Raw genomic sequence first — 72089 nt, forward strand, 5'->3', positions numbered from 1 at the left:
TATCTGAAGCAAGACATCTTAAAGTTAGAAAAAGTACAGAGAAGGGCAACAAAACTCGTTCTGGCTTTTAAAAAAATGCCATATGAAAAAAGACTACAGTTATTGAAATTAACAACTCTAGAAAAGTGTCGTTTAAGAGGAGATCTTATTTTTCAATATAAAATACAGAACAGTTAGGAGGTAATAAATTGGATAAACGACTCAATATCTAAAGTTCAATTAAAACCTTACAATTTTCGCAGTCATAACCAAAAGTTAACAAAGACATACTGTAAGAGTAATGCTAGATATAATTTCTTTTCGTGTAGAGTCGTAAATGCTTGGAATGGTTTACCACCACATATTGTCAAATCAATAACAACTGACTAATTCAAAAATAAACTTGATAAATCAGATTATTGCAAAAATTATTTAATAAATACTAAATAATATTTATATACATTGAAAAGTAAACAATGCTATTTTTAAAACATTTATAGCTGTTATAGCACAACATCTTCTGTTATTGTGCTACACAATTGATTTCATCAATTGTCACAGTGTACATTCAATTGTCACAGTGTACATTACTATTATTATACTCAATAATTAATAATAAAAAATAATCTCCTCTCCTTTCTAACACCTCTTTAACGAGCTTTTCATATAAAGTTATTTATGTTAACAAAATACTAAAAATATAAATACAAATTCTTAAATTCTATTCACTGTCAGAAAGTGTGTTGTTACGAAACAAGAAAAAGTTACCTAGACATTCAAGTCATGAATGTGACTTGTGCACCATAGTAGATGTGGTAGTAGAGTAGTAATAGAATTCTTGGTTTGAGATTCAAAATATACCAAATCTTTAAAGCCACCCTACGCCTCAGAACACTCAACTTGTTTATCTGCACATAGATTTTGTTAAACAACTTTTATGAGTCAGAATTTAGGGCTGAGATAAAAAAGTTTATAGGTTTTTGTGTGCTGACATACATTGAATACATAAGCTTTAGGTGTTTCCAAGGGTCCACTATTACTAATAGTAGTATTTACTAATTTATATACTACATTTAAACAGCAGTATACACACTTTTTTTTTGAAATTTGTATTAAATGATTTTCTACTAATATATATATATATATATATATATATATATATATATATATATATATATATATATATATATATATATATATATATATATATATACAATATATACATATACACATACAGACTGTATGTGTATATGTATATATTGTATATATATATATATATATATATATATATATATATATATATATATATATATATATATATATATATATATATATATATATATATATAAACTTATTTTGTATATATGTATGTCATACATATATACAAAATAAGTTTCTCCTAAAAAACTGTAAAAATAAATGAGGTCAAATAATAGTTATATTAAATCCCCCTTTTAAAAAATGTTTTTAAGAAAAAAAAGCACAAGTAATCATTTCTAAAGAATTCTTTTTATAATAGCATCAGCAAATTCCACAAATGTGTGAAAATTTACAATAGTTAAGACTAAGGGTCTGCGTCTCGTAAAAAATTTATTTCAATACCAATACCAAGACAATTCCGTTCTAGTTTTTAAATGTTTCAAGACATATCAATACTTTTTCAAAGTGGTCTGGTTACATAAAAATAATTTCAAGAAAATGAAAACTTGACAAGACTTTTCAAGACCAAAAATTAAGTCTTGAAATTGTTTTCTAAATTACAAGACTAATTAATAATAAATAATAAATAAAATAATAATTAATATATAAAATAAAATAATATATTAATAAAATTAATATAATTAATATATAAAATAAATAAATAAAAATAATAGTTAATAAATAATATATTAATAAAATTAATAATAAAATTAGTATATAAAATAAAAAAATTAAAAAAATAATTAATAAATAATTAACTTACATGTTATTATGTTATTTATTATAATTTTTTAAAAATGTTTTATTTACTTATTTAAACCCTGAATTTAAAATTCTAAACTTAATTTTTACGTTCTCAATTTATTGATTTTGCATCGCTGCGCTTTAATGTCTTCAAAAACGTGATGGCAGTTTTTGCGAACTTAAAACTATTTAAAATATGGCAATAGCATAAAAATAAGAAGAGTGAGTAAAAATTTAGACATCTAAATTTTAAATCTGAAACACTCCTTCAATTAAACACGTAGTAATTAAACTGTTATACTAAAATAATTTTTGTGACGTCACATTCGACTAACCCCCTCCCTCTCCTTGTCACAAAATTTTGCTTGTAAACAGTTGGTAAAAATTTTTTAGCATGCGCCAAAAGTAGATTTTTGTTGTTTTTAAATTGTTTTCCGTTTGCGCTTAAGTATAAATGACTTTCCAGGTCCGCAGTTTAAACAATTTTCACAACCTACTTATGGTGCATGATTAAAAAAAACGCTAACCAAAATTTTCAGATGCGCTGCCGACAATATTTCCAGTACCAGATGGTACTGTCAAAGAAATAACTATTGGTTTATTTATTTTTTATCATTTTTTAGAAATTTTTATTCTTTTCAGTCTGTTTTCAATCTCATAGTTTAGCTGAGAAACAGTTACAATTCCATCACAATGTAAATTAATTATTAACAATTTTAGGATCAAAGGAATAATTCCCTCATGTAAATCATGCATTAAATCTGCAGGAAATGATTCAGTTAACTTAAAATATGAGTCATATTTTAAGTTTACTGAAACTCACTTGATATATTATTAATATATCAAATGAGTATAATTAAAACCAAATCGAACTAATGCTTCAACTATTCTTCTTTCTAAAAATAATCTATGCTGATAACGAATACTAAAAAGTTATTCCACAAAGCCTTCCTCAAGCGTGGCACAAAATTTTAGTATAATATACGGTTTCTTAAAACCCGATAGTCACGTACCTAATATGACAGGTCTAACAATGGACATCTCTTGACAACTCCATACACACGTCCACTTATTCCATCATCGATACCTTGCTAATGATATTTGTGGAGAGTTTCAGTTCTTAATGCTAAAAGTTTTAATGAAACAGTTTCTTAATGCTAAAATTGCTTTAAGTACAAGAGTTTTTCTATATCTTCATACCTTAACACACAATAGCGACAAATGTGTCCAGAATTAAAAGCACATCTAAAACCAGCTAGTGTATGAGCTGACAAGTTATCGGCCGATATAGTTGCAAGTGCACCATACAATTGTAAATTTTCACTATCAATTAGTACAATGCCATTTAAACACAATTCATTGAAGTCTGATATTAAAGATTTTAATAATTCTGCATATGTATTTGATTGTTTTATATTTTTTTCTTTTATTAAAAGACACAGGTGTATATAGTTTAGTTGAGAGTGATACTTATATTCGAAATTATCTATGAAAAAATAAAAAGCATAAAACTTATGTGTGGAGCGGTGTGATCCAATCGGATTACAAACCTCAAATTTGTCTATATACACATGAATACGCAATGCATGCTTATTCTTACAAAACACAGCATGTTTGTGAAAAATGTTACCACCTGCGTATGAGCATAGCAAATCACTAGTTTGGTCCTTATTCTGAATAATTCTACAAAATTATGATGAAGATCAAAAATTAAACCAGCTTTACTCAAGTAGTTTTTAAGACAATCCGCATAATTAGAAGAAAAGTAATTAATTAACTTCATTACCAATTTCAAGCTGAACAATTGTTGGAATAGAATGTTTTTGCCCTAAACCAATCACAAACATTATCAATAGACTCAATGTGATGTTCCTATAGCAACATCATATTGAGTCTTTTGATAAAAAAGCTAATAGTAAGTCGGGGTTAATAAAACACGCGTTCAACTATAGAAATATATTTTAAATCATTAAATATAAAATATATTGTAAGTCATTTGAAATATATACACTTAAGTCTCGTTCCAACAATGTCTCTTAATTTTGAATTCCTAATTCTTCAGTATTGCATTTTAGTGTGTATTTATTTTTTGGGTTATGATGATCTCTGTGCATTATCTTGCATTTATCAATATTAAAGCTTTTTAGCCACTTAGTCGACCATTCGAAGAATGGTAATCTAAGTCGTCTTGAAGGGAACTATTATGCGAATAATTAAATAATCTAAGTCGTCTTGAAGGGAACTATTATGCGAATTTTCATCGTTTTTATTTACTTTTGCTATCACTTTTGGGTTTTAATTGTAATACTTTTTGAAATTTCATTTTATATTAGATTAATATGCATTTTCCGACTTATTTGGTCATAGATTAAAACGCCTAAGAATTTAACACAGAATCCGTTGCAACTTGGTTTTATCTATTTAATATCCGGGAGTTTAAGGAATATTAGGTCATTAATGAAAGAGAATACAATTACTTTCCAAAAACAGCAAATACTAAACAATATTGAACTTCTGAAACGAATACTGGCTGTTACAAAAACTGTTGGGAAAACAATCTTTGCCATACAAAGGCCATCCGAATGAATAGTAATAATAATAATTTCGTCGCATACATTATACAAGTTTATCCCTAAGATCTAATAAATATATATAAATACAATCTGACTGGGGAAAGTAGAAGACAAAAAGTCTTATCATCAAGCCCCTTTGTGAAATAGGGAAAAATATTATATAATATTTATACAATAATTATACAAGTTCTAATATTATACAAAAGAGTGAACCTAAAAAGTTTAAAAAGAAATTAAAAAAAATTAAAAACTAAAAAGTTTGAAAAAAAAGTTATAAAGTTTACAAAAAAGAAAAAATCCTTAAGATAAAAATAAAAAAATTTACAAATCGGTATTTATGCGTAGCATAACTTAAATATAAAAATAACGTTTTGTATAACGGAGATATAAAAATTTTCAAGTCGGTATATATATATGTATACATACTCAATACAATACGTAATATATTTTATATATATATTTAAATATTTAAAAGAGATTTAACATTTAAGAAGATTCAAAACATTATCAAGATTTAAATTCATCAATTTATATTTTTATACAAATAAAAAACAGACAGACAAAAACTACAAAAAGATATATCATAAAATAATATTCTCTTTTTTAAAAAAAAAAAAAATGAAAGAGTGTATGTTTTGTTTAAATTTAGTAAGTGGGTTTCTATAGTTCAATTTATCAATATATTTTATTTTTTCCATATTTTCGTCAAGAATAGAGTTCCTCAAGCGTGGTCCCCGACTTGTAATTAAGACGTCAGATTTTTTTTTAGTGATGTTTGTGGAATGTAGTAATTACTTATTGAGTGTCTTGTTTCATATTTATGATTAATTGGAGAAAAATTTTTATAAAAATATTTTGGAAAGTATTAGATTCTCAGGTTTAAACCTAAATTTAGGTTTACATTTAGAAGATAAGGCCCCGGACCATGCAAGCTTCCTTAAAAATATTTTACTAGTGTCTGAGTTTTATGAATTTGTTGCTGTGCATATAGACAACGTTTTTAAGGCGTGTAAAAAACTACACAAAACTTTGAAAATTTAAAGTTTGTGGCAGCTAACAAAAGTGTCTAGCCGATGACTAGATATGAATAACACGTCGGAAAGTTATCGGCTTCTCATTTAAAGAGACTGCCACTAATGGTCCATTAAGTAATCAAAGAGCAAAACTCAACTGGTCTACTGTAAATTGTCTAAAAAACTGTTTGTTGGCTATGTTATCGAAGAGAGTGTAAAAGAGCGTCTTTTTTTTGAGCTGAATTTAGAGTTTTTCAGGATCTCCACTGTACCAACTATCAAAATCTGTTTTTGATAGCAAGGGTTTGAAAATAGAAAATATTGTTGGATAATCCTTTGACGGTACTGCAACATACGTGGTCGATATAATAATATTTGGGTAGAAATCTGCTCTGAACTTATGATAAGACCTGCAAAATATATAAAACCCTTAGCCTAGAACTTACTCATGTCAGTGTTGCACCATATCAATGACTCACCAAACTTTGATTGGTTAAAAAGCAATAAACCCAATCCAGCAAAGTGGTGTTACAATCATTCTTAAAAAATCAAGACCCGATTACAAAAAGTACAATGTAATATAATAAAAAAATAACCCTTGAAATTAAATATCCATTTGAGCCAAGGGTCCACCTAGGAACTGATATAAGCCTAAACATACAAAAGTTTGGAGTTTGCACAATGCCTGTAAGTGTCAAAACTCAAACATCTAAAAATCCAGTGTACACCACTGATATATATATATATATATATATATATATATATATATACACAAATATATATATATATATATACATATATATATATATATATATATATATATATATATATATATATATATATAAATATATATACATATAAATATATATATATATATATACATATATATATATATATATATATATATATATATATATATATATATATATATATATATATATATGTATATATATATATATTTATATATATATATATTTATATATATATATATATATATATATATATATATATATATATATATATATATATATATATATATATATATATATATATATAAATATTAGATATGCATACACAAAAAACAACTACATACTGATCATACCTATTTATATATACGTTTTTCTTAATTTGGAATAAATGAATATACTACTTTATATTTAAGAACTATGTGATTAGTTTACCTTTAACATTTTGTTAACATGGTACCAACAAAACTTTCCCCATGGAATGACATCTTTACATGGTCAGTTTCTTTCATTATTTTCAATTCTGAGATCTATGAATACAAATATGGCGATTGATTATCATATAAATACAAAATACAGATATAAATACAAAATACCAAAACATAAAATATTAGAAATAACATATCAATTAGGATCCGAACAAAATGTATTATTTATGATTTATATTTTTAGTGAACAATAAAATTTAAAATGTTTACCTTTTTTTCTCTCTCTTCAAAGTGAGTTATGCGTGGTTCAAATACTAACTTCATATATTCTTCATTTTCAGAGTTAGATAATATGCGAGTTTCAAGTGCTTCTGTTATGACACGTATTTTATCTTCATGATCCTGAGTACTTATTTGAAGTTGTTTTATTTGACATTGCTTCTCAATATATTTGTTAAATCCTTCACAATCAAATGTTTGGTTGTTTACTACCAAATGTTTGCAACATTTGTTTAATAACATGAAGTACAACAGCATCAATATCTTTTGTGATAACACTTTTCAAATTTATTGCAAATATATCTGAAAGACTTATTTGTGATGATGATGTTGACAAGGTTGAGGAAATTGATATTGGAGTCTGATAAATATTTTGATGATTTAATGCCTTTTGACAGTTGTGACACTTTAAATAATCTACCACCACGTTGCTTTCATTTTTCTTGAATATTATCTATTATTTCAATAACATTGCTAGAGGAAGTTAATCAATCAATTGAAATTGAAAAGGAGTATTTAGGGCATTTTATTTTCGATAATAATTTATTATTGATAAGTGGTAATATACAGAGGCGATTCTACGAATAAAATTAAGGTAGGGGGGGGGGGGGAAGTGAATCCTCAAAAAGTACCCGAATGGCCTCTAAAAAAAAAAGTTCCTCAAAACAAAAATTTAACCGTCTGAATAGTGTCAAGTACAAGGCTAGCCAGTTAAATTCGTAAAAAAACTAACTATTAATTAAAAATTGCTTTCTTTGGGTGAAGGAGAAGGGGGAGGGGGGGGGGAGGTGTAACACCCTGAAGAAATATGGACTCGACAAGCAATAAATAACATACAAGCTAAACTTTCATTTCTACCAACTTTAAATCTAAAACTATAAGACATTAACCAAAACTTTAACACATGTGTACATCTTTGTGCCTGTTATATATAGGGGGAGGGATGAGGGGTTTAATACCCCCTCCCCCCCGATCTCCCTGTAAAATTGCCTTTGGTAATATACATCGTGCACAAAACGAATGCAGACAGTTTCTTAAAATTACTGGCTTATTTATAATACCGTTACAAATATAACAGACACAAAGATGTACATGTGGGTTAAAGTTTTCGTTAATGTCTTGTAGTTTCAGATTTAAAGTTGGTAGAGATAAAAGTTTAGCTTGTATCTTGTTTATTGCTTGTCGAGTCCAAATTTCTTCAATGGCAATACCTAAGGGCCTTTCATTTACATTTTTCTTTGGTTTCCTTCCTTTATTTACTTTGAAGCAAACACATTCACATTTCTTGCAAATGCTAATCCAGGTTCTTAACTTAAGATTAGTATTTGAACCTTTTTCAATGTTTCTCATTATTGAATAGCATCTGTAATAAATCTTCTGTGGGTGCACCTTTGGGTCGTCCTTGCTGATTTGTATAAAAAAATGCAGTTCTATTCTAATTTGTTAAAAGAACGCTACGATTTCCAAGATTTTCTCCACATATTCGACATAATTTTCTTAGTTTTGTTATACGAGACTCAGTCATTTTCATATTTATTTAGAGCCAAATAATTAGGATTTTGATGTACACTGTTTTTAAACATAAAAAAGTAACCCAAGTTTATTTTTTTTTAATATAAAGATAAACTCTTCTAGTTTTAAAATATATTAGGTTATAAAGATTAAAAATATAAATAAACGCTTAATTATCAAGTTTTAGTAGTATACATAGCCATAAAATCAAGTCTGAGTTTCCCGCGTATTTAGAGATACTAAAATTTAAAATTTAAAAATTTAAATGTTGTGAAAAAATACATTTTCCATGGCCATATTTAAATCAATTTAAATAATGGGATATCAATTTTACATCTTTATAGCAAAGCTATAAGCTACTTTTTTACGATATAGTTAAAAAAAAAAAGATTAAATAAAAGCAAAACAACGACATCTTTTTTAAATAAAAGTTTGTTCATGTGCATTATAAAATGCCGCGATTGTTCAATATTAAACCACAGTGACGCAGAAAATAACAGTGACGACAATAATATAGTTTCCGTAATTTTTATATGATAATATATATTTCGTTTTAAATTGGTTGAAGTGAATAAATATTGGTATTTGGTGTAATAATTATATTTGCCTTTAACAAGTAATTCTGCTAACAAACTAATTCTTATATTAAATGTCCTTCTTCTTCCGGTGGCGTTGCTTGGGGGTAAAACGGGTGCAGGCCGCACCGGGTGACACCATCACGACGTGACACATAGGAGTGACACCAAAATGATTAAAATGCAAATATGCAAGAATTTTTTTTTCTAAAAGACTTTATTTTTTTAGAAATTTCTAGATATAGAGGACTTTTTTTAGTTTCACTTTTTACCTGTTACTCTAGAGGGGTGACATCAAAACCTTACCACCCTGGATGACACCAACCTCAGCGAAGCCACTCTCTACTTCTATTTTTAACATTTTAAAAATACTAAAAAACTTAAAAACTAGAAATCTTTGCAGCGTATTCTTTGCGTGTAAAGTTGGGCAACTTTATGTTGAAACTTGTGCAATTTAAATATTGATTGGATAACTTTAAATTAAAATGAAAGTTGTGCTTGAACGCAAATAAGTCTGATCTTGTGTAAAAATTTGCTTTTTATTTACTTTGCAATAAAAATTTGCTATTAATTTTGTAAACTAAATTTAAATTTGTTTTTGAACTCCACGTTGTTTTGAACTCCACGTGTTTGAACTCCAACTAAACAAGGAAGTCGAAAATGGCAAAAAATTTTACGATTGCTCAAAAGAAATTTTAGAACTTCATGTAAAATATCAAAATTTTTAAAGATAAAATTGAAAAGTTGGAGAATAAAGTGAATACTTTAAAAGATGAAAATAAAGTTCTGAAACTGGAAATTAACGATTTAAAAAAACCTGTCGATTTTACAAGTGATAAATATGACAAAGTTTTAGTTGAACTTACCGAAGCAAAGCCTGATCACAGTAAACCAAATATTTTAGAAAATATTGTAACTGAATCCATAAAGGGCACATTGGCAGAGCTAGAAGATCGAAGTAGACAAAACAATTTAAGAATTAATGGAATTGAGGAATCAAAAAACGAAAGTTGGGAAGATTGCGAAAGAAAATTCCAAGATATACTTAAGACCAAACTTAAATTTCAAGGAAACTTTATTATTAAACGAGCACATCGAGAAGGAAAAAAATAAAAAAATAATAATAAAGTCAGAACGGTCGTTGTGAAATTCTTAAATTTTCAAGACAAATCAACTATCCTTGAAAAATACATAAAAATGAAACTTGGGAAACAAAAGCTTTTTATAAACGAAGATTTTTGCGAACGGACGAGCTAGTTACGAAAAAGGTTGTTTACAGTCGCTAAACAACTAAGGCAAAAAGGTAAATATGCTAAAGTTATTTATAACAAACTAATAACGCGCAATTTTTTATAGAATTTTTAATTTATTTATTTACTAAGGTATAATCTAAAAGAAAAAATGGATTCGAATAATTTGAACAATTTTGAATTAAACTCTTTCGATTTCTTTTAAACTGATGACTTTTTACAAAACCATGATTCGGATCTGTATTTAAATTATTTTATCAGAGCCGGTCTTTACTAAGCAACTGCTTTTATTCCAATGAAGTAAAAGAATTTCTTAGTCCCAAAAATTTAAACATTTTGCATATTATTATAAGAAGCATATCAAAAAATTTTAAATTTTTTTGTATAAATATGAAAGAATCTCTTAGTTTTTTTAGCTTAATTTGCATGTCGGAAACTTGGTGTAGCTCTGTTGACGTAATTTCTAACGGAAATAACTGTTTACCAGGTTTTAATAAAATTTCTTTAGAGCGTAAAAATAGAAAGCGAGGCGGTGGTTTAATAATTTATATTAAAGAATGTTTGAGGTATATCATGAGGTCATGTGACATGTGTAATTATGATGACGATAAAGAGGTTTTAACAATTGAAACCACAAAAAACAAAAATTTAATTTCGAGTTGTTGCTATCGCCCACCTTCAAATTGTCAAATTGGAAATTTTAATATATTTATTAATGATATTTAAAAAAAAAAAGTTATACTAATTAATAGGTGATATTTAATATTGTTTTCAATACTACACCAATTGTGGAATTAATAAATTTTATAATGATTTACTTGAAAATGGGGCAATTCCTTTAATTAGCAAGCCAACAATTTTAATTGACAATATCATAACAAATGATATTTTTAATAAATCTCTAAAAAAAGGTTTAATTTTAAGCGACATCTCTGATCACTTCCCCATTTTTATCTCGATTAACGTTGCTGCAGAAAAAATATCCCAACAGAAAACAAGTTTTTCAAAACGCTTTTTTTTTACCGCAGCAAATTTTAAATCTTTTAAAGAGCAGTTATCTCTGCTTCATTGGAATCAAATTAAAGTATCTACAGACACTAATCAAATTAGTGTATATGAAGTATATGACATAAACTTTCCGAAATGTATATTAAATAAAATAACCAAGAACCAAAACAAACGAAAGTAAGATTCTTTATAGAAATTATGCCAAAAAATTTGAAAGACAAAGGAACAATTTAAAAAAATTGTACTACTCAAATATACAGGGTGACCAAAAAGTTCTGGCACTCATTTTTATTAGTTTATTAGATTTAATGTATTATTTGTCAATATTTTTGTTTCCATTTCATTCCTATGTCAATTCTCAATCGTATTCAGGCATTTTTTTAAATTTAAATCTATTTTATTTTTAGTATGAAAGACACAAAAGACCATCGAGTTTCTATAGAGCATTTGTTCTTTAGTGGATGCGCTGGAGCAGAGATAGCAAAAAGACTTAAAATTCCTCGAAGAACTGTCTTTAACAATTTGAAACGTTTAAAGGAGACAGGCAGCACCCAAGACAAGCATAGAAGTGGAAGACCACCAAAATTAAGTAGCAAAATTATTATCAAAAAAGTGCGTGATAGAATTCGTTGAAATCCAAGGAAGTCGATGAGAAAAATGGCAAATGATTTGCAAATAGGTCGTGAATCCCTGAGAAAAATATGCAAGGATAAGCTAACACTTATCCCATACAAGATCCAAAAATCTTCTCTCAGACAATATGAAGAAAGTAAGAATGGAAAGATGCAAGCTTTTGCTCAAACGTTTTTCTTCGGCGCGCCACTCAGGAATTGTTTTCACTGATGAATGTTTATTCAATGTTGAAGCTTTCTTAAACCATCAAAATGATCGGATATTATCCTGAAGTATCAGTGATGCAAACAGGAAGGGTAGAATTACTTCTCTTTCAGGACATCCGCAATCCGTTATGGTTTTTGGAAGGATAACTTCGGATGGTAAAACTCCGTTAGTTTTTGTGGATTCTGGAGTTAAAATTAACAGTCAAAACTATTTAAATGATGTCCTTATAAAAGAAGTACTTCCATGGTCCCAATCACACTCTGGTACAAAGCCCTGGACATTTCAACAGGTTTCAGCTCCTGCCCACAAGGCAAAATTCGTTCAAGGGTGATGCAAAAACAATTTTGCAGATTTTATCAGCGCCTAAGAATGGCCTCCCTACTCGCCAGATCTCAGCCCGTTGGATTATTCCGTGCGGTCAGTTTTGAAGACCAAGGCATGTTCTACCCCTCATAGAAATTTGGACTCTTTGCGCCGAGGACTTCAGAAGGAATGGAATAATCTTTCTCCAGAATACCTGCGCGCCGCAGTCAATGATTTCCCCAAGAGACTTGGGGCCTGTATCAAAGCTAAAGGCGGTTATTTCGAAATTTAATGTTGTAATGTGATTGTTAGTTGTTAGAATAAAGTTTATTTTTAATTTTATTCGCCTTTTTTAAATTTAGTCGTTTTTTATGGCAATTTTACTATGTGTCAGAACTTTCTGGTCACCCTGTACTTGAGATGAACAAGCATAACTGTAAACGCAAGTGGGAAATTCTTAAAGAGCTTACTGGCGTGCAAAAAATAAAACCGTGCTCACTGCCCAAGACTATAAAAATGAATTTTCCTCTGATTCAACAGAAATAAGTAGTGAATTAAATAAATCTTTTGTTTCTGTTGGGCCAATAAAATTCAATAAAATCTGGCTAAATAAAATTCCTCTTGTGACTAATAAAATAGATGAGTATGATTTTTCGATTAACTTGGCCTTAACATCTTTTGAATTATCTTACGAAGATTTTGAGCAACCTTTTAAGATGCTTAAGTGTAATAAATCAGCTGGCCATGATAATATAAATGGTAAAGTTGTTATCGAGTCTTATGAACCCCTAAAAGATGTACTATTTAAAGGTTTACATTGTTCAATAAAACAGGGCGTTTTTTCTGATTTTCTAAAAATAGCTAAAGTGACTCCAATTTCCAAAGCTGGTGATGCAACCAATGTTTCTAATTATCGCCCAATTTCTGTTTTTCTGTTTTTTCTAAAGTTTTAGAGGGAATTTTATATTACGTAATTTATAATCACCTTTCTTCAAATAATATATTATATGTTAATCAATACGGATTCAAAAAAATAACTTAACAGAACATGCAATAATCCAAATTATTCGCAATATTTCTGAATCATTTGAAAATTCTCAACTCACGATGGGAGTTTTCATAGATTTATCAAAAGCTTTTAATACAATTGATCATAAAATTCTCCTAAAAAAACTTGAATATTATGGAAATAAAGGAAATGTTTTACTGCTGCTTAAAAGCTATTTAAGCAACCGTAAACAGTTTATTTATAGTAATTTAACTGACCCATCCAATCTATTAAATATAACCTGTGGTGCTCCCCAGGGTTCTATACTTGGGCCCCTTCTCTTTCTCATTTACATCAATGATTTACATAAAGGTTCGAACTTGATCGCTGTCATGTTCGCAGATGACACTAACCTCTTTTTATCTTACAATATTATTTCAAAAAATGAATATCAAATTAACAAAAATTTCTGAATGGTTTAAAATAAACAAGCTTTAACTTAATGTTGAAAAAACTACTTGGATACTTTTTTATCCAGCTTTTAAAAAAAAACTTCTGCTTTGCGATTTACTTTTTATTGATAAAGTTCTAATAAAAAGAGTAATTAAAACAAACTTTTTGGCTATCTATATTATTGAAAATCTTAATTGAAAATATCACATAGAACTGTTGTGTAATAAAGTTGCTAAAAGCATAGGAGTATTGTTTAAAGCTAGAAGTTCTTTAAATAAATATTATTTAACTCATATATTTAACATCGTAATATTACTCCTTTGTTCATTGTCATTTAAACTATGCAAATATTGCTTGGTGTAGTGCTAATAAATCCAAACTTAGGCCTCTTTATCGTCAACAAAAGCATGTTGCTCGTCTTATTAATTTTAAAGGTATATTTACTCATACCAAGTCTCTTTTATTTGCCTCTCTTATTTGAAACGAAAACTTTTAATATATATAAGCCAAATGTTTTTAGTATTCTTTGTTTTATGTACAAATGCAAAACTAACTCCAACCTAGTTCCTTTCCATAATTTATATACCTTAAAATATAAAAATAAATACAACTTAAGAAATGATAATTTGATTCATCAACCATTTTTTCAAACTAATTTTGGAAAATCAAGCATTTCATTTCGTGGAGCTTCTCTTCTTAAAATAAAATTAAATTTAAAACATTTTGATTTTTCTTTGGAATAGAGTTACCTCTCATTCAAAAAAAAGCTTAAGGAAATCATTTTGTCTATTGATGATATATTTTTGTATTTTTAAACATTGAAAATTTACTTTTTTTATTTTTTATGAAGTGATGTAACTGAATATGTAAACGAATACACTTAAATTTTTTTGTGCTTTATACACTTGCCCATGTATGTATGAATTTGATTTTTATGAGATTTTTAAATTTACGAGTGGTTCTCAATGAAGACTTGATGTACTTGTGCGAGTGTCCACTTTCTTTTTATTTATTAAATTACATGCTTGTATATTTTTAGTTTTTATATTTCTAGTTGTAAAAGTATTTTTTAATCTTAACGATTTCATTTATTTGTAAAAGGATTTTTATACTTTGTAAATTTTAAGTTTCAAGTTCTTCATCAGCGGTTCTCTGCGACAAGACCTAATGGCCTTCTTTGAGTATCCGCGTTCTTTATTTATTTTTTATTTATTTATTTTTACGATATCTTCACTTGTAATTTTTCTCTTGTATATTTGTATATGAATCTTAAACATTGTAATAATGGACATAAAAAATAAAAAAAAATAAAAAAAAATGAGATTCCGATTAAAATGAAAAATATTGCAACAAGATAAATTAGTATTTATTATTTAGATCTACAAATTAGATCATTAGAAGTAACAAATTAGATCATTAGAAGTAACAAATTAGATCATTATTAGTAACAAATTAGTAACTAAATAAACCATAAACTAATAAACAAATGAATCAAAATCAATAAACTTCTTCAGAAATCTCCTTGTAGTTAACGAATTTTATTATACAAAGTTGCCTTTACTCAGGGTTGTTTTTGAACTTGTCTTTAATTAAGTCAACAATAAATTATCTTTTGGAAATTTTTATTAGATAGGATAGATGGCTCAGTTTTTGTAGAAGAAGTTTGTATATATGGATCTAAAAACTTGAATGATCATATCGCTCTTGCAAATATAGTTTTGCAAAGTTTAGCTATATTTCTTCGACAGAAAATAAGAAAGTATTATGGGTTCAGAAAAAGTTGCAACGAGTGATTAAAATGACCTGATTTAGAACATTAAACACCAGTTATATTATTGTGTATATTCTATTATGTAAAAAGATACAATAATAGAATAACTGGTGTATTACGTTTTTAATTAAGTCATTTTAATCACTCATGCAATAGGCTTCAAAAATACCGTCAATTACAAAAGTTCCACGTGGATTATGATTACGTATTTTATTGATAAAATGAAAAAAAAAATTTACTTTGGATACTACTTTGTTAATAATAATGGTTTCATTTAATTTAACAATTGGTTGTTAGATTAAATGAAACCGATGACTTTTTTTTTTGTTGTTAGTTTTTCTTGCAAGAAGAACTAATGATCTTATAAAAAAACACCGTGGAAGATCAATTTAACTAAGAAGTTCACACCTCCTTCCTTACCAATGTGGCCTATCTGGTCATAGTCGGCGTAGAACCTCACACATCTTGATTCTGTGAAAGAACTCCAACCACTGAAACACGCTGCTTTAAGTTATTTCACATTTTTTACAAGTAATTGTCACAAATTGTTCCTTATATGAACTAATTTCATGTATAATGTCTAATTTTTTGGTTGTATTTATAACTACATATAATGATTTCGTAGTTGATTAATAAAATGAAAAGAAAAATATTTACCGTTTAAAAAACTTATTTTATGCTAAAATCCAAAGTAAAAAGTGCCTTCAAAAAGATTGAAATCTATTTTAACTGATTTAATCCGATGACCGACAGATTAAATTAGGACAGATTAAATTTTTGGTTTAAAAAAGTGACATCGGCCGTTTAGCAGACTGTATACAGTCTGCTAAATGGTTTATTTAAAAAACAGAATACTAAAAATGTTAGTTTAAAATGTAGAAATTACTATTTAAAACGCAAAATTCAATCTTTTATAATAAATGTTTATGAAACTTTCTGTAAATACGTAATACAGTAAATACGTTTAGTATTACATACAAAAAATATCAAACTTAAGCGTACGTACGCAAACCAATTGACTAGCAACTGTGTACTTTTACTTTCATTATATGATAATTTTCAGTTAGTTTTAGGTATATTATGCAAATTATGCGTTAATACCTTGGTGTTTCTTATAGATAAAATGAAGTTAAATACATAGAGATAAACTTTATTTGCTAGTTTATTAAACTGGCGCAAGTTGGTAACTGATTGGTTCAGGAGGCAAGTGTCAAAAAAATATTTGTCTAACATTTAAATCAAAAAGATTAAAAGGAAAAAAAATTGAAAGTAAAGCATCAAGTTTTTCTTTCTTCACTTTTTATCATTTTATGATTGCAAGAAATTACTGTGTTGTTATCTAACTATAAAATCATAGTTTTGAGATAAGCATAACTTAAGTTTTCTTTGCATATATATCTCATAGAATGAAAAACACTTTAAATAAGTTTTAACTTATATTAAAGAAACAGATTTTCATTTGAAAATAAACAATACATATCAAAAGTGGTTTTAAGCCAAAGCACACTTCTTTTAGTTAGGTCCCCAATAGATGTATATGTGTATATATATATATACATATATATATACATATATATATATATATATATATATATATATATATATATATATATATATATATATATATATATATATATATATATATATATATATATATATATATATATACATATATATATGTATATATATATATATATATACATATATATATATATATACATATATATATATATATATATATATATATATATATATATATATATATATATATATATATATATATATATATATATATATATATATATATATATATATATATATATATATATATATATATACATTAAAGTAATTTGATATAAAATATAAAATTGGTATAGAAATTTGATCTAATCAGTTGGTAGTGCATTGGAATATAAGTGGCAAGCGTATTGTTAGTAAAGTTACATTAAATATAACCTTGTAGCACTGTTTAGTATACAGATCTGAAAACGTAATAGAGTTTCACTAATTATAAAATTACACTAGTTAATCTTATTCTTTTTAAAATAGATCTTGTTTAATTTCTCCTTTTATATCTTATTTCATCAAAAACAATCTCTTGGTCCGTTGTTGCAAGTTATGACGCGTTAGTGAACCTATTTACTGCGAACTCGATATATGTCAACTAGCAGGAGGAAAATACACTACTATAACAGATGAATAGTAAAGCAAGAGGTTTCGGAAAAAAAAATTATTTGATTGACATTTTATTGATATTTATGACAAGTTTGAGCTTTTTTTATAAAGGTTGACAAACACAAAATTTAAAAAATAAGTAGACCAACAGGGGTCTAATGCGACGCCAATAAGGAAAAATAACACGGCACCTAGTTTATCCCAATGAACAGCAACTAGTGCGCCTTCCGCAACATTACATTGAGTAAACGTAACATCTAAAACCTAATACTAACAACGACTTATTGTATGTATGTATGTATGTATATATGTATGTATGTATGTATGTATGTATGTATGTATGTATGTATGTATGTATGTATGTATGTATGTATGTATGTATGTATGTATGTATGTATGTATGTATGTATGTATGTATGTATGTATGTATGTATGTATGTATGTATGTATGTATGTATGTATGTATGTATGTATGTATGTATGTATGTATGTATGTATGTATGTATGTATGTATGTATGTATGTATGTATGTATGTATGTATGTATGTATGTATGTATGTATGTATGTATGTATGTATGTATGTATGTATGTATGTATGTATGTATGTATGTATGTATGCATATATGTATGTATGTATATAGTTATGTATGTATGTATAATAAAATGAATTTAAAAAACTTTTTTTTACAAGTCTTGAAAACCATTACTTCAGTAAATAGTAATGGCGTCTTTCTAACATGTTTTTTTAGATAAGTCTTTCATACTAAAAAACGTCATTCAATCGAATTTGTTATACATATTTAAAAAGTTAAAAAAACTTATTATTTCCTGCTGCGATAAGTTAAAATTTACACTAGATTTTATTATTAAGAAACCTTTTCTTTGCTATGCTTTTTTACCTATTACTCTGATTTAGAAGTTAAAAACATTTAACTTTGAATTTGTATTTAGTTGTTCTTCACGACAGAAGATTTATTTATGAAATGTAGTAAAGGAACAAAATTTAAAATAATCTTTGTTTAAAGAACATTTCGGTACATTTGTAGTTATTAATGGTAATAAAAACAGAAATAATTATTTACAAAATAAATATTGTTAATCGTTGTCTAAATAACTACACAGTTTGTTTATAATTAAGTAACCTATTGGAGAAACAGCAAGTAATATGGTAGTTTCAGTTGGTTTATAATTAAGTAATCTATTGGAAAAATAGCAAGTAATATGGTACCTTCAGATTTTATAGCTTTTAACTCTGAAAATCCAACAGCGACAGCAGAACAGCGTTTTGTAAGTACCAAAGGAATACTCTCTATTTTTGATACAAATAACGACATTTTTTAAAATTGTGAACAACTACTGTATAGACTTGTTATTGTCTACTGTAATAGTCTTTTAAAAAACAAAAAATCAATTTCGTATCAATTACTTTTTAATTTTCTTTTACAAATAGTACATTATAATCTTGATTTAACAAAGTTAAATTAAAATTAAAAATACTATTAAAACTGTAGGGATAATAAGAAAACTATGAGCGTAAGTCTAAAAAAAAATGTGCGTACGACTTATATACGAAAAATATAGGCGTGGTAAAAGAAAACTATAATGAGAAAAATAAATTTAAAATGTAAAACTGATAATGGTTAAAACTGATAATGGTTTCCAATTTAATACATTTTTGCCATTAAATACTAAAAACTTAATACAATTATATTTCATTTAAATCAACTAAATAGAAATTTAATCATTATCTGAGCGTTTTGTTTAATATAAACACTGGATTTTAAAATATAGATAAGCAAGTGATTAAGGATCAAGCGGTAGTGAATCGATTAAGTAACTCAAGTGATTGTGATCAAGTGAATTGAGTGATTAAGCTTAGTATATTATTTTGATTTTATATGTATATCCAGAGTTTAAAGTTGTAATTTTATCTTTTGAAAATGTAGTATGTTAACTACGAAACATGTCAAGATTAAAAAATATCGTGTTTTTCTTTAAAATATGTTTATATATATATATATATATATATATATATATATATATATATATATATATATATATATATATATAAATATATATATATATATATATATATATATTTTCTTTTTATATATATATATATATATTATAATATTTCTCAAATATTTATTATCTAACGGTTTACAGAAAAGTTTAAAGTGAGTTGTGTTATGTGATTCACTGTGCCCCAGTACTAGGGCACACTGAATCAATGAACATAGCTGTGAATTAATGATAGTGAATAGGGGCATAGCCAAATAAATTTGAGGCTGAGGGAGTAAAGACACTGTACGCTACACTTTTGGCATACTTTTATTAATCAGATTAGTATAAAATCGAAAAAATAGACATTTTGAAAATTGAGAAGTGAAAAAAAGAATTTTATTGATAACAAAATTTATAAAAATATTAAAAATTAAAAACATATTCAAATATTATCATTTATAACTTGAAATTAATAAATTCATGCTTATGTAGGTTGTTTGTTAAAAAAATGCATAAATTTAATTTTAAGATCATTAATGGGCCATAGTGAACCAACTGATTCACTGTACCCCGATTCACTGTGCCCCACCAATTTAAGTTTAAGTCTAATTTCTTAGGACATGAGTGTTGTTAAAGGAAAAATTAATCTACTAAAAGAAGCATAAATATCAATAATCTGAATGAAAAACTTCTACTTTTAAAATTATTTTAACCATAATCTCCATAACAAACATAAGGAAGGTAAGAAAATTTACTTTAGTTAACTAAAAACAAAAATTATCGACCAAAAACTGGTACTCAAATATTATGTGGTAACAACTACAAATAAAGATTGCTAATATATGAGCACGTAAAATTATAACAACATTAAAATTATTAATGTTGTCAAGATAAACAAAATTCTAATCATTAAAAAAATGCCTCTTATTCACTGTGCCCCACGATCCACTGTCCCAACTTTCTATATATATATATATATATATATATATATATATATATATATATATATATATATAAATATATATATATATATATATATATATATATATTTTTTTTTTTTCATAGATATATATATATATTTATATTTTTCCATATATATATATATAATATATATATATATATATATATATATATATATATATATATATATATATATATATATATATATATATATATATATATGAGTAAAAGTTCCAGGTAACAAAGAAAAACTATTCAAACTAAGGTGAGTAAAATGTATTTATTAGTTAAATTTTGACAAATATTTTAAATTTTTCTTTAACACAGTGTATATATATATATATGTATATATATACATATATGTATATATATATATATATGTATATATATACATATATGTATATATATACAAATCTTTACCATAACTATCATTATGATCATATAATTGGAATGATGATCGAGAGACTTAAATGATCATGAAATTACAATAAAGATCATGAAATTGTAATAATGATCAAGATTATCAATCCAATCTCTTGATCAAGTTTACTGTCAAGTTCAATAATGTTAAGTATTCCTTTTTTTTTAAATGTTGTTATTTCTACTTCATCGATTATTATAAATGTTCACCGCAAATTTGTGTTGTGTTACTGAATAGTTTTTTGCATAGTTGTTGTTTTGTGTCAATGTATCTACTTTTACTTGATCTTTTATTTAGTTCTATACTGGATAACAACTGATTTTTTTTGTATTCATTTTTAGACAAGTTATTGTATTTTCTGAAAAAAACCAGCTTTTTCCGTTAAAACATTTTGATTTGTGACGCATGCTCTTTGAAAATAATTGAAGCTTTGCAAGGCTTTTTTACTAAAACATGAATTTTTTAAACTTTTCGAAATTTTTTTTTTTTCATGTAGCAGCCAGATTGGAAAAGCTTTTTTGTTATCGACTCGTATTTTTTTGATGTTTGTTATTTTATTACGAAAATTTGAAAATAATAAAAAAGTAATAAGCCAATTTTTGCGTTGTTTATGTTGGAATTTTTAGTCGCGCTGTTTTTGTTTATATTTTCACTGCTTTCAAATCGCCTTTGGCCAGCGAAAATGCGTTTATTGGTTGTTTAGAGTGATTTTCTTTTTAAATAGTATGACTTTACTTAAATACAGCTATTACTTTTTTCTAAGAAAAAACCAAAAAAGGTTTTCCTTGCATAATAATCCAACATGTTTTTAACATTGTTCAAAGTCCATTTTCTGAAATTAATATAATTCAAGGTTTTGAAATGAGAAAAGTATATGTCGTACCAATAGATTATCTTAAAATCAACTTTAGACAAAAAAACTTTATCTTCAATTGATTTTGTTCAAGCTAACTGAATTTCGCATTCAAAAAGTCAACTTTTTCATAGAATTGTTACGCGTTTGCATTGATTAGTGGAAACAAGAACAATTCAAAAAAGATTAGTAAATATTTTCGATTGCGGATTATCATTATTCATGATATAAATATATATATATATTTATATATATATATATATATATATATATATATATATATATATATATATATATATATACATATATATATATATATATATATATATATATATATATATATATATATATATATATATATATATTATAAGCATTAAAACATCATATACGGTATCATACGATTTATTTCTTTTATTAAGTAACATTTCGGCTCATATAGTGAGAGCCATTATCAAACTAATAAACCCGTTAAAAAATCGCTTAGAAAATTATTGTGAACGTAACCAAATGATGTCATTGCAACGTCAGATAATCAACATTTTTAAATTTACAAAAAATGGTTCCCAATAGTGAGTCATCACCAAATTGCTATTGTCACAATTTAAAACGTTTTCTTTAGATTTTTAACATTGTACAATTTGTTTTTCAATGGCCTCACGAATTTTTCTTGTGTAGTTGTTTGAATTAACAGAAAGCGTTTTAGGGTTCTCCAGTTTATTTTATTATTACAATGTTGTGAATGTTCTACTATTCCAGATGTTTCCCAGTTGGCTTTTATAACATTATTTTCATGTTCTTGAGTTCGTGTGCAAATCTTATTTCTTGTTTCACCAATATAACATGCGCCACATGTGGAATTAAGTTGGTACACTCCTGAATGACTATTTAGAGGCAGTTTGGACTTGTTTCGGCAAAGTATATTGATCAAGAGATTACCAAAATGAAAGACTGTTTTAACACCAACTTTACGAAATTCTCTTCTAAGAACAAGGCTTAATTTTGAGACCAATGGTAAAGTAACACTGCAACAAAGTAACATTGCAACTACTCATTCAGTATGATTTGCATAACTGAAACGTGGTGTTCTGATGAATTATTTCAAACGAACACAAATTTTCAAATTCCAAATTATAAACTATTATCTTTTGAAAGAAAAACAATCAAAAGGGGAGGAGGGATCGCGGAAATCAAAAGGGGAGGAGGGATCGAGGAATGAATATTCCGGTTCCTTTGAGTAACAAGATTTTTGGTATCAATTTTTTGAGAACAAGATAGATTTGTGGAGTATTTATAATTTTTAGCAATATTTGAATACTGTTTATAGGAATGTCCATTTTCAGTAAAAACCCTAATAAGAAAATTCATTACAATTTTTAAAATGGTTTTTTTAACGGTTTTATTAGTTTGATAAAGGCTCTCACTATATGAGCCGAAATACTACTTAAAAAAAGAAATAAATAGTTTGATACCATATATGATGTTTTAATGCTTATAATATTGTGACACATACTATTAAAGATGTCACTTAATATATATATATATATATATATATATATATATATATATATATATATATATATATACATATATATATATATATATATATATATATATATATATATATATATATATATATATATATATATATATATATATGTATTTATATATATATATGTATATATATATATATATATATATATATATATATATATATATATATATATATATATATATATATATATATATATTTATTTATATATATAAAGAGAGAGAGAGAAAGAAAAAAAAAAGGAGTGAGAAAGAAATAGAAAGAGATAGAAAAACATAAACGTAATAAAAATAAATTTAGGCTACATAAAATGAGTATGTTATCTTGCAAAAGTTGGTAATTTCAATTTAGGGATAAACCTAAGTTATTTTATCTGCCCAAGTTTGTTTGAAAACAAGGTTGTTGAATAAAGTTGATAATTCTTAAGTTGTATTTTTTTGTTTTTGTTCTTAATCATAAATAAAGTAAAAAGTTTGAAAAAATTTAAAACAAAAAATATTAAAAACATATAGTTAGTATTATTTAAAAACGTTTATTTCAATCAAGTAAGGATGAACATGAGTATATCTATCTTAAAACTAATGAGGCGTGCAAGTTGCTTTTTTTGCCATAAGAGAGATTTTAAATTACTGTAGCACTACTCTAGAATAATTCTAGCTTAACTTAGCACTATCTAAATAATGTTTGCATAATTAGCAGTATAATATAATAGTATAGCAATAAATATGTAATTATGTTGAAATTGTCCACGTCTTTAACAAAGTTTTGCTACGTTTAAATATTTAAAGTTTTTGAAGTATTTTTGCATAGACTTTTAAAATGTTAATTTTTTTAAAATGATTTTTCCATGTTAAATCAGAATATGTAAAATAAAAATAAGTTTGTTTGCTTTTTTAAATTTATACAATAAAGGTTTATTGATAACGGCAGAGTAATTCCATGTCAAAACAACCAGGCCATGCAACCGTGTGCGGTAAATTTTTTAAGCTTAAAATTTCAAATTAGATCATTGTATGTTTGAAGAGCATTGTGTGAAAAAATCATTTCTGCTAAATACATAAAAATTAAATGAAAAATATTACAAAAAAAGCAAATATAGTATATTTCGCTTATCGTAGTATTCAAAATAAATAAAAATGATGCATACTTGAATTGATATACAATTTTTTATAATATAACCATTAAAAAATTGTTGGTTTACAAATATATACTTATTAAGTTTGTAAAAATCTTTTTTTGAAAGTTCATATTTGTCTGATATTATTGTTGGTGCACTTAATGATGTTATTACATTGGTGATTGGTATCCAACGATAATCATCCCTTTTCGGCCAGAAAAACTGTTCAGATGGACCGTGTGGATGCATAAACTTTATTTTTATATCATTTTATTCTTCATCTTTTTCTTCGACTACTGCAATCCATCAAAACGAGTCATATGTACATGCGTAATATTCGTACTTCTGCATTAGCTCAAAATTTATTAAACTTAAATTTTGGTAACTTGATTTTTTAGTTATATTAATAGATTTTGGATTTATATCGTTACTAGTTTTTTTAAATAACATAGATGTTTTCGAAACTTGTATGCAATTGTGAAATCCTCGAGTTCCTGGTATTTTTTTTCCCTTCTCAAATCGTTTATTTTGCGTAGCTCTAACATTAACCATAGTTTCTTTATCAATTTTAAAGAACTTTATTGTGAGCATTTTTTGAGTGCAAAATTCAAACATTGCATCGATTATTAGTATTTGATTTTTCTTTGGACGTTGCAAACTTTTTCTTGCTATTTTTCGTTTTACTGTACCACCTATTGCATCGCAAGAAGATTTGCCGTGACTGGTTGCAAAAAATAACCATTCAGCTTCCAATAAAAAATCTTCTGAGTGGTGGCATAGATTTAGAAAAATTTTTATTATTTTTATACTGTCCTCAACATCCATCAGAATAGTTATACAATTTGAAAATTAAAGGAAGGGTTGCTTTGATATAATTACATAAAATAGTCTGAATTTGATAGACAAAACAGGTATCGTGTATCGCATCGTCAGACATAAAACAAAGTGATTCGTGTAAAATAATGTCATTTACTTTATAGTATAAAACAACTGGGTGCATCCAGATTTACACCAATGATAACTTTGGATCTCATCTTGCACAATAAATTCATAATTTTCTGAAAAGTCGCAAATCACGATACACTCTTTTTCATTCAATTTGAGTTTTAAATCTTTAAGAAACTTTGTTTGGCATTTAGAAATATACGAGCGAGCTGTTAGTTCACCAATACACTTTACTACTAACTCTATATAAGTTTTAACAGTTTCAGTTTGTGTGACAAGTTGGGTTCTGTCAGTACCTCGCCATTGATTAAAACTTAACTCGTCATCAAAATCAAGTTCTTCAAGCTCTTCAAGAAGAAATAGCTGTAAGACATCTGTTCCTGGGCAACTCAAACATCTATGAACCATACACTCATTTTTTGAAATATCACAAACCACCTAAAAAACAAGTTTATTTATTATAATTTACTATTAAATTTTCTATTATAATCATCAAATAATCATAATAATAACTAAAATCATGATAATAATTAAAAGTAAAAGTAATATTAAATTTAATTTCCGTATAAACTGATATTTTTTTTTAGATTTCCTAACTTATTTCCTAACTGAAAACAAACCTTTTTCATTAAATGTTTATAAGTTATATCCCATTTCATTGCATATAAAAGAAGAACTGAATTTTGATGATAAACATATACACACACTGAGTGAGCACCTGAGGCTCCAACACTTTCAGACCACTTAGGACGCAGAATGCAAACTTTAAAAATTCCAAGATTAATCCCTGGATTTATAACTTTAAATTGGCTGTACAATTCTTTCAGGTTACAAAATAGCAATCGTTTTTGTACTTGTATTCTGTTATTTTTTCCTTTTCCAACACTTACATAATCTTTTTTATCAGACATTGTTTTTGAGTATTCATCATCTTCATAAAAACTTTGAACAATGGAGACAACATTAACACTTTTTCCAATTTTTTCCAATGGGAGTAAAAGTATGCCAATTTCCTTTTTCATACAACGTGCTGTTCAAATAGCATTCACACTAACTTCAAAGTAGTTAAAAGCATAGTATCTAGACCAAGATTCAGGAGTTAAAGTGAGAATTTTTAATTTATTTTTATAGTCAGAAGCATTTATCTTTTCTTTCATCAATAGTGTCGGTTTAGCCAGATCAGATGCTTTATTTTGATCTGTTTTCAAATAAGACGCAGTAGAATTATCTATAAAATGCGAATTACTTATTCTTTAATGGGCTGCTAAATCTTTACTAATCTTTTTTATTAATTTTTTATATTTTTTCGTTGCAGATGCAACACGTTGATGCAAAGCAACAGAATGTAAATTAATAGGAGATTCTCCCAAAACTTTCAAGGATAAAATAATATGAGTAAATGGTTCATCTTCTTCTGACAATATTTAATCTACTTCACTTCTCACTAGGGTGTTCTACTGATAAAACTGCCTTTGACTTACAGCTAGCACATAACTTCCACCCAGGTAAAACTCTTAATCCTAAAGACTCAAAGTGTCTAGCCAACATTAAAGATACTGTAAATTTACCTATAAAAAAAGGATATTTAAGATACGTGTTGTATACTTTTACAGATAGTATTCATATATTTGAAATCAAATTACCTTTGATTTTTTTTATGCACTTTATAAACATCACGACAATTGCCATAGTTCTTTTCAAATCTTTTTTCAAATTAGTGAAAATGGCGATTACAAATGCTGAATAGTTCTTCACAAGCACGCAACTCAGATCTCCATAAAATGTTTTGACGAATATCAGTGTCTAGGTCATGTAGTAAAAAAATCACTTTATTTCTAGAATATGAAGTTTTATGGCATTCTGACTTAAAAACTTTACGAATATCACATGAAATCATTTTGAAATGCACAAGTACTAATTACATTATTTATGTAGGATTAGTTGCAACATTTAAATTAGATGAATAAGTCTAAACTTTGATAAATTGGGAAGGCAAGGAAACAAGAAAACAAAAAGGAAATAAAAAAATACATTAAAAAAACTTTCATAACTTAAGAAACACTTCGATTTAGATAGGAATTATCATTTTTCCTAAATTACCATAGCAATATATATATATTTATAGTACAAAAGTAAAATATTTACAAAACTATGTATTTGGCAGTAATGATTTTTTCTTACAATGCTCTTCAAACATACAATGATCTAATTCGAAATTTTAAGCTTAAAAAATTTACCGCACACCTAAACATTTTACTGGGGCAGGTGTCCAATTATTTTAACATTTATAATTGATATTTAGGTACTTTTTAATTATAAAATGAGTTTTTTTATTTATATATTCAAATTCCTCACCTTGAGATTAACTAAGTCACTTATTTTTAGAATTCACATGTTTAAAGACTTGGTTTTATAAGGAGAACTGTAAATTTAAAAATGGCGGAAAATGACCAAAACAATAATAGTAGCCAAAATTAAAACAACCATTACTCACGAACCGTTGGGAGTTAGACTTTGAAATTTTGGGATTTATCTTATTTTATAATGTACTAACTATGGTACAAGTATTAAGAAAATCCAAGGACATAGGGTTTCATTTAAAAAAAAAATTGGTTGTTTTGACGTGGAATTACTCGGCAGCTGATTGAAAATTAATGCATGAAAGAGATGTAAATTAGAATTTTTTTAAAATTAATTGATTGTTTATTAAATTTGAGCCAGTTCAAGGTTTTTTGAGCCATATTTTGGTTTTTTCAAACCTGACATCGGATTTGGCTGATTAAATTAATTCATTACATAAAAAAGATTTTGTTATCGATCAAAAAAAGGTTTCATCAACATTCATTACCTTCATTATCTCATTACTTCATTGGGGGCTTTGAAAAATATAAAGTAAATGGAAAATGAAAAAAAAGGACTTCTACTTTAGATTCCGGTGAGACTTGTCAAACTACGTCTAATAGACTTACGAGGAAAGATTGATAAGCTGCTTTTAACTGTTAAAATAATTTTATTGTAACGTTGCGAAAGTTACTGTTTCTATTCTATTGTGCTCTAGATTTTGCTAATAAGAGTTTTAAAATAGTATCAAAGACTTTTGATGATCTTTGGATGAATGATTTTTGGATAATTATACAAATTTCAAGAGTAAATTAGAGTTTTTCAAACAAATCCGCAATATTTCTAGTCAGATAAGGCATTAGGTGCTTAGTAGAGTTATTTTTTTAAATTAGTATGGACTGGTTTTAAAGTTTTTAATTACAGAAAGAAATTATATACTATAGTAAAATATTTAATTTCAAAACATTTTCAGAAATAAAAAAAAAAATTAATAACTTGTTTGTTAGAAATTTCTCCTTTTTCAATAATGGATGTAATTCAGCTACAGTAAGTTAGTTGGGCAAAATTTCATTAAACATTTTTACTAGAACTTTAAAAAACCTTAAAAAGCGCTAAATAAGATACAGTTTTTTTGACAAGTTTCAAAAATTTACTTATCTCAATACGTATAATATTTATGTACATATAATTATTAAATATTTATAGGTATATAAATATTTAATACGTATAAATATTTAGTTAACTTATTTACGCTCAAAATATTTTTTTAGTTTTCGAAGTACGTACTTTAGCAGATTACGTACTTCGAAAACTAAATATAAATGCAATTCTATACTATCAAACTATCAAATAAAGATAATCAAATAAAGATAATCAAATAACACGTACAGCTTAAAACTAATCATATGATTATTCTATCGTATATGAAACGTTTTTCACTGTATTTTCTGTTTCGAACGGAAAGGTTTAAGTTAATAATTACTTTTTTTTATGTTTTCTCGTCTATAGTTTTATGGCTACTTGTTTTTCTTATTGTTTTTTATCTATATATTTTGATTTGTTCGTATTTTATTGCTTAAAGTTTGCTTGAGTTATTGCTTGATTAAATCTCATCTTTTTACAATATGAATATTTAGTAACTGTATTAAAAACAATAATAAAAATAAACTTTATAGAAAATAAAAAATACTTTTAACAAATTCTCAAATTTGTCATTAAATAAAAAAAATTTTAATTTAAAAGAAAAAAATTACACTTGTCCTTTAACAATATTCTTCGTAACTTGTTTTTGAAAGTAAAATTAAAAAATAAAGTAAAACTGAAATGATTTTTTTAATTAGTTTTTTAAAGCAATTTATATGTTTACAATATACATTACTGTTTTAAAAAAATTCTAGAAACGAAGATATACACTGTATGTTATATGACGGTATGACGATATGATGTTAAATAAAATTGTAAAGTTAGATTTCGTGAAGCTAGTTTATAAGGTTTAAGTTAGTTTTCATATAAGTTAGTTCTAAAGTCAGTTCAATAGAAATAGTTCGTTATAAAAAAAAAAAAAAAAAAAAAAAAGTTAAATAAAATAGATTATAATAGTTAAATAAAAAGTTAAACAAATAGTTATAATAAGTTCGAAAGATAAAGTTCTAATATAAGTTAGCTCTAAAGTTAGTTCGAAAGATAAAGTTCTAATATAAGTTAGCTCTAAAGTTAGTTCGAAAGATAAAGTTCTAATATAAGTTAGCTCTAAAGTTAGTTCGAAAGATAAAGTTCTAATATAAGTTAGCTCTAAAGTTAGTTCGTAAAGGTCAATTAAAAACATAAGGACATCCTTAAATTTACTTTTGTACACGAGGCATAAAAAGTTATTTACAATGTATAATGAAATATTCATTATTATTAAAAAGTAGTTTTGCTTGTTCTTATTAACTTTTACACTTTATTATTTTTAAAGCATGTTTTTGTCTTTGAGAAAGTGTTTCTAATTTATATTTTCGAAAAAGTGTTTCTAGTTCGTCTTTAGAAATATTGCTCATCTTGAATCATTGATCTCATAGCTAAAACGGGCTAAGAAAATGGCTTCAAAATTTTACTAAGTAATTATTGGAAAATTGCTGTTGGGACAATCCAATTTTTAACCGTATTTTAGTGCGGGTGTTTGCGTTAGCGGTATATTCCAATTTTTTCGGTGCAAAAAAAAATTTTTGGTACTTTTTGAAATTTCATTAAAAAACACATTTGGTATTTCAAGACATCAGATAGTTAAAGAAAAATAACTAATAAACAATTTAGTACTTATAACAAATTTTTTTTATATTTATAAACCACATAATTATTGTACATTCAACACTAATATTCAGTTGCACAGCTTGGGGAGGATTGAGCCATTTCTTCATGGGTGGGAGTGAACTGCGGCTCACTTGTGCTTAGTATAAGTTTTACTTTAAAAAAGTGTTGTCTTGCGTAAAAACATCAAGATTGACTTTAAGTATTTCAAGTGTTACAATGCCTCGAGTGTATAGAAGAACAACTTTAAAAGCAAAAATCTCCAGTAAAGATATGGAAAAAGCATTAATTTATATTCAAAAAGGAAAAAGTATTAGAGATACAGAAAAACTTTCAACATCCCATATGCAACGCTTTGTCGTTAACGGAAAAAAATGCTAGTTGATGAAAATATGAGATTGACTCCTACTGAAAGAATATTCACAGATGAGAAAGAGTTAGAACTGAAGGAATATATTCTGACTTGCTCAAGAATGTTCTGTGGCCTTCCAATGAAAGTATAGCTTTTGAGATGGCAACAATTAATAAAATCAATATTTCACAAAAGGGGTACAAGGACTCAATGACAGGCATCGAATAGATAAACAATTTTAGAAAACAACATCCAGATTTGTCCCTTAGAACACCTGAAGGATGTTCTCTTTCTAGGGCAACATCATTTAATGTCCATAATGAAGCTACTTTTATTGATAAATTAAAAGAAGTTTATGCAAGATCACTAACATTCACAAATGGAACATGGATTTTTAACCTTGATCAAACTGGAACTGTTACTGTGCAGAACCCACAAAAAGTATAGTAATTTTCAATAAATTGTGTATTTTTAATCGTTTGGTTTTTTTTATAAAACTACTTGATTTTAAGATTTTTGCAAAGAAAGGAGTTAAAAGTGTATGCAAAGTTACATGTTCTGAAAGAGGAACCTTGTCAGAACTTGTGTAATAATTAGTGTTTCTGGACAATATCTCCCATCAGTACTTTTTTTTCCACGAGTGCATTTCAAGGAGCATATTTTGTCAGGAGCTCTTTCTGGAACTCTCGGATTCGCAGGTAAAATAAGTTGGATGAATAGTGAAAGTTAAATGAAAGTTAACATTCATAAAGTGAAAGTGTTAAGACATTAGTAAAACAAGACGCTCCCGTTGCCAAGACACATCTTAATAAAGTTAATGTAGTTAAAAAACAAAAGAGTTATATGTCAAGCTTTTCTAAATGCTTATGCGGATCCGCTAATTGAGTCACTTAAACTGAGTTCTAAAATAAAAATAGAAACAACAGTCATATCTTCAAAGGGGTACGGTTTATTCGAAATACAAATGTTACCCAGCATTAAAAGAAACATTAACAGTCACTGAGATAGGATATAGGTATTTACAAAAACGTGTTTTTAAATAACTTTGATAGAAAACAATCTAGTCAATAACCGAGAAATGCTTGTCTTCGAAGTTCGTTTATTTGTATACGCTTTTGAAGTTGAATAAAGCAGTAACAAGCTTTTATTTACCTCATTTCTGTTAATTTCAAATTTTGGCATATAATAATAAGTATTTTTCAGAGCCGACAAAACGGAGGGAGGAGAGAGGTGGGGCACGTCCACGCACCCCCTCCCTTACTTCGAAACCCGTGTCGTCAGACCTGTTTTTATCCTGCATTAGTATTACCTGGATGAACATCTGTTTTATACAAATAGTATTTCAAACATCAGGATTAGAACCATCAAAACTTGTTACGAGTAAAATGATTCTTTATTATAGAAGCCAAGTTGTATAATAAAGAATACCTTCCATATAAGCATTCTTACAACTAAATAAAAGTCTCGATCAGCGGAAGAAGTTTTTTGGACAAGGAAAAAAAAAAAAAAAAAAGTCATTACATACGTTCTAAAAAAATTTAAATAATGTGAAACAGTGATTCTAACGCTAAAATTGTCCACCTGAAATCGAAGTTAATTCTTTATTTCTCTTAAACTTTTTTTTTCATCAATACCTTTACATTTTCTTTTTGTTTATTTGATAGTTTCTTTATTTTTCTCCATGAAGGATAGGGCGGTCCTTATCTTTATTAAATGTTTAAAAAAAACGTTCACATTTGCAATTAAACTTATTTAGAAACTTTTTTCATTATATAATTTTAAACTATTAGAATTTATAAAGATAAACAGTAATTCAAATTTTACATGGTTTATTATTTTTCACTCCTTTAAAGTATAATATTTTTATTATCAATTTTTTTGTGTTTAACAAATAATAAAAAAATAAATAAATTAATAACGACTCACGGACTTTATTTATATCTTTTTATCTAAACAGTTTTTTGAGCATTAAAGTTAACTTTTCTGAACATAAGTTTATCTATTATCGTAACAATTTTAATATATTTATGCAAGCCATCTTTATTTTATTTTAATAATGCAGCAACATATTAAAAAAAAACAACGCTAAAACGAAAAATCAACCTACTTTGGAGTTATGTTAACGCCTGCAATCCAGTTTATATATATTCTTACTTTACCTGATGTTATCAATCCCTGATGTTACCAATCCCTAACAAAAATAATACAATAAATGCATTACATTTTGATAAAAATTAAATGGTACTACTCTTATAAATATAGTTATAATCATTCATATAATTATAATACCTGTTATTTTATCGCATTTTAGTTTAAACTTATACCAACCACCTGTTGTGTTATATTTTAATTTTTTACTGCAAATTACACATTTCGAATCGGACAATGGACAAAACCATTCTTTATTTAACTTGATGGATTTTTATTCACACAAACAACATTATCTTTTGACTATACAAACCAAAACATACTGGTTCACACTATAGTTTCATAATTATAATAAGGCTTTGATAGTAAATTTTACATATATATATAAACATCTTTAAATGATTTAAATATTCATCTCTAATCCACCATTTTTATATAAAACATGCTATGTAAAGTATTGAACACAATGTAAAAAGACTTTTAAAAAATTTGCATAATGCAAATTCTAATAAACTTTTGTAAAATTATATAAATTTTCATTAAATCTTTTGATGTTTTAACTTCTTTTACATTAATACTTTTATTAAAAGTTTTTAAAGAACTTTCCCACGTACAAATCTATGTGAAATATAAATTTTTATTTTAATACCGAATTATTAGTACATTTGCGTCGGCAAACTTTAATATCTAAATTTCAACGTTATTTCAACGTAATTTCAACGTTAATTCAACGTTTATTTTCAACGTTAGTTCAACGTCTATTTTCAACATTAATTTGACGTTTATTTTCAACGATTATTTATAGTTAAAAATAAACTTTGAAATAACGTTGAAATTTAGATATTAAAGTTTGCCAAATGTACTAATAATTCGGTATTAAAATAAAAATTTATATTTCACATAGATTTGTACGTGGGAAAGTTCTTTAAAAACTTTTAATAAAAGTATAAATGTACACAACGTTGAAACAACGTTATGTGCTTGCTGGGCTTGTGATTTTCGATTGTTTTCATAAGCGAAAACCCGAATATAAAATTTTATATCCTACGAATAACATACATATAACCAGGATTTATAACCACGATAAATAAATAGGATGTAAAACCATGTTTACATCCTGGTTACCCAGCCGGCAAACAACGTTGAAATAACGTTGAACTAACATTGAAACCTAACGTTGAATTAACGTTGATTCAACGTTTAGAATGAAAGTTTTTTTCAACGATGATTAATCAACGTTAAATCAACATTAATTCGACGCGAAAAACGTTACAATAACGTTGAAATTACGTTGAGACAACATTTAGAATGACAGTTTTTTTAACGTTGATTTATCAACGTTAAACCGAATGTTAAAAAATAATTTGTAATCACAGAAACCGTTAATAAAAACTGTGATCACCATCAAAACGCACTATGCATGTCCAATAGTGTTGTTGTACATCTCTATTAAATTATCAAGGTGTATTATGGATATTAAATTTACTCATAGTCTATTCATTATATTTTTCATTCATTATATTTGTTTCAAATCTTCCTTTTTTGATTTTTTTAAAAATATCTTTTTTATTTACAACTTCTTCTATTGTATTCAACAAAGCAAAAGAAACCTTGGTTAGTAGAATATTGTTGGACTTTCTAAAATACGCTCTATTTCAAAAAGGTGATGAAAAAGAGAAGAAAATTGTGCAGATTTTATTCAATTGTATGTGAATATATGTAATATTTAAATATATTTTTCAATAAAATAAGTTTTATTTTTTACTTTAATCATACAATTTAACTAAACTAAACTGAAAAAGTTCTAAATTGTCTAAGTATAGTCTATACTAAAAAGTTCTAAATAGTCTAAGCATAGTCTATACTTAGACTGTTTAGAACTTTTTCAGTTTAATTTAGTTAAAGTAGTTTGATTAAAGTAAAAAAAACAACTAGTTTTATTGAAAAACATATTTAAATATTACATATATTTAGATACAATTGAATAAAATCTACACAATTTTCTTCTCTTTTCCATCACCTTTTTGAAAAAGAGCGTATTTTAGAAAGTCCAACAATATTCTACTAGCCGAGGTTTCTTTTGCTCCGTTGAATACATTAGAAGAAGCTGTAAATAAAAAAAAAATATTAAAAAAAATCAAAAAGGGAAGATTTGAAAAAATATATAATGAATGGAAAAGTGTTACAATTTATAAAAGTATACCTTCTACATAAATAAGTGTTCTTAAATATATTTTTCCACCTTTACCCTTTATATCCATGGCGGCCATAAAATTGAAAGGTAATTAAAGGTGGCTACATAAAATTTTCATAAGAAAAATAGGATTTTAGAGGAGATTTTGCATCTAACTTAGAAGATATTTTTCGTTTTTATTTAAGTTTAACGTCTATGTTTTTACACATATCGGGCTTGGACAGGGGTCAACAATGCCATTTTTATGTCAAATACCATGCATTTGCTAAAGCAATTTTCACAATCAGTTTTGCTGACCAAGAATGGGTATTTTGAACATTTTACTTCCATCAAGAAATAAAAAACAGAAGTTAAAAAGGAACTTTGATCAAACGATCATACTCTAAACTTTTTCAGAGAATAATAGAGGATTTTAAAGGTTTTTGAAAAAAGAGGACTTAGAGGATTTTAGAAGAGCTGTGGTCACCCTGATTATAAAAGAGGTAAGAGTCCAATACTGTTCTTGATTACCTCAGCATCATTTTGTGTATTCTATCTTTTGAAGGCGTATAATTTGTTTATCTTTAAAAAACATGAAGTACTTCTAATATTATGTTCGGAGAGATATATTATATTATGGAAAAAACCACACAAGTGGAAACCTGGGTGCAAAGTTTAAAAAAAAGATAAGTATATATATATTTATCTATAGATTTGATCAATGAACAACTTGAGGTCAGGTGCATTGACACTTCATCTAAATCTTTGATAACTGAACCTGTAAAATATATTTACTAACTTATAGTATAAATTATAAAAACATTTTTATCTTTAGGCATAAAAATTGAAATTTATATAACCCAAGAACATAAAAGCAATACCAACTTGGGAAATAATCAGGAAATTCTCTTTGTTTATGTTTTCTTTTTCATAAATCAACATTCTCATTATCACATTTTTCATTTGTATTTGTGAGTTTAAATTTTTCACAATCCTATTTGCTTTCTGTGGAACTGAAATAGTTATATGAATAGTTATAGATTTTGTATTAACAAAATAACTATTCTTACCATATTATTTAAAAAATAATAATTGTAATATATAGATGTAATACCTGAAGAGAGTTTAGTTTTTATTTGCGCAAACTGAAGCCAATTTTTCTCGGCATTTTAGTGCAGTCAATGGTACCCAGGGGCCAGTATACAGTTTTATCACTAATCCAATTCGATGGAATTACACCTTCTTCTCTTTGTAAATCTCCTTGTAAACCAAACAGCTCCTTTCCACATATTTGATTTTGAAAATATTATGTGAACTAATAATAAAATGAAGAAACCATAATATAAGAGTACTAACAGGCCTAGTTAAACTAGCTAAATCTTGACATTTTATAACCATGATACTTGCTAAACAATAATATTAGTAGACATTATTAGCAAAGATAAGGTTTTTTTTATTTCATAAATTTATTATATTTTAAATTGATTTTTATTAATATATTTTTTATTCTATTATTCTGCAGAGTTCTGAATAACTATAAAATAATTTGTAACTTATGTTTTACTCATCTTCATCTAATAAACATTAATATTTATATATATTTATTTATACCAGTTTTTAATACCACATTAGTACTTTTCTTTTTTTTAACAATAAAATGATATATCAGTTACTTTTTTGGCTTTTCTTATTTTGCTTAAAAAATCAACTCAATACTGGGATTTTTTCATAATTGATTTTTTTTTTCGGAAATGTTGAATTAACACTGAAAACAAAATATTAGTAGACAACAAGAAAATATTTCTTTATTAAGATAAATTTAAACATTTATAACAATCAATCTAGTTTCTTTTCTTATCCGCCACCTTTTCGAAATGGACCGTATTTTAAGAAGTCAGACAAAAAGCTATCAATTAAAGTTTCAGTCGCTCCATCGTATTTAATAGACGAAGCTGTAAGTAAAAATGAAAAATTTTTACATATCTTATATAGGTATAACTTTCACTACACCATATAAATTAGTGCTCTTAAAGCATATTTTTCTATCTTTTCCCTTCATATTCATGGAGGCCATAAAATATTCTAAATTTTAATAGATAAGAGAATTAATATTAATTATTTGAGAACTAATATTATTTTTTTTTTCAAATATTTAAGTTGAACTCATTATTAACCAAATTTTTTTAAAATAAATTAATCCTTAAAATTCATCAATAATTAAAAATTATTTTCATTACCTCAGCATTTTTTTTGTGAATTTTGTCTTTTAAAGATAATTACACCCATTAATTATAATTGATTCAACTAAAAAAACAAAAAAAAAAACACGTAAAGCTAACATTATTGTTTGAAATTTTAATTATCTTTATACAATCAATCATATATTTTTATATGACAGATAAAAATGACATTTAATTAAAATCATTTTATTTGTTCTGCTAAAATTTATTTATAACTTTTGTCCTGCTCTAAAACAATGCAAAAATGTTATTTGTTTTTATATTGTCCTGGTCATGACATTTAATTGATCCTGTATTAGAACAGGTATATTTTTTATCAAAGCTCAAGACTTACCTTGGAGAAGAAAAGCTTGTATATAAAACTATCAATTTCATCGTAGGAGGAGCTTGTAAATCTGGTAATCTTCTGGTAGTATCACTAGAAAAAAATTATCAGTCTTGATCTGAATAACAAGTTAACACCAGGAACGGTATCTGGTTATAAAAATTGTCTAACCTCGCTCATAATGTATTATAATCATATTAATAAAAATAAAACTGTGGACATTAAACATTATTTGCCCTTAAACCATTGAAGTTATACTACCAAACAAGAAGCCATTGTTCTAATATGTACAGATATAAGTTATTATAAGTTCTGACATAAAGCTGAAGACATAAAATTAAAAAAGTTCTGAAACTAAAGAATATTTGATAAAATACTTGTTAAAATTCACCCATGATGATTGCGTTTTTTTCGTCATCTTGTATTTTTTCCACTTCATCAAACTCAGCTACTGACGAAATAAATCTTATTTGGCTTATAAATTCACTATTATAAGCAGACTTGGTCACTGTGTTTTGGCTTCGTAGCTTATTTCTTATATCAGTAAGTAAATATGATACTCTCTTTTGAAACTCTATAAATTAAAAAGTTTCACAAAACAACTTTTGTGGAATATTTTTACAAACTTAATAAATTTAATAAAAGTTCACCAAAAAATAAATAATAACATACTGCCTTCAGCCATTGCTAACTCATCAACGTTATCTAATTTTGGTACTTTGTTTCCTTTTTTCTTATCCTCATTTGTATACTAAAAGCTCCGTTTAACTGTGCATCTTTGACAAGGATTGTATCTGTTATGATTAATTGTACCTTTAATAAATGCAGGCGCATAACATAAAAATGTCCTAATAACTAAATTATATTTTTTTCATCTTAAAAATATGTAATGTAACTGAAATAGTCTGTATTCGTTTAAAAAATCAAAAATTTTATCATCAATATTAGATGGTTTAGATTTTTCATAATATAATCCCACAATAAAAGGGTTAAAATTTACTATTCTACATAAAATAGGTCAAAGGTTCATTGATGTAGACCTAAATAAAGGTAAACCATCAATATTTACATCAACAAGTATTGTTTCATTTATAAAAATTGAAGAACCTTTGTTTGATGCAGAAACAGCTTTTAGTATACCAGTCTCAAAAACAAAGTAATATTACTGACTACCACACTTGCTTGCAACAGTTACTAATTTTGGAGTCTGAAGCAAAGTTCTTTTATCAAACAATGCCCTTCTGAGAAAGGCATTGTCTGCCGAGAGATGAAAGAACTTTTGCTTCGGACTCCAAAATCATTAATTGTAGAAAGCAAGTGTGGTGGTCAATACTATTACTTTGGTCTTGAGACTGGTATACTAAAAGCTGTTTCTGTAGATAGCAGAAGGCTTCTGCCATCAATACAGCTAACAGCTCGTTTAAATATCACGTGAACAGCAGAGCTCTACTGCCCATTTTGCCAGTTTATGATTAAGTGAAACATCATTTTTTTCAACTTCTTCTGTGAAATTTATAGTGTCATTGTCACTTTGAGACAAATAATCATAAAGAAATTCTTCACTTTCATATTCGCTTTCCGAATTTTTGTCTTCTTCTACTTAATTGATGTTTTGTGTTAATTTTGAATTGTCATTATTTCTCTCGAGTTTCTCTTCTTAACTACTGAAAGATGATTCTGCCAGAGCTATACATTAGAGTGGCATTTTCGCCAGTTTCTTAAACAAGCTATTAGTTTCTTTTGTTAGAACAAGTAGAAATTTGAATACTAAATAAAACGTTTTAGAAAATTAAAAAATAAAAATTTCACTCATAACTACCTCTGTGTTGCACATTTTACTAAAATATTATTTTAACTCCTTTTTTTGCTTTAACTAATTTTACTTTAAGCACTAACTCAACGAACGGTTTTTTTAAAATTGAGTTTTTTGGTCAACGTTGATTTAACGTTGAAACAACGTTAAATAAACAACGTTCAAACCGTAACGTTGTTTTAACGTTGTGACATAGTTGAACAACGTTGAAACAACGCTTCAACCAAATTTAAACGTTGAAACAACTTAGAGATTCCGGCTGGGATATTTAACAAAATATATATAATTCATAAATGAGGGACCAAAAGTCTCATATCTATAAATATCTACATTAAAATAAAAATTTAATAATACGTTTTTTCTATTTTAGATTCGACTGATATAATCGTATGTTTAACGTTTGGATAAAAACTGGTTATAATGGTTTCAATAAACAGTTTATTAAACAAGTTAAACAGGTTACTTCATATTAGTAATTTAGCATGAGTTGTTAAACTTTTTATTAAATTTTATAACATTTTTGTAATTATATTATAGAAAATGTGTTCATAGGTATTAATTATCTTTAAGATCGTTTTTTTTTCGCCTTTGTACGTATACAAACAAAAATCAAAAATTTATTTTTAAGTTTTTAAAATCAACTTTGAAAAAATATGAAAAGTTTATATTATAAATATATATATATATATCAGTGGTGTACACTGGATTTTTAGATGTTTGAGTTTTGACACTTACAGGCATTGTGCAAACTCCAAACTTTTGTATGTTTATGCTTATATCAAAGAAGAATGTTTTGCAAAGAATTGGGGTGATTGGAGCTTGGGAACAAAAAAACCCTAACTTTTGGGCCCGCCCAGCCCTTAACGTGGGAGCAACGAGTTTATGAAATATTTTTTTTACTACTTTTATCTAAATTTATATTCATCAACAAATTTTAAATTTCATGCAATAATCTCTTATTTTTCAAAAACTATGATTATATAAAGTTTTAACCCCCTCAATATGAGGGGGCTGTAAACATTTCAGGGTCATAAAAACTGAACACAAAGAGATTATTGCATGAAAATTGAAACTTGTTGATGAATATAAATTTAGATAAAAATAGTAAAAAAAATATTTCATAAACTCGTTGCTCCCACATTTAGGGCTGGGTGGGCCCAAAAACAGGGTTTTTTTGTTGCCAAGCTCCAATCACCCCAATTCTTTGCAAAACATTCTTTTTTGATATAAGCATAAACATACAAAAGTTTGGAGTTTGCACAATGTCTGCAAGTGTTAAAACTCAAACATCTAAAAATCCAGTGTACACCACTGTATATATATATATATATATATAGGAAAAATAAATTTTATTACGAAGCCAATGTAATTCTAGAGAACCTTAATACACCTGCAGCTTCTTTAAGTTTTATTGTTTTATTAAAAATATGTTTTATTGAAATTTTTAAAATTACTTCTTTTATACATCTTTCACATTTATTTTTATATTTGCGCACCATTTTTAAACTTTGTTTAATTTTTTAAATTTTAATGATTTAATTTTCCGATAAGACTGTAAAGAGACGCGTTGCAGAACGTCCAAATGTGCCCCATGAAATTTGTCCAATGCTCCTTTAACCCTGATTTCAGAATATATACCATAAGATTTTTGGAAAAATTTTATGTCATGTAATTTAACTTTTTATTTATATTGTATGAATATATTCTTTTCACTTAAAATATAAAAATAAATTCCTTGGAGAAGTAATTTTCTTAGTAAATCCTTACGTCTAAAAGTAAACATGTGTCAGCCGCACCAGGATTACACCAACTTGTTAGAGCAGAATATAGCAAAGTAGCAAAAACCGTCACAAAAGTGGTGAAAAAAGAAAAACTTGGCTACAAAGATGCACTAACTTCTTCGTTTAAACATAACTCAAAGGGCTTCAGTTCTTATGTTGAAAGCAAATCAAAGTTCACGATAAAATCCATTATCTTGAAGAGAGCAATGGATCGGTGACCGATAACATATTTAACTTATGTAAGACATTCAATGATTATTTTTATACTGTATTTGACGTAGAGCCGCAACGACCGCTACCTAATTTTTTGAACCGATCTCCAACCACTTGCGATAAAGGAGTTGATTTTAACACTTATGAAATAGTCAAAAACAGATTGCTGAAACATAACCCTTCTAAAGCAACAGATCCTGATGGAATCAATCCTAGAGTCTTGAAATATTGCGCAGAAAGTTTTTCTGTCCCTTTAACCATGTTTTTTAAGTCTTCTAATTTAACATACTTTGTTGCAGATCAATGGAGAAAAAACTAGAAGTAACACCAATATTTAAAAAAGGAAGTAAGTTAAAGACAAGCAACAACCAACCAGTTTTCGAAACCTCGGTACTTTGTAATGTGTTAGAAGGTTTAATCCACAGTTGTATTATGCAGCATTGTGTCAAAAACAAACTTATTACTACAGCTCAGCATGGCTTCGTCAAACACAGGGGGTGCACAACAAACCTATTAGAATCACGGGATATTGTTACAGATGCCATCAATCAGGGTTTTACAGCAGACGCAATTTTTGCAGACTTTTCAAAAGTGTTCGATAAGGAATTGCACGAAAGGCTCTTATATAACCTGAAGGCATATAGCATTCACGGTTAACTACATAACTACATTGAATAAAAAATTGTTTGACAAATAGAGAACAACGTGTCAAAATATATAATGCATTATCGCCAAGGAAAAAAGTGTTTAGCGGAGTACCTAAGGGTTTTCCTTTTTGTGCTATACATTAACGATTTACCGTACTTAATTTCATGATTGGAGTCATATAAAAATGACAGACGGCAGAATCATATAAAAAAGACAGACGACAGCAAGATCATAAGTATTATCAAGTCTGAAAAAGATGCACTATATCTTCAAAAACATCTTGACACAGCTGCTAATTGGTCTAAAAAAATGCTTATGTCATTTAACATTGCAAAATTCAAAGTTATGCACATAAGCAAAAAAAAAAAATCAGTCAAACCATATATATACAATGGAATCACAATATGGTCATCGCAAACAACTCAAAACCACAGCAAAAGAATGCGATTATAGTATATAAAAGCATTATTTTGCAGTGGGTTATAGTATATAATAATCTTAAAGTGATGTTACAAGCTGAGCATGCAGCTGCAGCTGGAAATAGAGTGCTAGGGAAATTAAGAAAAGGATTCAGAAGTCGTAGTTTAACTTTTTGGGATTTCCTGTATACTACTTATATCCAACCTTTATTAGAATTTGCTGTCCCAGCATGGTTTTCTCATTTTATAGGAGATATAAACACAATCGAAAAAATTTAACATCGAATCACAAGATGGATTAAGTCAATAAGTCACCTCAAATACGAGGAACGTTTAACACGGCTTAGTTTGACTACCCTCGAAAAACGCCGCACGCGTGTGGACCTTATACAGCATTATAAAATAATTATAGGAATTGATTCAATCAATTTTGTTACAAATCACACCAGTGTATCAAAGATCTAAGTATAGTTGAAAAAAGTTTGAAACATTATGAAAGACATAATTTTTTCACTAATCGAGTAGTTAAAAACTGGAATTCCTATTTACTACCACAGTAAACGCACCATCACTCAACTGTTTTAAATGCTTTTCAATTTGGCTGGCGCAGCTATAATTGCAAATGTTGTCAGAAAAGAGGGGTTCTTGTCTGCCTCTCTCCTTCAATAATTAGAATATGCATTTTAGATAAATTCTTACCACGAATTGTTTTTACTGTGCATGATTTCAATAAATTTGTAAATAATAATTATTGATGTCTGAATAAATAAATAAACGGGTTTAAGCAAATGAGTAATAAAATATCATAGTTACCAATGCAATACTGTTTATATTTGTTTCTTTATAAATTATTTAGGTAACGAAAATAAAATACATTTGTGCTTTTATTAAATTTTTGCAAAACTTTGATGGATTCGTATGGAAATATTCGTTTGTAAATGTCTTGTTCCGCAATTTCACGAATTTATTGTTACAGAAGTTGACATCAATCACATTCTAATCGATAAGTGTTAATTAAACAGAGCTACGTTACAAGAGAATCTAATTTAAAATGATGTTAGTGCTACTGGGGATGTTCTTGCTCATGAATAATTTACTTATATGAGAAAATGATCGTGAAAAAATTCACACTGTAGGTGTACCTTTAAAATGAACTCGCACTAAAACCCTTTATTAGGCATTTTTTTAGATATAAAGTACCCGTCATTTCATTCTAAACGTTGCCTAATTATCTGTTAATGCTAATTTATGTTAGAACTTTTTTTGTTTCTACAAAAAGTTAACTATAAATGTGTTTGTTATTGTTTGAAATTATTTTCTCCAGAAAATTTTTTTATGGCTATACTATTTTTTTACTAAAGAAGAACCATTTAAAACTATTTTGCTAGATGACGACCTTGTTTTTTTTTGTTTTTTTTCAGTTCTTTAAAATGATTTTATAAATATAATACCGTTGTAGAGATTTGATATGAATGAAATTCTCTATATAAATCAATTAAACTTGAAACTTTAAAGTATAACTTAGGATCTTTCATGTATTTTATTCAAGCCAACGTGAGTTAATTCTACTATGTTTACTCATTTTGGCGAATACTAAATTCAATACAGACACACTGCTGCATAAAAAAAATGTAAATTAATACCTGTTTTCAATTCACCCACTGCTATTTAAAAAAATGTATATAATGCTAAACAAGTTTTTGAACCTTAACTTTTTGGAGAAAATTGAGAAATTTTCCCACGATAAATATTTTGTAATTATCACAATGTTATATTTTGTAATGATCTAATCAGATTTATTTCCAATTAATTTTTATAATTTTTTTATTTTTGAATTTAACTATTGTAAACACTCGATCGAAACAGACTCAGCAGTTTCTCTTACAGGAACTAATGGAACTAATTCGTTAGTAAAAAAAAGTATTTATACTATTATTCAAGTTTTTATTTAAAGTGTTTTAAAACTTTTTATTTAAAGTGCTTTTATACAAGCTACAAATATTTTCAATCACCGCAAAATAATTGCTAATTTTTATTAGGCGTCTTAGCTGAAAAAAATCTTTGCTCTTAATTTGGACAAAAAGCAAGCTTAATAGTTCTAAAAATTATAGCATTAATTTTTAAATCATAAAGATTTTGTCGTTTTGACGTCATTACGTAACTGCGTTATGGTCATAATAATAAGCAAAATTTTGTGGAATTTGTGGAATTTTGGATGTTGTAACTATAATGGTAAATACCCTAACATGTGACTAAATAAACAAATATCCTTTAATGTGACTAAATAAATATGTCAATTTATGAACAAATTGCGCTGTTTTGTTTCTCATATTTCATATTTCTTTCATTGCAGTTATTGTTTTTTGAGCGATCTTTTTTTTTTTGATTAGTAATAATAAAAAAATATTTTACCATTAGGGTTTATAATAATAAAAAGTGTTAAGAATTTAACAAAGATTTAATTTCATTTCTTTGTTTTTTAAATGTCTGTCCAAACTCACATGTACTTTTCACTAATTGATTCGCGCCTTAACTAGTTTTTTTGAGGAATAAAAATCGCGAGGTTAGAATTATCTTGTTTTAACTCCACATTTTAGAGTTTAGAGATAAAACGATCTAAAAAAAAAAACTTTAGGAGACGTATGAAAAGATTTTTATTGCTTATGTTATCTCCGCAACTTTTTTGATAATAACTCAGTTTTCATTAATGTAGAAAAATATTATTTTGAATTACATAACACAATTAGTAACTCAAATTCTTTTAAATGTGGAGATACTCAAAGTAGTTCTAACCTCGCGAAATGTCTTCAATAATTTTAGTTTTTTATGTGAATTGAAACACAACTAAAAAAAGTTAAAAAATGTAATATTTTTATTCAATAATATATTTATGAACTTTTGAAATTATTTTCAAACCTATTTTTATCAATATTGATTTAACAATAATATATAAAAAATGAAAGAATAAGAAAACTCTTAGTTTATCTAGAGTATACATGTATATGTCTGAGTATATATAACCTTAATGTCTATATTTGCATATAATGCACTAATATTTTCGTCGCAATGGTTCTCAATAACAAGACCTCAGTTAACAAGTACTCAGTTAGTAGTAGGGTTGTTATCGATTTATGTTTTTGTGTTAACAAGTTGCAAAAACCTGATTTATTACAACTTGCAAATGCAAATAATTTTATCACTTTAACAGCTTAACCGTGTTTTAGTTTTTGAATTTAATTATTCATTAATTAAATTTTGAGTTTGTTGTTTAATACAAATTACTATTTAAACAGGTTTCAAAACAGGAAATTTTTTAAATGAATACAACTTTTTAATCTCTATTGGTATATTTTAAAAGATTCGCGATGCCTAACCTTAATCATATTTAATTAAACGATCACAACCGTTCCTCATTCGTTCTAATAATTCGTTACTTACAATGAGAGCTGTATTTCCTTCTGTAAATTCTGTTGTATTCTCAATTTTCCATATTTTCTCTTCATAAAGATTTAGAAAAGGTGAGTATCAGAGTAAAAAACGAATATCACAGCATTAACAATATATATTTTTTTTATATATAGTATAGGGAACCTGATAATAAATAATGAAAGGTTAATATTGTTCATCATCCAACCCCCTTTTTCACTCATCACTCTTTTCCCTCTTCTAAAATTATTTTAAGTGTATTAAAGAATCTTTTAAAGATATTTGCAGTCAATCCTAATGTTATAACAATTAAAATAATTTTAAGCTCATACCATGATATTACTACGGTCATTTGATGACAATATACGTTGATTTGAAGTTGTTCCTCGGAGACTGTATCTGTTGTTTCTTATCATATGAAGTACAAACGGTCTTTCATCAATATTAATGATATTTATATAATGTTGTTGCAATGTTAAGTTTATACTCCATATAACATATGTTTTAAAGAAAGCTCTTCCAATCAAGAACTATAAGTATTCCAAATTAAAAAACCAGTTGCTTTGATTAGAACAAAATGGTGCTTTAACAAAACCAAATTTATTTCTAATTACAATGCTATCTATTAACTTAAATTATTGTTAAAAGTATAGCAGTGTTGTCTGTTCGTATTAATCAAATCATAAATGTGTTTATAGTTGGGTTAAAAAAAAGTGTTTGTAAAAAAAGTGATACATCCATCAAAGTTCTTTTAAAGTTATAATGACATATATGACAAAATACTTGTCAATGTAAAAAAAAAAATAACAATTTCCAATGCCAACCTAGAAGACCTAAAAAATAAGATCACTAGCAGTAAACTTTAAACTAAAATTTGTTTCATACTTACCAAAGATAATATATATATATATATATATATATATATATATATATATATATATATATATATATATATATATATATATATATATATATGTATATATATATATATATATATATATATCTAAAAGGCATTTGCTATACATAACTTAAGTATGAGTTTTTGGGAGTATGCAGAGAAACATTGAATAAAGTGGTGCTAAAAGTAAACAGTTTTGATAAAAATAGAGGTATCAAGGTTTTTCAACTTCTCTTTTTATGTTTTTTAGGCGTTATATATAATTTTACCATTGAATATTGTGTTTTTTATAAAGTTTATTAGTGCTGAACACAAACCAATATTTTCAAGGTAATAATAATAATAAAAAGATCAAATTTATTTGCAATTATATATTAATAAAGGTTTTGCTTAATAACTTAAGTCCACAACTTTTATTTCAGGGTAATGTATATATGTTTTTTTTGTCAAGAAGAAAATTTACTAAGCCAAAAATTTAAAGAACATAGCACGGAAAAAAGGCTTTATAAAATTTCCATAAAAATTTTGAAACATATGGTCAATAGAAAACTTAATTTAATTTTAATAGAAACGCTATTAACTTATATAGAAATTGCTATAAAAAGTCTCTTCGTATATTTAACTTTTTTTCAAAATATTATTATAAAAAAAATTTATTTTACAGTTTATTTGTTATTAACAGCATATAAACTTTTCTTAACTTGCTGTTAAATTTAGGGTATGTGGTATTTATGAGTATATATATATATATATATATATATATATATATATATATATATATATATATATATATATATATATATATATATATATATATATATATATATATATATATATATATATATATATATATATATATACTTACTCAATTGTGTGCCGAAATTTACTCATTTTGCTTATAACAGTTGAGTTTAAATAGTCACAACTAACATACCTAATTTTTTTATGGCTTGATTTGTCGATTATATTCTATAATGCTTTGATTTGTCATTCTCATATTGTATAATAGACAAATCAACGATATATACAATGAGATATGGATATTATTTTCATGGTTGATTTGTCTATTATAGTCAATTGTGGCTTATTATAACTATAAAAATGTTAGAGCTAAACATATATTATATTTAACTGCAGCTATATTTTCTATCGCGTATTGTTCTATTAAATTGTTTTTTTCTATGGCGTATTGTTCTATTAAAGCCAATTGTCTCACGAAAAAAATCCATAATATTTTTATAAACTGTTTAAAGTTCTTCAGAAATTTTTGATTTACAGTTTTCTTATTCATTTAGTTAGTTACTTTTGTTGTTTTGTATTAAGACAATTTTTGAAAAACATAACCAATTAGAATGTTTAATTGTAAGTATGTTAACAAAGCTTTATTGAATTTTATATTGTTGATTTGTTGATTTTTTGTATTGAGGACTTTTATCAAAAATGTTAACTTTAGCATAAAAATTTTTTTAAAATTAAAACTGATAAAAGTTATTTGTTTTTAGAATTGCAACGATTTTACTTTAATAAACCAAACCAAGAAGTTGCAACACTCTGTAACTTTTCTATTGATATTTTTTTAGGAAAAACACTAAACTATTTTTAGTATAAAAACAATGTTTTTGATTTGGATGAATCTTTTTTATAGCTGCAAACTCAGCATTATAAATTATAAATGCCTCAATTAATGCATTATAAGCATTTTAAATTATAGTTACTTATAAACTAAGCAAAAAATGCCTCAATTAATGCATTATAAGCATTATAAATTATAACTACTTATAAACTAAGCAAAAAATGCCTCAATTAATGCATTATAAGCATTATAAATTATAATTACTTATAAACTAAGCAAAAAATGCCTCAATTAATGCTACAAGGGTCAGTTAGAAGTACTTTAATATAATTCAGAACCCTTTAATTGTTAATTATTCGAAAACCACTCAATAGATTTTTGTAATTTACTAACGCAATAAAGCCAGTTACATTGTTTGTCTATTTTAATAATTTTTTAAGTTTTTGTTAGAGGTTTAAATTAAAAACAAATATTTTCAATTTATCTTTATCGAGCGAATAATAGATTTTGCTCTATATTTATCATCATTATTATTATTATTTTAATCTTGCCTTTCAATAGATTGAGTTTGTTTATATGGCGGCAAAACACCTCCAACTAAAGATAGAAAAACATTCGGTCAATTCTGATGTGTCACTTTGTGATAATGATTGTTGATTAAAAAACTTTTAAAACCTTTTTTTAATTAGGTATTAGCTTACTCATTTTAATCCGTTAACAATGATAACCAATATTTATACCCATTATAATCATCACATTAGAGTTTCCATGTTATGTTTCTATGTTCCAATTAGCTTCCATGTAAAGCTGTCAAAATTTGTGAAAATGCCTACTCTCGAACGAACAGGTGGGTGCTCAGATACCTGTTAAAAATTTTATTTTATAAAAGTTGTTACTATAAACAGTCAAAAAAAATTATATTTTACTTAAATTTTAATTTTAAAAATGCTTTTTTTTATCGAAGACACTGAAAACATTTTAAAAATAATTTGCCTAACTGAAACTTGGATTTCTTTGAATGACCTTCAAAACTTTTATTTTTCATTATCCATGTTTTAAAAGTGCTTTTTCAGAGCGACAAACAAATGAGTTCAAGAGGTTCAAAAACTCTTTTTCAAACGACGATTTTCATAAACTCTGATAATAACATAGAAATCATAACTATTGAAGTTTTTAGCGACAAGTTTTTCACGATCTTCTTTCACATACCAAGTTAATATTGCAAAGTGGTAATATTATTAAATATATAAGATGAATGATAAAATATATGATAAAAAAATATATGATAAAAAAACATTTTAAAAAAAACCGCCTTTTTTTTTTAAAATTTAAATAAGGGCTTTGGATAAGAATTTTAAACTTATTAAGTAACAGGTAATCGTCTTTTGTTAAGTTTAAAATAATTTATCAAATATGAAAATCATTTAGTAATTCTCACCGTATAGTAAGAATGGGCGATTACCTGGGTAGGCCGATATCCACTGGCAGACTTACTTCTGTGTGCAAAAAATTAACAAATAAAAAGTAAAGTAACAAATAAAAATTAACAAATAAAAAGTAAAGTAACAAATAAAAATTAACAAATAAAAGTAAAGTAACAAATAAAAATTAACAAATAAAAGTAAAGTAACAAATAAAAATTAACAAATAAAAGTAAAGTAACAAATAAAAATTAACAAATAAAAGTAAAGTAACAAATAAAAATTATATGTAGTTTTTGAGTAACTGACGATTTAAAGGAGTTTTATCGTTTTCAACCGATATTTTATCGTTTTTAAATCGATATTATGTTTTTTTGTTTTGTTTAGTATTAGTTATTTTTTATTTCAATATAATGTATTTTTGTTTGCATTAAATCTTTACATTATATTTTTAGTTGTCAACTAAGCAACTAGGAAAACTGGTGAGTGCTGAATTTATAATAAATTAAAAAATTAAAGCTGTTTTTGTTTTAGCAAATATTTCAAGTGATTTTTTTAATTATTACTGTAACTGTAGTTTTTTTTTAATGTTACGTAATGTTTTTTTTTGTAATGTGTTACGTAATGTTTTTTTTGTAATGTGTTTCGTAATGTTTTTTTTTGTAATGTGTTTTGTAATGTGTTTTTTTTGTTATGTGTTTCAAATTTTTTGTAATTTTATATAGTACCAAATCAAAATAACTACAACTCAAAACAACTTCCAAACTACATGCCAATTCATAACAATGACAATATGAACACATTCAAAGTTTGTTTTCATTTATATTTACTTATAGTTTACTTACTTTTATATCTACTTATATTTTTACTTACTCTATTACTTTTATTATATATTTACTTATTTTTCTTTATTTTGTATGATATTTACATGTATAACTAATATTTGTTACAAATAAACTAAATAAATAAAGTATAACAAAGACTATTTTTTCGCAAAAATAGATGTTTGTTATTTTACGCAAATGAAGTAACGCTCTTTTCCATTAACTAAATAATGGCGCACAAAATTGTGTTTAAATACCATTTTCATAGTTGATAAAGAAGTTATGTTTTTATTATTATTTTTTTTAACAACTTTAACAAATTTACAGTTCATTACCTTACTATTTCATGATGTAATAAAATGCAACAGAAAATGCGTAACATAACATAATATAAGGTTTACAAGTTTAACTAAGTTTAACGTAATTTAATAAATAATAAATTTTTTGTCATAAAGACTAACAGCGTTTATTTATATAAAATAGGCATTTGTTTCTTCAAATAAAAACATGGTGTTATGGGAACTTGTAAAATACAATAAAATCTCATCATCCAGTACCTCTTTAAATAATTAAATAAAATCTAACTTATAAATATATATGGTCAAAAGAGGTTAAATACAGTCAGCAATGCACAGTATTTTAGTAAAAATCTTGTTGTTAAGTTTAATGCATGTCAATGAAATTGTTGGTATAAGATATAAATTTTTTTTTCATTTTATTTTTGACAAGATAGTTTAATGTTTTAAGTTTTATTTTTTCAGATATTATTTTGTCATATAAATATAGGCTCCGATAGGAAATAGAGAATCGCGAGCACTGTTATTTTTATAGGCAATGGGAAGTTATTTTAAAAATGCGATGGGACCATCAAAATTTTATTGAAGCATGAATAAAATATATTGATAGATTAGTGTATTCAAGGTTTTTAGCATGGGTCCAGCATGGGTGAGTTTATCTTTATTATAAACTAATCTTGATGCATGTTTTTTGCTTATACAAAGAATGTTCAATTTGGATTTGTGTGTAGTTGCCCATTTAATATTTGCATACGTAAGATAACTTTATTTGTAAGAAAAAAAAAAAATGGTTATCTTCGGACAACATAAGTTTAGCTCTATAAAGTAATCCAATATTTTTTTAAATTTTTGTATTTTATGTACTTATTTGGGTTTCCCAAGATATATTTTCGTCAATAAGTATCTCAAGAAGTCTATTTCTATTTTTCTTTATGTTTACCTTAGCTATTTTTAGTGAGGGAAGTTGGTATCTTATTTTAAGTGAGGGAAGTTGGTATCTTATTTTTAGTGAGGGAAGTTGGTATCTTATTTTTAGTGAGGGAAGTTGGTATCTTATTTTTTTTGTTTTTTGGAACAAATCAATATGTATTTTATCTTTATGTATTTTATGATAACCGTTTTAACTTCAACTAAATATTTTATCTTTCAAGCACTTTGTTCATATACTCGTAAAGGTCTTTAACGAGTTGGAAGAATATAATTACTTTATGTCATCGGCAAACATTGTTGAATTAAGTTTTATTGAGTAGTTTGTAAGGTCGTTAATATATAGAAGAAACAGAAAGGATCCAAGAATGAAACCATGGGAATCACCGCGCTCCGTTCTTTTAGTTTTAAGTTTTTATAATTATCTAAAATAAAATATCGTTGCCTGTTGCTAAAGTATTTTTTAAACCAGTTAAGGATGATGTTTTTTATCCCAAAGGTTTCCATTTTTTAAAGTAAAATATTATGATTTACAGTGTTAAACGTACTTAATAGGTCAAAAAAATGCCTAGAGCAAATCGTTTTTTATTAAAAACATCACTTATACTAACTGAGTTTTTAACTGAGTATTTTTTTCAAAAACCAAATCGCTTTTTTATATAGGATTTTATTTTGGATTATTATGGATATTATATGGATAAATAATTGTGTAATCTGTTATAGATTACTCGTTTAAGAAGCTTAGAGAAGATAGGGAGTACAAAGATAGTTTTAAAGTTACTATTGAAAAGACTTGAAAATTTCAAATATCGGTTTATTTATCATTGTAAAGACACTTGCCACTACTCCACTACAGATATTATCTATACCTGGATTTATACATAGAATAATGTTAAATACTTGATAGCTAAGTTCTTTATATTTTCCTTTGCTCTGGGAATCACTTTGATATGATTCAAATAAGTTATTAAAAAGTTATTGTGGCAAGACTAGAGATAATGCTAACAAAAAATTCGTTGAATTTTTTTAGCTATTGTTTTTTTATCACTGTAAGTACAGTGACATATAGAATAGTTTACTTGCTCAAATCGTCATATACAATATAGAGTACTATATATTGTATATGACGACTTGCTCAAATCGTCATATACAATATAGAGTACTATATATTGTATATGACGATTACTATATATTGTATATGACGTCATATTGTATATGACGATTACTATATATTGTATATGACGTCATATTGTATATGACGATTTGAGCAGGTAGACTATTCGATTTAGTTTTTTTTCCAATTATTTTTTTTTAATGCTGTATGCTATTATAATGTCACAAGTTAATTTTTTTTTTGCTTTGAATAGTAATTTTTCTTAGTTTTCTATTGAATTATTTATTATTGCATTATTTGCAAACATTTAGTTTTTTATCATTTCTATTTTCTAATTAATTTTTGAAAATTTTTTATTATCTTTTTTTCTAGTATTGTAAGATTTTTTTATACCTCTAGTAATACTTTCGAAAATTATACGTACAAAATTTTTTGAAAAATACATTTCTAGTAATTCTTTTAAAAGTTTCTTATTCACAATTGGTATATTCATTGACCTTTCAAAGGCATATGATACAGCAGATCATACCATTTTACTTTATAAACTTGAACACAAAGGAATAAATAACATGGTGAGAAAGAGGTTCGAAAGTTGTTTATCAAATCGAAAACAATAAGTTTCATGTGATGATGTTTATCAAAATGATTTTAAAGATATATTCTGTGGTGTTCCGCAAGGCTCTATATTAGAACCACTTCTTTCTACATCTGTATCAAATTTCTAAAAATATTGGAAGTTTGTATAATAGACATTAGATAATATAAATTTTTTTAAATAAAATTAAATTCAGAAGCACGCATTTCATATTATTAGTTTTACAGATCGTCTTACTCGTTCAAAGCCTTCATTTGAAGAAATGAGATTACTTGATTTATATGAAGCAATATTTTATATTTTGTATATATGTGGCAAAATAATTTAATTTCTATCGTTTGTTAAAATATCTTTACTTTAAAACCTGTCAATAAATATACCTTAAGAAAAAATGATTTGCTAAACCAAGTTTTTTGTTGAATCAAGTTTAATCAGTTTTGCATTGATTATCGTGCCCCATATCTATGGAATAAAGTTATTTTGCAAGACTTTGATTTTCCTTCTTTTTTTGCTGTTTTTAAAGCTAAACTTAAAACTTTTATTCTTTCTATGAACGACGTACTTATGTATTTCTTACAGTAACATCTTGAAATTGTTAGCTTTCTTTTTTTACTAATTTGTTTCCTGTTTATATTATATCAGTTTACCTTGTCTATATTTTTAGTCTATTTGCTTTATAGAGTTTATTTTCTTTCATCATTATAAGAAGTTTATTAGTTTATTTCGTCATTAAGAGAAAATTATTACTGCATTTCAGAAAATTTATTTAAGGTTCTTATGATAAGATTTTTGCGATCTTTTTTCAGTTACCTTGTTTATATTGTTTATCAGTGTAAATTTGTATAAGGCAACTGGTATTTTTTTTATTTTATTATTTTAACTATATAGTTATACAACGACAACCTAATGTAACAAATTTTTAGTTGTATTCTTGGTAAATTTAATCCCACCTCAATGCAAGTAGTGTGCCTTTGGGCTGTTGGAAACTTTTAGTTTATGGACTTTGATTTTTCAGGCAGTGGCCGAATTAGACTCTTCGGGGCATGGGGCTACTTTTGGAGGTCTTTTTTTTAAAAATGTGCACAGCATAAAAAATGGCTATATATAAAAAAAAAGCCTCAAAATTAGTTCGAGGCCCCGTAAATTTTGGGGCCCGGAGCCATAGCCTCCTAAGTCTCTCCTTCTTAATCCAGCGCTGTTTACAAGTGTTAAATTTTGTACCTTAAAAAAAGGAAAAGTCTTGAATATTTCTGTTTTTAAAGACTTATAAAAATGTGTTGGTCAGTACGTTTTCTATTGTTGTCATCAAGATTGATGTTGCCCAAGTAGGTTTGTATAAACTTTTATTGTTGTCATTGAGATTGATGTTACCCGAGTAGGTTTGTGTAAACGAGTAGGTTTGCGGCCGTGGCGCAGTGGTTAGAGCGCTTGCATTATTAGCAGGAGATCCAGGTTCGAAACAAGCTTCGGACATATTTTCGCGTCACGGTAACGAAGGAGGCGTGAACTTCCTGGTTAAATTCACTTCCGCGGTGCACTGTGACAAGACTGTTAGGTCTTCTTGGGGCACCTAAATAACAAAAAAAAAAGGTTTGTTTATTATAGGAAAGATGCAGTGTTGAAACATATCATTAAAAATGTTTTTGGTAATTTTATCTTTATTTTACTGTAGAAAGTTTATATTTAAGTCTCATACAAAATAGTATTTTGTGCTCTTAGTTATTTTTTAATTAGTTTGTTTTAGATGATTTAAAATATTTCTTTTATTACGTTTTATTATATGCTTATTTACCTTTTTAAATTTCTTTCTCTCTTTTATAGTCTGTTTAGAAAGGTCTTCGTTTATATTCCACTTTGTGTTATACTTTTCTTTATATATATTCCACTTCTTATTATACTTTTTATATAACTTTTATATAAACTTCAGTCGCCTTAAGTTTTTTTCTTTATCTTGATAGTTCAGTAGTTTCACTATAATAGTTCTGGTGTTTTGTTTTCCATATACGACCCAATTTGATGTCCTTGTTCCAAATTAACTGCACTTAAAATTAAAAGGTTGTTTGTGAATATTTTTTTCACACATTTGCACACATTTCTCACAATATTCACAAACTCCATCTTTCTCCTTGCAATTCTTTCAGACCATTAATTCATATGTTCTTACGTCAAGAGCGGTTTTCTAATTCAGTATTTTTTTTATTTATATTTTAGTTTTAAGATCATTACATTTTCTTTCTTTGAATTGAATTCTTTCTTTATTTATTCTTCTTGAAAATTAAAACTTTTTTTTACACGTTCTTTTCAATATTTCGCATATTTACTTTGTTGACATTTAATTCATTTTCTGTTTTACTGAGTCAATCAGTAACTATTTTTATATTTATACTTTTTGAGTGAAGTTCTATTCTTGGTCTTGATGTGTAACATAGTTCTTTTTTTTTTCTAATAACTTTTTTTGAAACAATTTTTTTTTTATTAAACCTCTTTTTTTGCTATTTTTTTATTCTTGCTTTTAATAATTTTTCTATATTTTTGATCGTTATTTCCATTTTTTGTTTAATGCTCTTGAAGAGCAATCAAAAACATGTTTTTGACTGTACTTCAAGAACTATGTTACACATCAATTCACCAATTATGCTACATATCAATCTACCAGAAACAATACGTAACATGGATGTAGGTGCTAAGGGACTTTAATATATTCAGTCATGATTATTTCTGTTTTGATTACTATATTGTTCCATAAATATATACGAACTTTGAACTCTAGATATCACAGTTTCGTATTGGTGTAACATAACACCTTAATCTACTAGTTTCTTCATTTTTTCACCTTTGAGTCTGCTATTTTATGGTTCACAACTGGTAGGGTTTACAATTTTGACAAGTTCAAAATATGTCAAAATTGTTTTTGTGTAGATTGTCCAATTTGGACAAGTTAAAAATGATATTTCAAAAAAAGGTTTGGTTTTTAAGTGAGTATAAGTTTTTTTTATTTAATAATTAATTGCTTCAGAAGTATAAATAGTGTCTAATTTTGGTATTTATTTTCGGCATTGTTTATATTTACAATTTTTTTAGCAAAAATTAACGTGAGATAGTGTTGGGCGAACATTTTCACACGTTGAAACAACGTGAGCACAACGCTTCCGAGTTTATTTTAACGTTGGTCCAACGTAGTGTGCTAGCTGGGTATTGCCGATAAAACAATAGTTGACAATTAAAATTTATTATTGTTTATAAATTGTTACAATATATGCAGGTGATATATATTGCTAAATAAAGATAAACACTAATAATAAAGATAACTAATATATATTACTAATCTCATTATATTATTTATGTACTAATACAAAAGTTTAGGCTTTTATAAAAATTCATCATTTTAAGGTTGGGTAAATGTTCTTTGTTTCCACCTTATTGTTAATAATGCGCGAATAATTACCGCAATGTTATTTTTAATTATTAATAATTATTTTTAGTTGTTAATAATTAAAATGAAAGTGAATTGCAGTTTCATTGTGCAGTTGTTTTTTTACGTTAAAATCAACGCTCTTTTTGATGTCATATTTAAATCTATATATTGGAACGCAACTGGGTATTATTTATATTTCAATATTGGACATGTCAATTGTTTCACTTGATTAGAGTCCGCATGTCCCACTAGCATTTTGTTCCGCGGCGTATGCACTCTAAAGGTAACCAAATTCTAGATTTTTTAACACTTTATGAGTACTCAAATATTTATAACTCTAGTTGAATTTATGTTTTTAGTGCAGCAGCCGGTTTGGAAGAATTAATACCGTTTAGAAGCTTGCACGTTTTAAAGAAATGGCAACAACTTGGGTATTAACGTAAATGATTCTTTAAAAAAGCAATTGTTCGATATCCATTATTTGATTCGAATGCTGGGAAAGTTATAGAATATTTTTTTGTGTTGTTCACAGTTATGATTTTTAGCTGCTTTCAAGTTTATAGAGCCGTGTTGTTTGTTATGGTTTTTAATTTCTTGGCCTACAAAAAAAAAATTACTGGTTGTTTTAAAGATATGAACTTATTTTTTAAAGATATGAACTCGAAAAACTTATTTGCGTTAATACTATTGATGATTTTTTTAAATAGCAATTAATACAATTAATGATTTTTTCAAAACTAAAACTTTGAAATATTGTCATTTCAAAGTTTTGGTTTTGAAAAAATCATTTACAATGTTTTTTTTAAATTGCCAAAGATGCATTTGTTCAACTCATTGTTATATAAAGTTATGATGAAAACGGTGTAACTATATAGTCTTACAAAATTTATTTGAAATCAAAGTCGAATAAAATAAAGTCAGGTCAACAATTTATTTTAGTCTACAAAGTTTGTTGGTTCTACTTTGTTTATTTGTTTGTTTTTGTTTATGTGGTAACCAAAAAAACAAAAACAGAGAAACTGCTGTTTAATCTGTTAAAAAAAATTTTCAATTTTTTTTTAGATTATTTTTATTATATTTTATCAATAACTAAATTAATGGAAGTAAGAAAGATAAAAAAAAAATTGCTTCTTTATTTTAAATTTACCGGAGTAAATCATCGAATTTTACAATCAATAATAAAGAAACAAACTAACAAAATAATAAGTTTATATAATTTTTGTAAAAAATATCTTCTACATTGGATTGCGTTTATTCATGACGCACGAAAATCAGAGTTAATTAGGTAGAACAATTGCTATTTCTTAATGCAGATGTAAATGCATAACGTAGAAGCAATAATGCGTCGAATATTTTAAACGCTAAAAAATTTTAAATTACGTATGATAAATTGAGTAACGTTGATTTAAATGTAAATCATTATGCTAAAAAGATGAAATCAGTAGGAAAAAATCACAATGAAAATAAAACAAACTTTTACTCCGTATGAAAATAAAGACCGCTCTCTCATCTGATAAAAAAACAAAGATTGCGCGGCATCAATTTTCAACTGATTATGGTTTAAAAAAATAGCAAGTATATTAAGAGGCAAACTAAATGTAGAATTAATCCTGCAAAAGCATCTATAAACCAAATGATAAGTGAAACAAATATATGTCAAGAATTTTACGCATAAATTATTTTTATAAAATGTTCGAAAAAAACGCTAGTATACGTCTAGTTCTTGTTCCAAAAATTTTTTAATCAGCATTTATTGTATTGAAAATACGGATAAAATAAAATAATAATAATAATAAAAACTTCTATTATGGATGGAACTCATTTTTTTGAATAAATTTTCATTATATATATATATATAATATATATACTATACTTGACAAGGATGGTATCTATACTCTCTTGAAATATTGTATGAAAATTAAATCAAAAAATAAGTTACATCGATAGTAGAAGTTTTATTTAATTATATAGTAAAATAAATAAAGTTTCCGAACCTTTACTTTTGATAAATTCCGAAAATTTTATGAAAAATGAAAGATCAATAAAAATGATCATATCTTTCTTTGTAAATTCTAAGCCACAAAGGCTAAATAACTGATGACTTCGAACTTTTGTTCGGTAACTAAAACCTTTACAAGAAAATCGATTTAGATATAAAATGAGCATAATTTATAACTAATGTCGTATGTAGTATCGGTATACATTTTTGTCGTTTTTTCACGTAATTACGTGTTCGCATCATAATTGTGAAGAACAAGAACCCTCAGCTTTGGTACATGATAGCTTCGGCTTTTGCCGAAACCTGGTGAATTTTTGAAAAAATATTTAACTTCAGCGAACTATTTTTTTTGATAGTTTAAGTTATTAAGCCAAAGCTATATTAGCCATACAACTTTTTGTTTAAATTTCTTAATTGTTTAAAGAAATTAAATGTAATATTATTATTCTAAATTACTAATATACCAAACCTAGGAATATAGATAATTTAGAAATTAATCAATCTTAAATTAATGTTATAACTTTTTATTATAAACTTAAATATAATTACATTTTATATTTTTGTATTTTTAACTTATTAGTATAAAAAGTATAATTATTATTAAATAATCGTTGTATCAAAAGTGAGATATTGACAGCATACAAAAAATCAACCTGGTCAGATTCACCCTGATTCACCCTGAATAACTGAAATTGTCATTTTGACATCAAAAAATAAAGCCTAGTTGATCAAGGTTGACAAATAAAAAAAAAATGTCATGGTCTTGGAAAATAAAATTATTTAAATAATCTTAACAAAATAATTTTATTAATTCGAAAATAATAATAATAAAGTTTCGTAACATCATGAAAGTTTATGAAATAGCGTTTTAAATTACGATAGGGCCACATGTTATACATACAAAAATAACAAGAACTTCATGGTAAAAACAACAACATTAAATCATTTAAATATCCACAAGCCCTTGCGCTTCCAAGATTTTATTCCAATTAAGTACCTCTAGGTAATTGTATAGAAAATACTGCGAATAGATGCACAGCTAAAACTAAGCCTCCAAACACCATTTTTTCAAATACTGCTCAGGTTTCAGGATGCAAAAATCTAAAACATTTGTGAGATTTTAGTAGATTCGATTTCAAATAAGGTACAGAATGTCATAGCTGTAAAACGCGGACACACAAAATATCAGGTTCATAAAAATTATTTAAAAACCATCTTTTATTTTTAATCTAATTTTTAATTTTAAAACATTTAAATTTTAAAATAAGACTCTACTGCAGCTAGCTATTTAAAGTATGGAAATAAAAAGTTAATTGCGAAATGAATGCGAAATTTCAAAAAGTTAAATGCGAAATTTCAAAAAATACTAGATAGGTTAATCAGTAAAATATAAGATGTCAATTATTCAAGTATAAATCCTAAATTCAATTAAAGTAATCGTTGCTGTTTTAAAAATTAAAACCAACTTTTTAATAATCTTTTCGAGCTACTTTATAAATTCTTTAAAGCTAATACTTTAAAAAGGATTTAAATATTGTACACTCAGCGATTACATTACTGTATTAGCTTCATTTTTTAACTAGTTCAAAAAAATATGTTTCATGTATCTGTTTTCATAAATATGGTATGCTTATCTTTAGATTTTTAAAAAATTTTGAATTTAAAAACTACAACCATCACTTAACACCACCACAACCACCACCATTTTACACTTTAATTTTTTAAGTCAAAATATTCTATTTGGAAGAGTTTTGCAGAGCATGCTCATCTACTGGGTATAAAAACAATACAACTGTTTAACAAAGCACAGCAGTATAGTTAGAGTTAGAATTGAACCTATTAAAAAATTTAAAGAAGACACCAAGTTACTATAAATAATGTTTAATAATTCATAATACTTAATGATTCATAATGCTTTTGATGAATGTGACAACAGTAATTGTTGCCACAATTATCAGAAAGAATAATCTGTTAGAGAGACATCATAAGTTACTGATCATAGCAACTCTCAACAAAGTAACATAAATATACTACCATACTTGACATATATTTACACATGTTAGCATAAGTTAAAATAAATATATTACCAAAAACACAAAAACTGCTAAAACCTTTAATGTATTCCTGGTTACTTAACCTACACGGAAAAATTTTTTTTCTTTTTGTAATGCTATGATAATATTTATGCATTGCTTGAAAGCTCTTGATTCTAATAAGCACCAGCGTGAACTTACTTTATTAAAAATAGAGGTGGTGTAATACGGTAGTTTTAGAAGAAACTAATTTGTATTTAGTGCTTTAGAAGTTAGAAAACCATGTTTGAAGCACCAACTTATGAGAACCAAGTTTTTTTGTTAGTTACTGAAAAATAATGTCGTATTAACTTGGAGCAAAACAATCTAACAAAATTTCCTTCAATATTTTTAGTGTGTATCAAAATTATATATTTAAAGCATTCAGTTTGACAATGCAAAAAAAAAAAAAAAAATTGATTTAGAATAAGGTACTATTGTAACAATAAAAAACTATCGATACTATCGTGACATCTAAGTTACCATCAATACTATCGTTACAATAACGATATTATCGATACTATTGTAACAAAAAAATACTATCGTTAACTATCGTCAAAAAATTATATATTGATGCTATCATGAAAATGAAAGCACAATCCAATAAAAAAGATTCTATCAATACTATTGAGACCATAAAGATGCTATTGATACTATCGTGAAAATAAAAGCACAATCGTGAGGAAAAAACAATAATATTGATACTATCGTGACAATAGTTATACTATCGATAATATCGTGACAATAGTTTTACTATCGATACTATCGTGACAATAGTTATATTATTGATACTATCATGACAATAATTATGTTATCGATACTATCGTGGCAATAGTTACACTATTGATGCTATCATGACAATATTTATATATCCTCTAATACTTATTACAGAAATCAAGGAACAAACGGTGTTAGTATCAAATTACACACAAAAAGCTGATTTTTCAGTGCCTTTTTTTTTCAATTAAAAGTAAAACAAGATTTAAAAAATAAAAAGTCACAAGGAATTAGACCATGTGTAAAGGATAAGTGTGTAATGACTTCACAGGTTCAATTATTTATTAAACTATTAAATAAGCCAACTTGCTTTAATTAAATGAAAATGTAATCTGCAGAACTTTCTTTCCACATATGGAAAAAAAGTTATTCATTTAGGTTTTGCAGAACTGAAGGTTTTGCTTAAAAAAAAAAAAAAATTGTAACATTAAAACACCCACTTTGCATGACGTATGACGTTTCAAGTAGTTGTTCATTGTAATTTTGAATCTTTGTTCAGATTTTATAATAAATAATACGTGATAGAGTAAAACTAGCAAATGTAAATACTAATGTAATTTTCTACATTAACAAAAAACAAGGTATCATGTTTCAAATTTAATGCTTTCAGAGGCGTCCCGAGGAGGTAGGGTATCTAGCCCCCCTACGAATTTTATTAGTTCGCAAATTGAAACTGGAGTCGGCAAAATCGGATCTATAGTTGACAGGCGGCAACTCTTAGGCAACAAGAAACTTTTATTTTTAGTTATATCTTAGTTGGGAAAAAATATTTTCTAGGCTTTACACGGCATAAAACATGTACGTCACCCCCTTCCTTTAAGATCTCTTCGGTACGGCCCTGAATGCTTTTAAAAAGCTTTTAAAAAACATAAATAGCTTTGAACCTTGAAAACAAGACTATTCCTTAGTTAATTAGTTTTTTTTTTTAATTTTGAAGTTTTAAAAATTGTATTTGATAAGAAACAATTGCTTGGATTAAAATTTCCGATACAGAAATATGAAAAAGTTTTTGGTATGAAATTATAATTGTTTTCTGAAATATTCAAATATATACAATGTATTATTTAATAGTTATATCATTTTATTAAATTTAGTGGGCTTTTTTTCTGTACTTTCATTCGTAGATAACATATTAATTTTAGCAAAAACCAATTTAATTCTAAAGAAGTTGACATTACTAACAGAACTTACAAAAATGGTCCAAGAGTGAGTGTTTTTGCTCACTCTCCGCCATTTTTACAACGTAGAATATCTAAAGCGTGAAGGAAAATCAACAGTTAGAATAATAACATATTGAAAAAAGGTTAAAATTCAGGTTTACAGCAGGTCAAAAGTACATTTAAAACTTTTTGCTGCGCATCCTAGTATTACCTAATTGTTAAAAAGTTTTTTAATGTGATCATATGATGTCGTATCATCTAATCTTCTGTTTTAGATGTACTGAAGACTTGTACATCTAATGCAATAAAGTACTAGAAACGTCTTTAACTTATACATTAATAAGTTTCGATTATGACGCATTTTATAATGAAAATTTATAGAAACAGTATTTTTATAATAGTAATCTCAAAAGTAGCAGTTTTTCCAATTTATAAACCAGTTATTGTAACATGCTCATCTTTTTAAAATTTAAAGCGAGTTTTTGTAGCCAAAGAATTCTTTTACATTTGTTACGTATCTCCGAAGTTTACTGCCTTTGTTGTAAACTTCTCGTGATAAATGTTTAAAGTCAGTTTTTAAAAAGTAATTGTAATTGCAAATTTTTCACTATTAACTTTTGGTAAATGAGATGTTTTTATAATTAGTAATGAGTAAATACTATATAGAATAAACGATGAGCTTTACAAAACCAAATTATCAGAAAGTATACGTTACTTAAACGTTAGTCAAACTCTATTGACAATAGTAATCAATTAATCAATATCAATCTGTTATTAAAACTCATATCAAACAATATATTTTATAACACAACATATAGTATAACATAACAAGATAGTGTAACAAACTATAAAGTGTTTTAACAAACATTTTATAAAAAAACAGAAAAAAGAAAAGCAACCATAAATGCATAACTATTTAAAAAACGTTATAAAGCTTTTGATATTAAAAAAAAATGACTCATACGTGGTACTCAAATACAAATACACTTGTGCGTTAGAGTTTCCGCTGCGCAAATTATATCAAACTTTGTTAATTTACTGCAGAGGTTGCACCAATTTGTTATCTTTTATATAATTAAAACCTCTATGTTTCTTTTTTTTGTGGTTTCCATTATTACTTAGAGAGTTTATTTTGATTCTTAGATGAGCGGATTCGTTAAAGATTTCTTTTGTATATAATAATTTGAATATAATTTTACTAATACCAAAATAAATGTCTCCTTAACTCCAACTTCTCCAGAACTAAAAGTAGACTTTTTTTAGAATTTGACAATTGTGCCCCTCCACTTCGAAACCCGTGTCGTCGGCCATGCTTTGTATTTACATTTAGAAGAATATATACACGCATAATCCTATATAAACGTGTTTACGTGTAACGTTAAATTATACTAATAATAGAATATTAAAACTTCGTTTCTCGCGCTTTTGTTTTTACAAATCCAGAAACAAATCCCGGCAGTTCAATGTTGCAATATCATGTTCACTTAAAAGAGTAGCGAATCCAACAAGTCTTTAATGCTGTATAGACGTTCTCAAAAATCTTTTTATCAGTGCAAGTTAGGAGAGGCATCGCTTACCGCTAGCCACAGAAACTGGAAGTGCGAAGAGGATTCTTAGAGCTATAACAGTGTTGGGTAGACAATCCGTTAAATTATTTAATCTAAAATTTAGTAAATTCTGTGATAATGTACACCTTGCAACTCGTCTTGAAATTGATTTAAGTTTACTACATCAACTGCATGGATATCTTTAGAGTCTCCATTTTGTAAACTTTTCTCATGTTCAAGCAATTTTCCATAATTTCCTTGCTAGTTACACTCTGTAAACTGTGAACATCATAGAGAAAACCGAACAATGAACTTATTGTTTGCATAAAAGTTAATCTTCCTTAAACTAATTGATGTATTAAGAATAGCAAAGTAAAAGAGTATTTTGAATTTTTCTTTGGATCTTGAATAGGCTTGTTACCTTTGAAACTTATTAAAAGTTATTTAGATGATCAACAACAAAAGTTAAAAACAAACGGATCCTTTAGCTCTAGGTCAATAGTATTAAAAGGTGCCCTGCAAGGTTCGGCGTTAGAAACACTACTTTTTTATGTATATGATATGTTCTTTGTAATGAAAAATTATAAAGTTTATATTTTTGCAGATGATATCAAATCTCATATAATACGTAAAAAGATGTTCTATTAAATAAACTTGAGAATAATGCTAAGTTGATTGTAAAGTGGTTCAAATGTAACTATCTAAAATTTAATCTTAAATTATGTCATTAAATAATGGTGGACCATAAACATTAAATAACTTGGCCACATATTGATCGTAATCAAATTTGGGAAGAAAATGATATTGAACATGGAATAACTATCGACAACAAATTAAAATTTAATAAATATCCTACTCAGGTCTGCACAAAAGCAAATCAAAAACTTAGCATTCTTAGAGAAATAATTCTCAACATTTTATAAAGAGAAAACAGTATTAAACATCTTCTTCGAATAACATTTCATGTTTTTTTTAACACACTAGAGGATAGTTGTGTGTATGTGTTGTAGTAAAGCAGCAAATTCAAAAATTAATAAACTACATGCAAGGGCTCCTCGATTGATATTCAATGATTACGAATCTATTATATTCTAAAAGCTTTTAAATACGAAAATTTCTGTCTCAGTACATCAAAGATGTTTGCAATTTTTAGCTATAGAGATGTTCAAATAAAAAAATTTTTCTAACATAAGCTCACTAAGTGATGATCACTAACTTTGTTAATAAGAAAACGCTCAAAATAAAAAGTAATGCTTACTTTAGTAACCTACAAACTAAATCAGAATTGTACGGAAAACATTCACATCGCTACATAAGACCATTAATTTGAAGCTTGATCCCAATAGACATTTCAGTTTAAACAAAAGTATTAATGATTTACTTGTTTTGGTTCATGTTGTTATTTTTTTTTATCATTTTGGTCCAATAAAAGTTGTTGGTACGACCAAGAAGCCGGATGGCCATAATTAACAGATAAGAATTTATCAGAGAACTTATCGGTTTCATGCACTTTAGATTCTTATTGTGTAACGTGTGTTACATTAAGTAATTCAAACTCTTCTGATAGTGTCATCTCATTGGCTTCTCTACCTATTTCAACTTGATTGTTTAACTCATCTACATCATTTTCATTTCTATGCGGTTTATATAGATACAACGAACTATTTTGTTACCTTGCAGCCCGTCGTTTAAACTATGGCGTGCAAAACATCCTTTTCTCCATCGATCGTGGATTGAAATAACAAAGAAAACTGCTGAAAATCATATAAATATTCACTTTGTGAATATTTAAATGAATTTATAAAGATCTTTATGTTATTTAAATGATATAAAGATCTTAAAACAATATATATTATTTTAAGGTCTTTATATTATTATAATTATAATAATATTTTAACTTCTTTATACAAGTTTCAAAGTTACATTAAAAACTTTTAAAGATTCATAAATATAAGAAATTACACTCTATTAATATAAAGATACAATATGATTCAATCAATTTTTTATTATACTATTTGGTAATTGCTATCTTGGAATGATTAACTAAGATTAGCTTCTTGGTATTTCTGAATCGACTCGCCAATAAAAACATTTTTCTCAATAAAATTTGTTTAAAATATTAAAATTTGATATAAATGAGTTTGTATTGTTTTAGTTACTACAAAATTTCATTCTGCATTAAAAGTATTAATATCTCATATTAAAGTATAAAAAGAAAAAAATATCGAAGTTGATACTTTTGTTTAAATTGACGCGATTTAAAAGAGGACTTTTTTAAATCTCCAAAACTTAATTCAAAAGAGTTTTGAATCAAAATATTGCCAAAAACTTTATCAAAACTTTTGAGAAAATTTTCGGCAATGTTTTAGTATATTTATTTTTAATATATATATATATATATATATATATATATATATATATATATATATATATATATATATATATATATATGTATATATACATATATACATATATATATATATATATATATATATATATATATATATATATATATATATATATATATATATATATATATATATATATATGTATATATATATATATATATATATATATGTATATATATATATATATATTTATATATATATGTATATATACATATATACATAATGTATATATATGTATATATATATATATATATATATATATATATATATACATATATATATATATATCTATATATATATATGTATATATATGTATATATGTTAAATAATAAAGAGTGTACATTAGAGTATAAATACTCATTAGAGTATTCACACTCTAATAAATATCGGATCGGTACCATTATAATAAATCAATATCAGTACTTTAACAAAAATATATAGTTTTTTCCTTTATAAAAAAAAATAATTTATCTATAAAAAAAGCTGTTTCTTAGTTCATTGAAAGCTAAAAACCAGTCCCTACTTATTCATAAAATAAATAGAGCTGTAGGAAAAAACAACTGTTCCGAACATCAGTTTCTGAAATCATGATAATGCTCAAATGAGCTAAGCATAAGGTGACTGAGAAAACAGTCATTAAAACAAAATAACTTCAAGATACAAGACTACATTTGGGCTTTTACGATACGAGATCAGATTTCAGATACTTTGATGCTAATGTACTAGTTGATTTTATTAGAGAGTTAGCGACAAACGAATCTCAACCATTTTCTGTTAACGAAATCATTATTAAATACATATCACAACCAGATATCAGCCGAAGATTAAATTCGTATCAGCCCCAACGCAAAATTAAGTTGACAAACCGATTGAAACTTTAAATAGAGTACCTGTTTTCTTAACTATCTTAGAACTAGATCCCTTAAATTTGAAAGCTTTTTACAAATTCAATCAACGAAGATTGGACATAATGAAACAACTTTTTTTTACTAAATTGTTTCTAAAACAGTAAACAGTATCGATTCTTATTTATGTAAAGCATAACTAATGATAACGATACCTTTTATTTTTTAGGAAATACTCGTTCTTTGATAATACTTTTTTTAATATCTATTTAAATTAATAGAATAAAACGTTTGTTTTTTTAAAAACTGTTTTTCAAAGTTCGTTATTTTGCAAACAACAGTAGTATTGAGTTATATTAAACAAACACTGTAAATGTTTTTGTGACATGGTCAAAGCTCGGTTTTATGGTTTGTCAAATAGTCAAATCTCAATGTTGTAGTTTGTCAAACCTTGAGCTTTTTTGCAACAACGATCTTATTGGTAATTAATAATGACCAGATTTTCGTTAATTTGAGACTTTTTATACTAAACTGTTAGAGAAAATGTATTTTGTTACAAAAAAATGGAAACGAGTCGTTAACCCCAGAGCTAATATAAATTCGTATAGTTTCACTTCATGTAACGTTTTCAATAAATATATGCTGCAATAAACAAAATATGACTTTAATTATTTTCATATTAGCAAAATACAACTGATCCTAAAGCTCATTTTTATTTTTAGTAAACACTTGACTTTTTTAAGAGAATTTAGTTGTTTATTTTTTAAAAAAAGGAAAAGTACTATTTTAGTTACAATTGCGTTTAGTTTCTAAAAACTTTAAATTAAAAATAAGTTATTAAAATTTTTTCTTACAAGCAACGTTAAATATGACAAAAAAATTTATCATGAAATCAATTTATATATTGTAAATTTGCGTAAAATGAGTAACTTAGGTTGAAACACTGAAAAGCTTTTTAAAGTATAAACAGTGTTATAAACACTGTTTTTGATCGTTAAAAAAAAACAAAAATACATGTACCAATCTTTTCCAGTTTTTTTTTTTTTTTTTTTGCCTTATTTATTGTTTTGGTCTTGTTGTTTTTAAATTCATTAAAAATAAATATTAGTTTAAAAAGAATATACTTGTCTCAAAATTTTTTGTTGAAATTCGTAAAACAAATAAATTATTAGTGGTTTGTTGATGAATGAAAATATAAATTGATTTGACATGTACATTCTGTATTCAAAAAAAAGTTTTTTTTTTTCCTATTTACTAAAATGCAATCGGCTTCAAGAGTTTTGCAACATATTTCACCTGATATAGATAAAAAAGAAGTTGCAAAACAGTCTTACGGTTGTAATCCATTAACCCATTTTAATGAAAATGTTTCATCTCAAGAAACTGCTATTAAGGACAACGTAAAACGCCCTATAGGCTCTTTCTTATTGTGGGCAAAAGTTACTAGAAAAAAGTATTCAAAAACAAATCCTCACATGCATAATTCAGAAATCAGTAAACTTTTAGGATACACATGGAACCGAATGAGTGCAATCGAAAAACTACCGTTTATAACACAAGCAAAGAACCTTCGAACGGTTTATATGACGAACCATCCAAAGCATTGCTACTCTACTAAGAAATACAAACACAATAAAATCAAATGTTCAGAAATGGCTTTGGCTCAAAGAAACATCTTTTTAGATGTAAATGATTTTATTAACAAAAGGTTAAACAACGACATAGCAAAAAACCCTAATTTGAAAAGTTATGGTTACCTTCAAAACGCGTGTATTGCACAAAATACTGTTGCAGCAACAAAATGCATTTTATCAAACGATGTTAATGATTATTCATCTGATATAAGTTTCAATAAAATGTTACCTATAAATGAAGATCCGTTAGTCGATTTTAACAAGAATAATAAATTCGATATTGAAAGTGAAAAAAAAGTTTGCGAAGAGAGTACTACGCTTCATTATCATCCAAACCAAGTACAACTGCATTTTGATAACCAGTATAGAAACAGTAACGAAAAAGAAACAAACCAAACATACGGAAAAGAGCTAAAAAAAGACATTATTGAATACGACAATGAGTTATTAGTATTTTTTCAATCTCTTGAATATTAAAAATACTTGGAAATATTTTTATTCATTATATTTTTAGACGCGTTTATGTTCAAAAATGTTTTTCCAAGAAATCGTTTTTGAACATAAACACGTCTGTTATTGTATCAACCTATATAATACATTACAATTATAAAATTTAACAATTAACAAACTTAATAAATGTAATTATGCACAAAAATATAATAATTAACATGTAAAAAGTTACGTAATTAATTTTTACGTCATAAAATATTGCGTCATAACATAAAAAGTTTTCCTTTTGCAATATATTAACAGATAATATTGACAAATTTTATTTTAATATAAATAAATTTATTTCATAAAGTTATATAAAAGCTCAGCATTAAAGAGGCAGAAAAAAAACTTTATAAAAGCTTTCAAAAGTTTTTTCTTTATATCAAGATATATCATGTACAATTTTATATAGATTGTATTCATTAATTTGAGATTTATATCTTAAGAAGTATATTAGTTTAAAGTTTTATCTTTCAGTTTATTATTGAGAATATTGTATAGGCTTTTTTTTATTTTATTTTAAATAAAAAAAAGGAATTACTCAAACAGAAGTAACTGGTTTAATAAAAAACCATTTACCTTGTTGAGAACTTATAGTTGTTTTTATGTATTATTTTACTTATAGTTTTGTTTTTATAAATGATTATGTGTATTGAATAACACGTATAACGTCATCCTCTTACATCATCTTATTACATTTAATGTTTCTTGGCTAAATCCCATATAACCTAAAAACTATTTAAAGTTGGTCGTTTAGTAAGATAAAGCATTTAACAGAAACCCAGTCAGGGGATAAAAAAAGTTGTTGCAATGATCAATGCCTGCAGATCTTTTTACTTTAAAAAATTCATTTTGATTTATATGACTGACAAAATACATTTTAAAGTATATATATAAGTAGCTGACATATATTTAGTCATCATATGGCTAAAATAAGTTTTCATACAAACTGTTTTATATTAAACAAATATTTTCTGACTATTTTTAGCATATTGGAAACATGAGAAAATACTCAATACATTAAAGCTACCATTTACAGGAGTAGCTTGAATGTTATCATGAAATTAAAACGTATCGAATATTCTTTGCATCAAGTGTTTTTCTCATCGAATATTTTTCTCAATGTTTGCTATAGAAGGAGTAACTTTAAAAATTAAACCTTATCAAATATTTGATGATACTAATTGTAATGCTGGATATTAAAATTTTGAAACAAATATTTGCACTATGCAATCTTTACAAGCTTTCTTATGGTTTTTTTTTTTACAACAATATTCTTTTTAGCTTGACGTTGTTTAGGCGTTATAAAACCTTTAATATATATAATATATATATTAAATGTATATAGAATTTGTTGCCTAATTTCGTCTACAATACACATTTCAAAATGTTTTCCTCATACTTTAGCAGTCATTTTTTCGATTACATACTATATTCTAATTCTGTATTTTATCCTGATTTATTAAATGATAACAATTTTATACTATTGTTTTAAAGTAATTGTATACTCTAGTAAGTTGGGATCAATAATTCTAACACTACTTGATTTATCTTATTCCATACAGCGTTTGTGTGCATAACACACGAACTGTTGTCGTAGTTCTGAGCTTAACGATTCATAATCTACTAAAATGACTAGAGACTAATTTCAACCTAATTAAGAATGGTAATTTATTTTGTATTACTATTTGCCATTTTTAGCTTTAGTGCACATTATAAAATTGTATTATTTAAATT

General features: G+C 26.1%; 2 protein-coding genes and 1 long non-coding RNA gene across 5 annotated transcripts; 2 read left to right on the top strand and 1 right to left on the bottom strand.

Annotated features, from left to right (window-relative positions):
• The first annotated feature begins 18727 nt into the window (after positions 1-18727).
• Positions 18728-58344, top strand: LOC136091405 (uncharacterized). 3 transcript variants are annotated; one of them, XR_010643969.1, is made up of 6 exons: positions 18728-19125; positions 40239-40326; positions 50703-50729; positions 50973-57265; positions 57486-57701; positions 57778-58344. It is a non-coding gene; the product is annotated as an uncharacterized LOC136091405 (long non-coding RNA). The 3 variants fall into 3 exon arrangements; XR_010643968.1 differs by having other exon boundaries at positions 50973-57701; XR_010643970.1 differs by having other exon boundaries at positions 57085-57701.
• Positions 24704-38871, bottom strand: LOC136091404 (uncharacterized). The gene is made up of 11 exons (XM_065818923.1): positions 38728-38871; positions 38447-38629; positions 38065-38148; positions 37728-37794; positions 36605-36805; positions 36376-36503; positions 33459-33620; positions 33277-33360; positions 27331-27490; positions 26308-27255; positions 24704-26125 (listed from the first exon to the last, which is right to left on the bottom strand). The coding sequence occupies exons 10-11, from the start codon at positions 26707-26709 to the stop codon at positions 25712-25714; spliced, it is 816 nt and encodes a 271-aa protein (XP_065674995.1). The 5' UTR covers positions 26710-27255; positions 27331-27490; positions 33277-33360; positions 33459-33620; positions 36376-36503; positions 36605-36805; positions 37728-37794; positions 38065-38148; positions 38447-38629; positions 38728-38871; the 3' UTR covers positions 24704-25711.
• An 11068-nt stretch (positions 58345-69412) lies between the features above and the next one.
• LOC136092405 (uncharacterized) lies at positions 69413-70352 on the top strand. Its single transcript, XM_065820607.1, has one exon. It carries the CDS (start codon positions 69486-69488, stop codon positions 70335-70337), a length of 852 nt encoding a protein of 283 aa, XP_065676679.1. The 5' UTR covers positions 69413-69485; the 3' UTR covers positions 70338-70352.
• Positions 70353-72089: the final 1737 nt, after the last annotated feature.

This window comes from Hydra vulgaris, chromosome 15 (genome assembly GCF_038396675.1).
Source record: "Hydra vulgaris chromosome 15, alternate assembly HydraT2T_AEP".
NCBI lineage: Eukaryota > Metazoa > Cnidaria > Hydrozoa > Anthoathecata > Hydridae > Hydra > Hydra vulgaris.

Coding starts and splice junctions, on each gene's coding strand:
- LOC136091404 (XM_065818923.1), bottom strand. CDS start 26,709: ATGAAAAAGGAAATTGGCATACTTTTACTCCCATTGGAAAAAATTGGA. Junction 26,126..26,307: donor ATAAACATTTAATGAAAAAG/GTTTGTTTTCAG, acceptor CTTGTTTTTTAG/GTGGTTTGTGATATTTCAAA.
- LOC136092405 (XM_065820607.1), top strand. CDS start 69,486: ATGCAATCGGCTTCAAGAGTTTTGCAACATATTTCACCTGATATAGAT.